This window comes from Podarcis muralis, chromosome 7, assembly GCF_964188315.1.
Source record: "Podarcis muralis chromosome 7, rPodMur119.hap1.1, whole genome shotgun sequence".
In the NCBI taxonomy this organism is placed as follows: Eukaryota; Metazoa; Chordata; class Lepidosauria; order Squamata; family Lacertidae; genus Podarcis; species Podarcis muralis.
Window position 1 is genome coordinate 77139799 of NC_135661.1, and position 56000 is coordinate 77195798.

The 56000-nt window shown below is 44.7% G+C and overlaps 4 protein-coding genes across 5 annotated transcripts; 1 reads left to right on the forward strand and 3 right to left on the reverse strand.

Moving 5' to 3' along the window:
• Positions 1-14076: 14076 nt before the first annotated feature.
• On the forward strand, positions 14077-20746 carry LOC144328582 (phospholipase A2 inhibitor and Ly6/PLAUR domain-containing protein-like). Its single transcript, XM_077932595.1, has 4 exons — positions 14077-14687; positions 17905-18051; positions 18867-19010; positions 20273-20746. The coding sequence occupies exons 1-4, from the start codon at positions 14636-14638 to the stop codon at positions 20482-20484; spliced, it is 555 nt and encodes a 184-aa protein (XP_077788721.1). The 5' UTR covers positions 14077-14635; the 3' UTR covers positions 20485-20746.
• Positions 20747-24734: 3988 nt separating this feature from the next.
• On the reverse strand, positions 24735-32163 carry LOC114603458 (phospholipase A2 inhibitor gamma subunit B-like). 2 transcript variants are annotated; one of them, XM_028742475.2, is made up of 6 exons: positions 31082-32163; positions 29367-29467; positions 28641-28757; positions 28298-28450; positions 26299-26439; positions 24735-25561 (listed from the first exon to the last, which is right to left on the reverse strand). In XM_028742475.2, the coding sequence occupies exons 2-6, from the start codon at positions 29413-29415 to the stop codon at positions 25413-25415; spliced, it is 609 nt and encodes a 202-aa protein (XP_028598308.2). In that variant the 5' UTR covers positions 29416-29467; positions 31082-32163; the 3' UTR covers positions 24735-25412. The 2 variants fall into 2 exon arrangements, with proteins under 2 accessions (XP_028598308.2, XP_077788716.1); XM_077932590.1 differs by lacking the exon at positions 31082-32163 and having other exon boundaries at positions 29367-30377.
• Positions 32164-35578: 3415 nt separating this feature from the next.
• On the reverse strand, positions 35579-44196 carry LOC114602267 (phospholipase A2 inhibitor and Ly6/PLAUR domain-containing protein-like). The gene is made up of 5 exons (XM_077932596.1): positions 43275-44196; positions 42703-42818; positions 39152-39304; positions 37867-38010; positions 35579-36138 (listed from the first exon to the last, which is right to left on the reverse strand). Exons 2-5 carry the CDS (start codon positions 42731-42733, stop codon positions 35921-35923), a joined length of 546 nt encoding a protein of 181 aa, XP_077788722.1. The 5' UTR covers positions 42734-42818; positions 43275-44196; the 3' UTR covers positions 35579-35920.
• A 5981-nt stretch (positions 44197-50177) lies between these two features.
• On the reverse strand, positions 50178-54848 carry LOC114603456 (phospholipase A2 inhibitor gamma subunit B-like). The gene is made up of 4 exons (XM_028742471.2): positions 54501-54848; positions 53043-53159; positions 51310-51459; positions 50178-50323 (listed from the first exon to the last, which is right to left on the reverse strand). The coding sequence occupies exons 1-4, from the start codon at positions 54547-54549 to the stop codon at positions 50178-50180; spliced, it is 462 nt and encodes a 153-aa protein (XP_028598304.2). The 5' UTR covers positions 54550-54848.
• Between the last annotated feature and the right edge of the window lie 1152 nt (positions 54849-56000).

The following is a 56000-nucleotide window of genomic DNA, read 5'->3' on the forward strand; positions in this document are numbered from 1 at the left end:
TGTCTTCAAAGTTCTGTGGGTCAAAGCAGCTCAGACACAGCCACATAATGGCACAGAAGATAAGGGCCAACTTATCTTTTAACACTAAAATAGAAACAGAAAACAGTGTAGCCGGGGGGGGGGGGGAATAGAATTGAGTTGTTGGAACCAAAGGACAGAAATCAATTTTAAAAAATATTGTTATAAAGTGTTTTTTGGTGGTGACAGATCCCCCAAAGTTCTTAAATGTATCAAATGCATGGAGATGTTGAAGCTGGCAAAGTGCTAAAATACAGGTGAGACCAGTTTTCTGGGTCCAGGAAGCCATTTGGCAAAGGGGCCTAGTAACAGACAGAGAGAGAAGTGATCCATATAACTAGGGCTGTGTGCTGGAGAGCAACTGGCTGAGTACATCTGGAAGACAACGGGAAAGTTTCCCATCATCTTATTGATATTAATGGATATGGATCTATTAGTTATTATTGTATTTTAATATTTTGTTGGAAGCTGCCCAGAGTGGCTGGGGAAACCCAGCCAGATGGGTGGGGTATAAATAGATGATGATAGATAGATAGATGATAGATAGATAGATGATAGATAGATAGATAGATAGATAGATAGATAGATGATAGATAGATAGATAGATAGATAGATAGATAGATAGATAGATAGATAGAATTCTGCAGGTGCATTCTCAGAGTTCAATTCAGAAGGCAAATATGTATGGAGGGGTGGAATCTGCACTTCAGCTCTCTTTCCCTGTAATAAATGCAACAAAATCCAATGGGGGGTGGGCACTGCTGGAGATGATCACTGCATGTTGGAAGGTCTGAAGCGGAGAGTCTATTCTGCACAAAGACAATCCCCTTAGTATTTAGAACTTTGCACCACGAGTGTTCCAAATTATGGGGTGTGGAGGCCATGTCTATGGAACACTCCCTTCACTTAAAGGGTAAAGGTAAAGGGACCCCTGACCGTTAGGTCCAGTCGTGACCAACTCTGGGGTTGCGGCACTCATCTTGCTTTATTGGCTGAGGGAGCCGGTGTACAGCTCCCTCATGTGTCATGTGGCCAGCATGACTAAGCCACTTCTGGCAAACCAGAGCAGCGCACAGAAACGCCGTTTACCTTCCTGCCGGAGTGGTACCTACTTGCACTTTGATGTGCTTTCGAACTGCTAGGTTGGCAGGAGCAGGGGCCGAGCAACGGGAGCTCACCCTGTCGCGGGGATTCGAACCGTCGACCTTCTGATTGGCAAGCCCTAGGCTCAGTGGTTTAACCCACAGCGCCACCCAAGTCCCTTTCCCTTCACTTAGAGACCTTCAAACCTGCCCCCCACCTGCTGATAAGGTGGAGATGAGTCAACTGTGATGCAGCAAAGGAGGCAAAGTCAGTCAGTGAGCACCAACCATACCTTTTTTTCTCACAGATGAGAAGCAAAAGCCTGAACAGGGCTTCGGTATACAGTAGGGACACTGGAATTTGATTGCCTTTTTGTTAATTCACTGTTTCATTTGTCCTACGGCTTCATGGTGGATGTCAGCTGCCCTGGTGATCTCACTCAAGGAGGAAGAGTATATTTACCATTTATTAAATGTAGTTATCACTTTAAAAAAAAAGTATTAGAGTGACTTCAAAGATTTAAAATGCAAAATTTTCGTGAGATCTTCTTTCTTCTTCGGCAATCACTCATTGCCAAGTAAGATTGTCTTCTATGAATATGGTCTTAACGGTGTGTCCGTAAGTGGCCATGGAGGCCAAATCTGGATCCACACGTCCTTCCACGTAAGGTCAGCTGGCACGGGAAACATGCATAATACTAACAGTGTTCAATGATAATATAGGAAGAACAACATCTAGATCTGGATTTGTATCCAGATCTAGACAGACAGACAGACAGACAGACAGACACATATAAAACCTTCGCATGCTACAAAAAGATGAAAACCAAAATCACATTAGAATCACATCATGTATCTCATCAGTGACTGTGCTGGACGCAAGCAGACTGCTCCTCTGTCAAGCTGTACAATGTTGGAGGAATATGACTCCAGCCCGCTCTTCTGCCATTGGGCCAAGAAAAGAGGGGGGCAGGGAGGATGCAAACCCTGTATGTCTTCTCCTATTATCTCGTCTTCTGTGTTGGAGCACAATTGAAAGTGCTTGCGGTGCTTACCTTTAAAACCCTAGACAACTAGAGGCCTGGGTACAGTTCAACCTGCCCAGGAACTGTGGTTCCTGATGGAAAGAGGGGAATTTGTAGAAAGTGGAGTTTGGGATATAGGTTTGGGGGAGATAGGTATTGAGACCTGTGCTTTTTAACTTGTTCATAAACAACATGGAGTTAAGAGTGAGCAGTCAGGTGGCCAAGATTGCGAAGTGCTCCGAAAGGACTTATCCAAACAGGATAAAATGGCAAAAGATTACTGCATTGCAGGGGTAGGACTAGATGACCCTCGCAGTCCCTTCCAACTCTACAATTCTATGATTTTTTAATGGCAAATGAAATTCAGCGTAAACAAATGTAATGTGATGAACGATGGGGCAAAATATCTTAATTTCACAAATACATTTAAGGGGTCTGAAATGCCTTCATTCAAATTTCAGATACAGTGGTACCTCAGGTTACAGATGCTTCAGGTTACAGACGCTTCAGGTTACAGACTCCGCTAACCCAAAAATAGTACCTCGGTTTAAGAACTTTGCTTCAGGATGAGAACAGAAATCATGCAGTGGCAGTGCAGCAGCAGTGGGAGGCCCCATTAGCTAAAGTGGTACCTCAGGTTAAGAACGGACCTCCGGAAGAATTAAGTTCTTAACCTGAGGTATCACTGTACTGTATGCAGTTATGGTTGTCTCACCTAAAGAGAGAGAGGATATTGTAGACTTGGAAAAGATTCGGAAAATGGCAATCAAACTGGACAAGGGGACAAGGGGATAGACTGAGGAGGTGGGAATGCTGTAGTACTTAGTTAAGACTTAGTTTAGATATAATGTGAGTAAGAGGCCACATGATAGAAGTTTGTAGAACTATGCATGGCATGAAGAAATCAGATAGAGAAATGTTTCTCTCCCTCTCTCGTAACTCTACAATTCATGGTCATCCAATGGCAACGAATGTTGGAAGATTCAGGACAGAGAAAATAAAGTACGTCTTCAAGCATCACATTAAGCCGTGGAACTTCTTGCCACAGTGATAGCCACCAACCTAGATGGCCTTAAAAGAGGATTAGACAAATTCAATGCAATAAAGGAATCTTTGTCCATTTTCTGCTGTGTGAAGTTCTTTATTAGGCATAAAGGTCAAATGTATAAAGGCATTTTTAATGAATGCACATCCTGAATCTATGCAGAAGGTACAGCTCCTCTCAATAATGGAAGACATCAGGTCTCTACATATAGTAGGCACATAAATGGGTTCACATGTGCACCTTGTAAAAATAGCCATCTATTTGAGTGGGCTGTCAGGTGGGCCCACCCACGAAGCAAGATGAGGTAACCGCCTTGCGCAGCAGCAGCCCACAGCCGCCATCACCCATGGAGAAGTGGCACTGGCAGCAGTACCAGTTTCTGGAGAGATCTTGCAGGACGTCACCCACTGAGATTTTGGTGAGATCCCATGAGCTCTCTCTGGAAGCCGGTGCTGCTGGCAGTGGTTCACAAGTGCTGCCATGGAACACAGGGAAGGGACACCTCAGTGGGAGAGTGGGGCAGCAGCAGGGAAGGGTGGTACATTTCCGTTTCACCTCAAGTGGCAAAACAGGACACACCATTCCTGGCTAGAGGACAGCCCTCTTTTTGCAGAAGTCCTCTGTTTCATTGGCTATACAGGAAGAAGTCGTTGTTCCACAAACTTTTGCTGTTGGCCCTCAGAAGGTCAACATGAGGTAATGCATCCCTCAGGCTGAAAAGGTTTCCCGCTCCTCGGCCAACCGACCTTCACTACAGAACTTCATGATTTCTTTTAAAAAGATGATTTCTAATTCAGTAGAATTTCTTTCTAATTCAGTAGAACAACTAGGAACACAAATCCCTCTGGAAAATGACAAATTGAAAGTAAAGAAGGACATTAAAAGGAAGGTCTTCCTCGGGACTGAGTCACAGGAAGGTCTTCATCACCAGAAGATCTTCACCAGCAGAAGCCATGACAGGGGAACTCATAATGATGGAGGTGCCTTATCTGCTGGTTCACATTTACCAACTACAGATCCAAAAATGTTGGCTGGGCCGAAATTTTTTTCTAAAGTAGCACAATAAGACTTGGTAGTACAACCTCTTATGATGAAATCAGACCATCCTGGAGCTGAAAAGCAAAGATGGGAGATCAGGAATCCACTCTTCCCAGTAATCACCACCCCAAATAAGTTTATTTGTCTCCCACCATTGCCATGGGTCAAGGTGACTAGTAAAATAAAGAAAAAGCAAAGCAAAAAAGAACAAAAGGACAACACACCTTGTGAAATTATTATTATTATTGATTAGATTTTCCCCAACACTGGCAAAAAAAAAGACCTCCTCTGAGAAGGACTAGCTTTGGATATAACCCATTGATGGGGATGTTGCTGCAATGACCCCAATGTTGGCATTTATGTAGGTTGGCCATGTAGGAATGTCCTCTATTAGAAGGGCTATCAGAAGCAGCCCACTTTTTAAGGTGTCCTCTTTGAAGGCCTGTCAAGTCTACAATGTTCCTGATATGACATTTGTCCATTATTATCCCCATCTGTGGAGATGATGATGATGATGAGACATTTTAGTTGCTTGCACCTGCAGCTCCTCAAGCTACTTACAAGATGTTCTAAAGCTTGAAAAACTGTTATGTTGTACCATAAAATGGAAAACAGCACCCATAAGAGCATCAAACATTTTGCAACATACTAGGAATAAAACTACATCAGCTCAGTCCATCAAAAGTTTGGGGAAATGTAAGTTTTTACCTGGCACCGAAAAGGTGCCAACAAAGGGACAGGGTAGACCTTGCGACAGAGAGCATTTCTCAGCCAGAAAAGGCTCCTTTCCCCTATTGCCACCTCCAAGCTTCTCTCAGAGGTGTGACCTGGAGAAGGGCCTCAGAAGATCCGAGCTTTCAGCTAAGTTCCTGTCAGGAGAGGTGCTCAAGAAGTCATTGGGGTCCTAATTGTAATGGTGACACCCTGGTATCGGGTCCGTGAGCCACCATTTTCATTTCCCACAATGTTGAAGCTGGCAATGACTGCAGGTAAAATCAATTATCATGCCAGGAGAAAGAACCACAAAATCAGTGGTAGGAGAGAAATTCATTTGGTCTACTTTTCATAATAGAGCCACCCAAACTGCTGCACCCAGACTTAGATTTCAGTTAGAATGCATCTCCCAGACGGATTGGGCCCTTCTCTGGATTTTGTAAGGTGATTTAAATGTGAAGAAAGCATGCACAAAATGTGCTTCTTATGGGTAAATTCATTGAAAAGCATGCATTGTTTCCAAGTGAATTCTAATCAGAGTACACTTTGGCCATACCCATTAATTTCAATTAGTCCATGCTATTCTCAGGGCCGGCCCACACATGGGGCAAGGTGAGGCGACCACCTCAGGTGGGCAAGAATTCACAGGGGCATCAGATCCCCATGCAGATCATTATTGCCCACTTATTCCTGATGTAGATCATCACTCGCATCTTATTCCTTGGTGGGGAGGCAAATGCCATTCTGCGGTTCGTCTCAGGTGCCAAAATGTCTTGGGCCAGCCCTGGCTACAATTAACATCGGCTACAACTCTGCACACAAAAGGTGCACATTTCATGTAAAAAGTGAACCTGAAATGGATTTAAAATGCAGACAACTGGACAGAGCAGGATGGAACAGATCCCTCTGACTTAAAATGGGACAGAATTGGCTGCTAGACCAATTACTTTTCAAAATCAGAAGAGCATATCAAATCAGAATTACCACTTTTGAGGATTCCATCCAGACAGTAGTCCTCTGCGCCTGTACATTCTGCCAGCTCTGAAGAGCAGGGGCCCATTAGAGACAAGCAGGCTGGGCATTTTTTCCCATTGGCCGTGTTGTTTATTGGGGGCACTGAAAAAAGCAAAGACACAGTATAAGAAAAGGGGAAGAGCTGTACTCGTACGCACACTGTGGCACAACCTGGCCCCTGGGGCGCAGAGCAGGAAAAGAGGATGAGAGCAAAACTATACCTACCTTGAGGAGCAACAGATGCACAGTCAACCCCCTCACAGCAGACAGCCTTTCCTCTGGCAATAAACATCTTGCCCAAATTCAGATAAAATGGTGCGAGTCCACAGGCGTGAGTGGATAGACAGCCTTTTATTATTTCCTGACTTGTTACTTCAGCTGCAGAGAAGGCATAAGGTAAGTACTTAAGCCAGCCTTTCACAACATGGGGTTGGCTGGGCTACCAAATCCCATCAGCCCTAGCAAGCACAGTGAAGGGTAAGAAACATCTGGAAGTTATGATGGGGTGGAAAGTTCACAAGCTATGAAGGACTTGCTCACACATTTATTGACTGCTGCACGAATTATTATAGCTAGGAAGTGGAAGGGGCAAGCAGAAGATAAAACAGAAGAATGTTATAAAGAGGTGTGAGGTATAGCTATTAATGATAAATTAACATGTACCATTGAGGTAAGATGCGGAATATGCAGGAGAAATGATTTTGAGGAGATACGGAAAGGGGTCAAACCATCACAAGAGGTGTTGAAATTTTGGGAGGCTGGATAGTTATAATGGAATGGTCTCAGTGGTGGAGTGCACATTTTTATTTTTATTTATTTATTATCATTACTCTGCCAAAATAATAATAAAAAAACTGTTCCATAAAAGAAGAAGAAGAAGAAGAAGAAGAAGAAGAAGAAGAAGAAGAAGAAGAAGAAGAAGAAGAAGAAGAAGAGGAGGAGGAGGAGGAGGAGTTTGGATTTGATATCCCGCTTTATCACTACCCGAAGGAGTCTCAAAGCGGCTAACATTCTCCTTTCCCTTCCTCCCCCACAACAAACACTCTGTGAGGTGAGTGGGGCTGAGAGACTTCAAAGAAGTGTGACTAGCCCAAGGTCACCCAGCAGCTGCATGTGGAGGAGCGGAGACGCGAACCCGGTTCCCCAGATTACGAGACTATTGCTCTTAACCACTACACCAAACTGGCTCCCCAAACATCTGGAAGGTCACCAATCCCTCATCTCAGAGTTAAGGTACCTCAGGTAGCAAGAGGCTGGGAAATATAGCTTTCTGCTTGAAAACCTAGAGGCAGTGTGCTTCAGATGTTTTAAACCTGGCATGTCTAACAGGTCAATTATGATCTGTGAGTAGATCGCAGTCTCTTGGGAGTTGGACGTGCCTGCTTTAGACTATAATCTCCATCATCACAAGTCAGCGTTGCCAATGGTGGAGGATAATGGGAGTTGTAGTCCATTGCACGTGGAGTCTAAGCAGTCACTACTGCAGGTAAATGGATGTATGGCCTGACTCTCAATAAGGCATCTTGATAGACCTTTTGCAAGAGGCAGAGGTCCTTCTCACTCACCTACTGTAGCTTCCACAAAAGTGACAGAGCAGGTGTCTTCATGAGCACTACAACGCTCCATAGTGCCATTACAGTTGCCATCTAACCCTAGGCAGGTTTCACATTCTAATGAGTCACCTGTGGATGGGAAGACAAAAGATTTCTTTAGAAGGGTCCATGCACAGACATCTCCCTACGTTACCTGTCCACTGGATCCCAGAAAAGTTGGTCAAGTGCAACACCGTTCTATGCCTTCCCCAATGTAATGCAACGTTCAACAAGAATGAAGGAGATACAGTGGTTTCCAATCCCAGTCAACTCTTCCAAAATTTCCAACTTGGATCATCCACCACCCCTAGAAGATTACTACTGCTTACCTGGAGTTAGATAGTACAACTCGTGCAGCACGATGGTGAGAAATATTCACACAGTTGTTCAAGAATAATTTTACATCATTTATCAAATATGTGAGAAAGAGACAATTACTTGCAAAGTGCCGTGAAAACTTCCAAACTACATAAAATAAAGTGAACTTGCAATATCTGATTTCACTAGATTCTTACAAATTCTTGACTCAGTTTTTCATTTTTTCTTGTTTTTAAATAAATTCAAGAAAATTCAAGAAAAAGGTGAGTTCAACGTTGTTCCCGGAGGCTTTAAGGTGCTGATGAATCAGCATATGGAGTTATAAAGAAGACAGGGTGCCGCCCAGAGTGGCTGGGGAAACTCAGCCAGATGGGCGGGGTATAAATAACAAATTATTATTATTATTATTATTATTATTATTATTATTATTATTATTATTATTATTATATCCCCATTTTGCCCTAGCAGTCCATACAGTTGAGAGGATGCTGTTCCGCCCCTGGTGGGGCCAATTTGTTGGGATTGGCGGATAGCACACTCCCTGAGCACAGTTTTCTGAGGTTCTTCGGTAGTCTCGTGCCATTGATACATCTGAATATCGTCGAAGAGGCAATTTCTTGGCTTAAGCATAAGAGACTGAATAGCTTACTCCCAAGCATCCCACTGCAACACACACCAGCCCTAGAAGATTACGACTACTTACCTGGGGTTAAAAGCACAGAGAAGAGAAGAAGTCCCAAGGGAACCGGCATGGCGCTGAGGAAGAAGTGCGCAGTGGGAATGAGCCCAAAAAGTTTCAATTTTTTGTGAAGCAATTATTTTAGCCTGCTGTTTGCAATAAATAAATAAATCAGGAGAGGAAGCATGTATGATTTTTTTTTTAAAAAAAACAACTCTCTCAGTACAATGAGATGTCTGCCACTTCCTGCTGGGGTCTGGGCTCCATCAACACAAATGCCCCTCCCCTCTGAATTCTGTTAGAAATTCACGGGGCGGCACATGGATCTTGTGTGGGGATGAGCCAAACACATATTGCGGGTGTTGGAAAGCTCCCTGCCCATCTCGGGAAAAAGCTTGTTTTATCCCAGACTTATTTATAAGCCAAAACAAGGAGGGAAGGGTTAAAAATCAAGACAGAGAGACTATAGGACTCACCTCCTGTTTATTCAGGGTCCTCCACCCCCATGTAGATCTGTGTTGTGTATGTTCCTTGGGGTGTGCTACTTTCCTAGAACTCCAACCCAACCCATCTCTTTGCTCTGACAATAAAACTACGCTTCTCAGAAACCCATGTGAAGAGGGCCGGATTGTTCAACCACCTTGGCAATTAGAGCTCTGGTGTAGGAATAGGGTTTTCCCAACAACTCTCAGCACACTTAATAAGGAGTCTTTGGGGGACCCAAGACTGCTTAAAGGGGCATCACAGTGCTTTAGATGGATGGTGTGGATGCAACCTGAATGTGCTCAGGTCTGGAGCTCCAAAGTGGATGGCATATGTGACTTACCACAAGGACTGCAAACCGGGCGGTTACGTCTTTTCCTGGTTACCAAATTTCACTTGTGAAGCATTTGCTCAAGCATGGCCAGGCTTAAATAGAAGTCGACGACATTAGCATGACGCAAAAGAAAGATTAGCTTATCATTTATATCAATACCAATTTGATTTCCCCCATTCTCTCACCAACAACATACCACCCAAGTCTGAACAAAGAACAAGTTAGCTATTTCACAATTCTGTCTCCTGACTCTGATTCTGGGTGCGCTAGCAAAGCCTCATTGTGCACAGCGGCTGAAACACTGTAGCAATTCAATGGCACAGAAGATAAGGACCAAACATAAAACAGTTAAATAAATATTTAAATTTTTACTTTGGTTAAAAAAAAAAAAAATCTTGCACATGAAGGAAGACCCGAGTTAGAGAAGGCCTTGGAGCCAATTTTTGCTCTCTCAGCCCTACAGTCACTGGCTCAGATAACACACACCGAAGATATACTACAGCGTTTGGTTGCAGGACCCTGCTTGCTACGCTTTCCTTTCTTATATACTAGCACATCAGCACAGACATACCACACCATTGTTCTGCATAGTAAGGTCACTTGGATTTGCCATCAAAATCCATGTCCTCCCGCTCTGTAATTGAATGAATAAAGGGACACGGGTGGCGCTGTGGTCTAAACCACTGAGCCTCTTGGGCTTGCTGATCAGAAGGTCAGCAGTTCAAATCCCCACAGCGGGGTGAGCTCCTGTTTCTCTGTCCCAGCTCCTGCCAACCTAGCAGTTTGAAAGCAAGGCAAGCAGTTTGAAAGCATGCAGTGGGAAAGTATACTGTGTTTCTGTGCGCTCTGGTTTTCATCACGGTGTCCCATTGGGCCAGAAGCAGTTTAGTCATGCTGGTCACATGATCCGGAAAGCTGTCTGTGGGCAAAACCTTGGTTTGAAAGTGAGATGAGCGCCGCAACCCTATAGTCTCTTTTGAGTGGACTTAACTGTCCAGGGGTCCTTTACCTTTTTTACCCAGTGCTTTTTTTTCTAAAAAAATTATTGAGGGGTACTCTCATTTTGACTCAAGAAAACCACCATTTTATAGTTCAAATTGGGGGAAATAAATACAGCAAATGGACAAAAGTACAAAGATTCACAAAATGTTTAGGGGTATGCGCACCCCTGCATGCCCCCAGAAAAAGCACTGTTTTTACCTAATTGAATAATCCCACAAACATCTAAATTCTCATTTTCTTCTGTAACTTTGTTCAAGGCACATTCTTCAGAGAGTGATTACTATTTTCTTCGCCATTACACACACACACACACACACACACACACACACACACACACACAAAGTCACCAGCAAAGAGAAAGAATTCAAGATGGTATATAAAGATGTTTTTGGTGTCTGCTTCTGCAAGAGAAGATCTCATTTACTACCTACGTTTACTATAGTGGAACGCAATAGGTTGCATCTAACATTAGACCTATTCAAACTAAACCCACTGAAATTAATGGTACTCTGAGTAGAGCGTGGTGGACTGTAACCGAAAATGTTGGAATCTCTTATTATTCTGTAGGTGCCTGTTCAGAATCTAAGTCAGAAGGCAAATATATGCAAAAGAGGGGAATTCCTACTATAATAATCTTTCCTTCCCTGTCAACAACCAAACAAAAGCTAATAAAAAAAATGGAGACATTCACTGGACTTTGGAACGTCTGAAGGGCAGATCCTGTTCTCCACAAGGACATTGCTGATATCATTTAGAACTTTGCACGGTGAGGGTTCCAAATCATGTGTGGTGGGGCCTATGTCTATAGAACACACCTTCTGCTTAGAGACCTTCACCCCGGTGCTGATAAGGTGGAGTTGAGCCAATTATGATGCAGCAAAGGAGGCACAGCCAGTGAGCACCAATCGCACTTCCTGCCTCACAGAGGAGAGGCGAATGCCTGAACACCTGTGATGCTGCTGCAGTTGCATAGCTTTATTGTGCATTACCTAATTTGTTTGTACTATTAATTCCTGATAGGTGTCAGCGGCCCCGATAACCTCACTCAAGGAGGAAGGGTGCATTCATCATGGGTTTATGTAGTCAGCACTTTTTTTACAAGAGTCTCAGAATAATATGATTCAGCATAGTCCAAGCAATGATCAGATAGTTTTTAATAGGCATTTAATAAGTTCCATAATGAATGAATAATGCGTCAGGGCTGCATGATGGACACACTGGCAGAAGCACTAGGGTGGCACTGCAGGTGTTTCTGCACAGCCCCGATCTCAACATCACCCAACCTGGCCACAGCCCCATCTAGGTGAACCCACTGGCAGAGGAATGGGGGCGGGGCAGGTGGAGTGCACTGCCTCCGGCACCATTGGGAATGGGGGTACCATTGCAGCCACCCACCCGGACACACGCTGCACAACCCCCACCGCGCTGGGCGCCATGCTTCCGGATTCATGCCATGCCCCTGCGGGTGACATGCCACACCCCTGGAACCACACCCCTGCATGTGGCATGGCACGCCCCCGGGACACATGCCACACCCCCGCAGGCAACGTGCCACTTGCCCGGGACACGTGTCATGCCCCCGCCTACTCTCCACCCCCAGTGCTGGAGCATGCAGCTTCGCCACTGGGTAAACCTGAGAGGGTATCAAGGCAGCTCTGTCCCATCACAACAGCCACTACTTCTCTGCTATACCCCCACCCCATGACTAGCTCTGTAATTTCGGCTGTCAGGAGGAGGGCAACAGCAGTAGGAACAACAGCAAGCAGGAGAAGTCACTCTAAGAAAGGGGGTCTACTGCAGGCATCATGCCCAAGGCCCCAAAACCAAAGCCAGCTTGCACCTAATGCATCTCCAAACACCCAGCCGACTGGCTCACCAGAGAGAGGGCATCACAATAGAGGGCATCACATCAGAATAGGAGTTCATGCTCATCAGCTTTTTTCAACAGAAGCTTAGGAGTGCTTAGGAGTGACAGCCACTACTGGCATGCAGATGCTAAAGCACACCTGCTGAGGACTTCTGCTGCCTCTGGCCCCATGTGCTATTTGGCCAAGCTCAGCCCACTCAGCTGCCACCACTTTTCAGGGCTATGTGTGCCTGCTTATCTCGCTTGAGATTTGTAGAGGGGCTCGTCCTTCCGTTGGCTTCCTTAGTGCTCACCTGAATGACACTCACATACATAGTCCTTCCCATGCCCAGCAATGGAGAAAGGATGAGCTAAATATCCGGGCACTTTGGACATGGTAAAAATAAACCTTCTTTATTCATTTATACCCCACTTTTTCCCCTAACGGGACTCAAGGCTGAACACAGCACCAGGACTGGATTTAGGTTTGATAAGGCCCTAAGCTACTGAAGGTAATGGGGCCCTTTATATGTCCAGCTGTCCTTTGTCAACAACAAATTGTCGCTGGTTTTTTTGTGTTGAATATATGCTATATGGTAATTTATGGACCTAACAGGTATCTAAAGCCATTTGCACATAACAAAATATGTATTTTATCAAAGTAATTGTTGAACTGAAATACAATTAAGAAGAAGTATATTAATAGTGAAATACAATAGTGAATAATACATCTAGGTTTTTTCCTCTTTAATTTTTTTGGGGGCCCCCACTCTCTTGCGGCCCTAAGCTATAGCTTGTTTAGCTTATACGTACGTAAATCTGGCACTGCACAGCACACTTCTTGAAGGAAAAGATGGGGAGGCAAAGAGGTTGGAGGGGATGAAACGAGGGGGCAATGCCAGTAAATGTGTATTGTGTGTGTTATTTGCATCAAAAACAACAAAGGAATGTAGTGGACACTTGCTCAGTTCCATGTTAATTGCTTTCAGAAAAAAATATCCATTTGCAATCCTATGGGGTAACTGGGCCCCTGAAGGATCAGGTGCGCAACCTGGGAGTCATTCTGGACTCGCAGCTGTCCATGGAGGCACAGGTCAATTCTGTGTCCAGGGCAGCTGTTTATCAGCTCCATCTGGTATGCAGGCTGAGACCCTACCTGCCCGTGGACTGTCTCGCCAGAGTGGTGCATGCTCTGGTTATCTCTCGCTTGGACTACTGCAATGCGCTCTATGTGGGGCTACCTTTGAAGGTGACCCAGAAACTACAACTAATCCAAAATGCGGCAGCTAGACTGGTGACTGGGAGCGGCAGCTGAGACCATATAACACCGGTCTTGAAAAACCTACACTGGCTCCCAGTACGTTTCCTAGCACAATTAAAAGTGTTGGTGCTGACCTTTAAAGCCCTAAACAGCCTCGGTCCAGTATACCTAAAGGAGCGTCTCCACCTCCATTGTTCTGCCCGGACACTGAGGCCGAGGGTCTTCTGGCAGTTCCCTCGCTCGCTGCGAGAAGCCAAGTTACAGGGAACCAGGCAGAGGGCCTTCTCAGTAGTGGCACCCGCCCTGTGGAACGCCCTCCCACCAGATGTCAAAAAGAAAAATAACTACCAAACTTTTAGAAGACATCTAAACGCAGCCCTGTTTAGGGAAGCTTTTAATGTTTAATAGGTTATTGTATTTTAGTGTTTTGTTGGAAGCCGCCCAGAGTGGCTGGGGAAACCCAGCCAGATGGGTGGGGTATAAATAAATTATTATTATTATTATTATTATTATTATTATTATTATTATTATTATCAACCCAGAAATGGTGGGAGTAAATTTACAAAATTTGAGGCGGTATACTGCTATATGATTCTTCCCAACTGCTTTAATGGGTAAACAGAAGCAAGCATGTGTGGGAAAAGCGGAGGGGAGAGGTAGGGCTGTTCTTCAATGAGGGTTATCATTGTGTCAAACGACAACGACTGGCATGAATGGAATTTAGCATGACATGGCTGTTCATTGGTTAAAAAGGCTAGCCAATTCATTATGGTATAACTTAAAGCGCCAGTGGAAGGGTGGTCCACTGTGGTGGGCTGTAGTCATCAGGTGCTGGTAATTTCAAGCATGTGTGCCTCCTTTAATCATTGGGAGAAATGTAATATTTGTTGAGAGGGTGGCAACAACCACACAATCTGAGAACCTGGCTGCAAAGCTGACATTTCAATATCAGCCCAGCTCTAGGTCAAAGTAAATCAGACTGAATTTTGAGTCCATGGCTTCCGTTTCTCCATATCTACTCCCTCCCCACTAAATCGCAGAGGGAGCCAATGCGATTTATCGCTGGCATGCATCTCTGTGTACCTTGCCTTTACTCCTTGAAAGGTGAGCCATGCCTGACCTCTCTTGCAGCGCTGTGATCCCACAAGCTCCCAGAGACTCACCTAGGGAACTGGGCTTCTCTGATGCATGTTTTTGCCCTCTGCTGGTTTCATGCAGCAATGCTGACAAGGAAAGGTAAGCGCAGGTGGAAGCTGGTGTTATTAGAATCATAGAATTGTAGCATTGGAAGGGACCACGGGGATCATCTAGTCTAGCTCTCTGAAATGCAGGGATCTTTTGCCCAAGGTGGGGCTCAAAACCACGACCCTGAGATTATGAGTCTCATGCTGTAACAACAGATCTATCTCTAAATCATGGATCATCCAGGGATTCAAATTAAATGCATATTAACATTCTGAAAGCTTCCTTGTGCTAAACAAAATGTGTTCCAAATCTTAGGGCAAGGCTACTGGCGGCTACTTAGCCATGATGGCTGTATTTGACTTTTTCTTTGATTTTTTTTTAAAAGCAATTTTCTGCTTCAAATGAGAATATCCTAAAACCTCAAGAACAAGGTCCTTCCTCATTTTTATAAATAATAATAATAATAATAATAATAATAATAATAATAATAATAAAATGATCCTACCCCCCCACTCAACATCAATAATTATTGTTACTTATCGCAGGAATTGTGAACGAAATTACCTCAACTGGCCTTTTTTAAATTATCTGTGTGTCTGATTTTCATTCATTTGCATTAGCTGCATCGTTTTCTTTTTTATTTCTTTAGATTACTATGTAATTGAATTAGATGTTCTTGATTAAATAAGTCAAAATAAATATATACAACTCCTAAACCAATGGTGGGTAACCAGAAGCACATGGACTTTCTACTTAGGTTTAGCAGGACTCTCCGTTGGCCTATGAGGTCATCTTCACCTGCCCCATATAGCTCATCAGCTGTAGGGTAGGTAAAGATGCAGCAAAGAGGGCTGCCGAAGAGCAATTTCCTTTGACGGTGTTGCCCGACAACATAATGATGGCAGATGACTGACAGGTAGGCAGCCTCACCGCCTGTCAAAATTGTTTCATGGGCAGTGGGGAAGGTAAGGATCTGGCCCACTGGCAAGATCCAGTTCTCCATCCCTGTCCAACATGACACAAAAGGTGCTGGCTAGGGCTGATGGGAATTGTAGCCTAAAACTACAATTGGTAGGTTGGTGACTTGTGCTTGTATCAGGTAGACAATTGTGAGAATGGAGTGCCTTTCTTCCAGCTCTTACTTGGGTTTTCACTTACAGCAGCCTTTCTCAAACTTGGTTCCCCAGATCTTGTTGGATTACAACTCCCATCATTCCTAACCACTGGTCCTGGGAGCTAGGGATGATGGGAGTTGTTGTCCAACAACATATGGGGACCCAAGTTTGAGAAAGGCTTACTTACAGCAAGGATGGGGAGCCCAGGACTCTCCTGGGGTTTTTTAGACTTCAACTCCCATCAGTCTCAGTAAGCACAAGGAATAGCCAGGAATGTTGGGAGTTGGAGTCCTCTACCACCCACCCATCCAATGAGTATTGTGTTGGCTCTTAGGGTTAAAAGATGCCCTCCAGGGGTCTTGGCCACAGTGAATATGCCGTTTGTCTGCTTTTACTTGCTCCTGCTTTAGGGAGCTATCTGGCATGTGAGTCATGTTCAGCTGCTGGGGACAGTTGTAGTGGCAGTAAGATCATTTGCCCTGGTGGGCTCATCAAATGTGGCACAGCACGAACCATGAACACAACAGGTGAGTTTCACAAGATGCCACACACCCACAGGTTCCAGCAAATAGGGTGGATGGCAGGAATGAGGCAAGGCTATAGTTTTCTTTTCCATGGACTGGGTGGTCTTACTGACCAGGCCCAAGCAGATTTACTCAGAAGTCAACCATATTGAGTTTACCGAGGCCACATGAACACCATACATGCTATGAGAACCACTTTAAACTGTCAGTTTCCTCCAAGAATTCTGGGAGCTTTGAGTTTGTCAAAGGGGCTGAGAGTGTTGTTAGGAGTCTCCTATTCCCTTCACAAGGGACGCGGGTGGCGCTGTGGGTAAAACCTCAGCGCCTAGGACTTGCCGATCGCATGGTCGGCAGTTCGAATCCCCGTGGTGGGGTGCGCTCCCGTCGTTCGGTCCCAGCGCCTGCCAACCTAGCAGTTCGAAAGCACCTCCGTGTGCAAGTAGATAAATAGGGACCGCTTACCAGCGGGAAGTTAAACGGCGTTCCGTGTGCTGCGCTGGCTCGCCAGATGCAGCTTGTCACGCTGGCCACGTGACCCGGAAGTGTCTGCGGACAGCGCTGGCTCCCGGCCTATAGAGTGAGATGAGCGCACAAACCTAGAGTCTGGCAAGACTGGCCCATACGGGCAGGGGTACCTTTACCTTTTATTCCCTTCACAAAGCTACAATTTCCAGAGTCGTTTAACAGTCAAACCTTCTTCATAGGTAACTTTGGGAATTGTAGCTCTGTGAAGGGAAAGGGTGTGTGTGTCTCCCAACAGCTCTCAGCCTTAACATACTACAGCTCTCAGAATTCTTTGACTGTTCAGAGTTTTTCATAGTTCTTTACATGTATGGGGTGAATGGGACTTGAGTCAACATCCACAACATACATTAAAAGCACCATGATGCCACTTTCAATCATCCTGGTTTCTCTCAAAGAATCCTGGGAACTATTGCTGATTGAGGGTGCTGAAGGGGTGCTTATGCTGGAGTTTGGTAAATATATTACAGCAGTATGCAGAAAGAAATAGGCTGGTAAGACTGCTGGTTGAACGGATAAAGAAAACATTACTCGTGGCAACCAAAAACATTGAGTTAAGATTTTACCTGTTGCCAAGATGGAGCCAAGAAGTTAACACCAGCACATGGAAACTCGCAATGAATGAACTTGGAGAAGGGTAGGAAGGAAGTAAAGACTGGAAGGAAGGGATCTCTTTTACCAGAAAGCAGTTACTAAAAGAGAATGAATCAGGGAGGAGGAAGACCAGACTGCCTTTCTGTCTGCCACCCCCAACTGGATCAAGTTACTTGTTGCAGCCATTGTTGCCTTACTCTCAACAGTTTGTGGACTTACATTCCTCTCACAGAGCTGCAATTCTCAGAGTGGTTTAACAACCAATCTCTCTTCCCAGGACGCTCTGGGACATGTAGTTCTGTAGTGGGGATAGGGGTCTCTTAACAATTCCCAGCACCCTTAAACAAACTACAGTTCCCAGGATTCTGTGGTGGAAGCCACGGCTTTGAAGGTATATTCCAAAATGTAGCATACATCTTCTCTCCAGGTCAGTATAATTTGGATTACAGGGCTAATCATTTACGCCAGGGACCTCTCTTCTGATTAAAACTTTCTCTTCCTTGATCCCAACAGGACCAAGGACTATTCACAAGTTTTGCTTCTTCCCCAGCGACTGCATCTACAAAGGCCCTTCCACATTTAACGTGGGCAAGTCAGGAATTGTATCAAGCAGGCTTTTCTGCTGCAACGAGGATGAGTGCAGTAATTACTTTCCTGATGGTAAGTCACTGACGTATCCCTTTGTCTTTGCCCATTCTCTCATTCCACATTCTATGGTGTCATTTTTTTTAAAAAAACCACCAGCTTTCTACTTGGGCTGGGGAAGAGTGATTTGCAAAATGGATGTCGGTTCTATCACCAAGCCACTTCCTTACTTGTGTGTGTTTGTTTTAACAAGGCCCAGAGAGAACTGTTGAAGAGCTGGTCACTGAATCATAGGACCATAGGAAGGTGTCTTCTACTGAGTCTGACCATACTCAACTGTCTAAAATATTGTCCACCCAACTCAATATTGTCTAAAATGACTGGCATTGCAGGGGGTTGGACTAGATGATCCTCGGGGTACCTTCCAGCTCTATAGTTCTATGATTCTATGAATCAGGTGTCTGGATAGACTTTCCAAATGCAGGAAAGTTCTGAGCAGGCATCAAGAGCAAAATATCGAGGGCCTCTGCCTGAATGGCCAAAGGCAGGGATTTCCAAAGTGCAGGTGTTGCCGCACGGAAGGTACCATTCTTCCCAAATGCAAATAGATATTACATGGCAATTGTAAAAGTGCAAGTTTTGCATATCAAAGTGCTCCGATAGGTACATCAGCATTTCCCCCACTGAATTCTCCAGTACTACGAGGATATCAAGGCAAAGCAACCAAAGGCTGTTGTATTGTAACAACTTAGTGGACTTAGAGAAAACCTGGCTTGCACTTACTAGCCACTCAGCTCTATGGGAGAAGGTGGATTTGTGATTTCCACCCTTGTGTTTAGAGCTCTCTTCTTCCTTCCTCCCAAATCTGAACTGTCTCTTCTTTCTCCCAGTCCCACCCATAAGCACTACATTCAATGGAATAAAGTGCCCAGCCTGCTTTGGTCTGGAGAACTATGCATGCAAGGAAGAAGTGATTGCCAATTGTACTGGAGACCAGGACTATTGCCTTGACATGTCTGGGACTGCAAGGACAGGTAAGTAACCACATAAATGGCTCTGCTGGATTGGACCGGAGGCCCAGCCATTCCAGAATTCACAGAGGTGAACCAGATGCCTACAGGAAGCCTACAAGGGGTGCATGAGTACAATAGCTCTGCCCCACTTGTGATCCGCAGTAGCTGATACTCAGTTACAGAAGTTTATAGAGCTATCATGACTAGCAGCCATTGACAGCCACATCCTCCTGTCCAAAACCCTTTTAACACTCTCCAAGTTAGCAACCATCAGCACATCTTGTTCAGCTTCATAGTTCAATTTAGGGACTGTATGACGAAGTACTCCCTTATGCTGCCCTGAACTTCTCATCATCCAACTTCATTGGAACACATACACAAACATGCATACTGGTTTTCAGTGGATTTACTCTGAGTATGACTTACTCTAATCTGACTATGTAAAGTACACAATCACACACACACACGCGCGCGCGCGCACACACACACACTTTCTCGAATATATATATTTGTATAAGACTGTTGTCAAGGTGTAATTCACATGGCTGCAGACAGATGGCACTAACCCTGTGAATGACACCATGACGACAGTTAGGAGGAGGCAATGGCAAGGATTGGAGGAGGAAAGGAGGCTAAAGGCTGAGGCAGAGGAGGAAGGATGGATAGCAAGATGACGAGGAGGATGAGGAGGGGAGACAACAACAAAAGGATTTTTTTTTTCATTCTGGGAAAACCTGACTTACTATGACAGCATGGGAAAAATCTGTTAATATATGTCTCCCACTGGGATTCATTTTTCTAGGATATGAATTAGGGTAGACTTACTTTATAGAATTTTGCTTTTCATGAGATAATTGACCCAAGAGAATCTTGTTCCATTTTCCCCAGTCTTTTTAATTTTTAAAAAAGTCTAATTTGCAAAATGGTGCGATGATGAAATACAGTCATTGCACCATGTCATCCTTTTATGCGTGCACTATGATTTCATAACTTCCAAAGAATGAAGGAGGAATGAAGGAATTAGAATCTTCATTATAAAATTTAGCAGTTAAGTTTCCCTCTCAGAAAAATTCTGAAACTCCAGAATCCAACCTGATTCCTCCCATTTTCTCAAAGTTGCCTTGGAAACAACAACAACTATTTATACCGTGCCCATCTGGCTGGGTTTCCCTAGCCACCATTTCAGAAATATGGAACTTCAAAATCTGGAGCAGAAACCAGTTAAGATGGATTCAATTTCTAGCCTAAATGCTGACTGTCCTTTCCTTCTATTCCCTCCGCAGGACCACCAGTGGCTATCAAGGGCTGTGTAAACAAGGTTGTCTGTGACAATTTTAAAAAAGGGATGGTATTTTTTGCTGGGATTCATGTACATGGGAAAGGCACTTGCCTTCCCATGAAGACCATCTCTGGAAAGGTTGGCTACACTCCAGAGTTGTTTGCACTTTCTCTCCCAGTTCTTGCCTGCCTTCTTCATGTGAAGATCCTTCCTTGATTTTCTTCTGGCACGAAGACCAAGAGATCCTGCCTGAGCCCTTCCTCCTTCCTTACTTGCTTTGTGGCCTTTAGTTATTTATAGGCCTTGGGCTTTACAGTGAATGAAGAGATCAAATTGCCCAAGATACACTAGTGTCTATTTTTTTATGTTCCGCCATGACCTCCAGCAGTAGCAGAGCATGGTGGCACTCAAGTGATGTCATCAAGCAGCGACCAGCTGATAATACTGGTAGGTGACAAATAAAATGTCAGTGTTTGTAAAAAGCAAAAAGGTTCTGACCTCCCTTTGTTGCCTCAGCCTGGTCCTCGGACCCTTGTCGGCATAAAAGAGTCCACGAGAAAAATATCCTTGCAGAGTACTTTCTGATTTTATTATTAAAAGTCTTTCTACAAAAGCAACTGACCAACTGTACACACCTCAACACTACTAGCTTTCACTAACCAACCAACCAACCCAAACTAACATTTCTCACTCTATATATACAACCCGGTGCAGGCCGCTGACTCATGCTGACCCAGCTTTTTTAAGCATTAAAGAAACAGTGGCCATTTTAGCCGTGACATAAAATACATCAGCTGTAGCTGAATCATAGAATCATAGAATCATAGAGTTGGAAGAGACCACAAGGGCCACCGAGTCCAACCCCCTGCCAAGCAGGAAACACCATCAGAGCACTCCTGACATATGGTTGTCAAGCCTCTGCTTAAAGACCTCCAAAGACGGAGACTCCACCACACTCCTTGGCAGCAAATTCCACTGTCGAACAGCTCTTACTGTCAGGAAGTTCTTCCTAATGTTTAGGTGGAATCTTCTTTCTTGTAGTTTGGATCCATTGCTCCGTGTCCGCTTCTCTGGAGCAGCAGAAAACAACCTTTCTCCCTCCTCTATGTGGCATCCTTTTATATATTTGAACATGGCTATCATATCACCCCTTAACCTCCTCTTCTCCAGGCTAAACATGCCCAGCTCCCTTAGCCGTTCCTCATAAGGCCTCGTTTCCAGGCCTTTGACCATTTTGGTTGCCCTCCTCTGGACACGTTCCAGTTTGTCAGTGTCCTTCTTGAACTGTGGTGCCCAGAACTGGACACAGTACTCCAGGTGAGGTCTGACCAGAGCAGAATACAGTGGCACTATTACTTCCCTTGATCTAGATGCTATACTCCTATTGATGCAGCCCAGAATTGCATTGGCTTTTTTAGCTGCCGTGTCACACTGTTGGCTCATGTCAAGTTTGTGATCAACCAAGACTCCTAGATCCTTTTCACATGTACTGCTCTCAAGCCAGGTGAAGAGTATTGGCACTGAAATCCTGCTTCTGGATGGTGGTGAGTGCTGTCTATTATGGGCTAACAGACTGGGATGGGTTCGTTGGGTGCAGCCGGCATTGCTTATCCTGTTTTAGATCAGGTTTTAGGCCAAGCACTGCTTCACGCAGCAGATCGTTAAGCTATGGAACTCACTTCCACAGGGAAAAAACAATGACTTTAAAAGAGGATTAAACAAATTAATGGAGGAGAGGGCTATTGATGGCTACTAGCCATGATGGCTTTGCTCTTCCTTCATGGTAAGAGGCAGCAATGCTTCTGAATACCAGTTGCTGGAAAAACCACAGGAGGGGAGAGTTGTCTTGTGTTCGAATCCTGCTTGTGGGTTTCACACAGGCATCTGGTTGGCTACTATGAGAACAGGATGCTGGATTAGGTGAGGCATTGGCATGATCCAGCAGGCTCTTTTTATGTACTTATGTTCCAGAGGAAAGCTCTGACAAATGGTGTGTAGGAGCTAAGACAAAAATGCAGGACCACAGACAGCTCCAAGTGGAGCTAAGGAAATTACAAGCTGGATTCCATAGCCGTGCATTGGCTCTGTGTTAAATATGACACACAAGTGAATTGTGGTGTGTGTGTGTGTGTGTGTGTGTGTGTGCTTTACTTGATCAAATAAGATCACAATGTCAGCAAAGTCCTTTGAGTTGCAGTGATTAACTACCCCCCGCAAAGCTTCATGCCACACTATTCACAGAAGTCACAGAATTTTTTGTTGTGGTGCCTATTAAAAGCGAAAGCAAGCTGACTATAAGAGAAATGCCCCGATGCAAGTTGAGTGAAGAAAGAGCGAGGAGGAGATAAATCATTTTGATAGACAGGTCTAGCTTTCAATTAGAAAGAATTATTTTATCAAGGTTCTCCAATCACTGTGCTTTGGGGGGAATAGCGCAGTCGGTAGATTCCGAGACTCTTAATCTCAGTGTCATAGGTTAGTGCCCCACATAGGGCAAAAGATTCCTGCATTGCAGGGGGTTGGACTAGATGACCCACATGGTCCCTTCCAGCTCTTCAATTCTATGATTCTGTGTTCGTGGAAATAGTTGGCTTGGTGGGTTCATTCATTGCTCTTTTTCAAAATCTGTCTCTTGGGAGCAGGATATTAAAAAGAATGCTGGACTAGTTTGAAACCTCCCACCCCACCTTTTCCAATCCATTTCTGATGATCAAAAACCAATACAGTGGTACCTCAGGTTACGAACTTAATTCATTCTGGAGGTCCATTCTTAACCTGAAACTGTTCTTAACCTGAGGTACCACTTTAGCTAATGGGGCCTCCCACTGCTGCCGCACGATTTCTGTTCCCACCCTGAAGCAAAGTTCTTAACCCGAGGTACTATTTCTGGGTTAGCAGAGTCTGTAACCTGAAGCATCTGTAACCTGAAGCATCTGTAACCTGAGGTACCACTGTAGCCTGCATTCATTATTGTATTTTCATCATGCCACCCACATCTTTCTTGTTTCCCCCCCAGTTAGCATTTGTTTGTGCCAGGTTTTAGAGTTAGCGTGTTAAGTAGATTGTTATAACAATGTAAGATGAGCCCGCTTGGATCAGGCAAAAGGCTCATTTTGTCTAGAATCCTGCTCTCACAGTGGCCAACCAGATTCCTGTGGAAAGCTTGCAAGGACAGCCTGAGTGCAACAGCACTCTTTGCTCCTGCAGTTTTCAGCAACTGGTATTCAGAGGCATACCGTTCTGGCAGTGTGCGCAGCCATTGTGACTTGAAGCCACTGAGAGCCTTATTGCCCATTAATTCATCTGATCCTTCCAAAGTCCTCTAAGTTGGTGCTACATCTTGTGGGAGCAAATTCCATAGTGTAAATAAGTGCCATGGGAAGAAGGACTTTATTTTGTCTGCCTTGCATCTGCCGACATTCAGCTTTATTTGATGGCCTATTCTGAGTAAATGGGGTCTACTCTGAGTAAAGCATGGTTTAAAGCCATCTGCTCTAACCACATTCTCCACATCCCTGAATAATTGTACACACCTCTGTTGCTCTAAGTAATCCCCACAGGGGTGTAGGGCTGGTGGTGTAAATTCCTTTGGTCTCCACTTTTTTTATTTACCTTTTGCTTCCTCTTCATAATCAGTTTTGAAGAGTCCCAGCACAAAAGGCTTCCAATGCCTATCTGTCTGCAGTTTGGCGGTTTTCTTTCATGTCAGCAATGTTCACCTGCCGGGAACTTTGTTCTCCAGCAGAGCAGAGCAAACTTCTTCAAAATATCTTCCTGCCATTAGCACCAGGCAGTTGGTTCTGGGAGCTGCCATTTAAATTTCCCATAATGCCTCTGTGGTGTCATATCTTAGCCCAGGGACTTGTGGGAAATTCAAACGGCCTCCCTGAGCCTTTTGACACTGATTGGAGTGCTGCTGTTGTCACACATGCCCACCACTGCCAGTTAGCCCACCTTGGAGACCCTTTGATATACGATGGAAGCCTCTATCTCAAAGGTGGTTAACCACCAGCTCTCCGGATGTTGCTTATCATTGGCCGGATCATACCTGATCAAAGACACTCTGCACATGGTTAAGGACACTTGGCACACACATACATTTTGTTACTCTTGAGAAAGTACATCTTGTGTATGTTCAGATGCACATTTTATAATCAAAAGTGGCCCTCCCCAATCCACCAGTATTTTGTTGCAGAGAATTTGCACTGAAAATATTTCCCTCTTAAGTTGGGACATTTCCTTCCATAAATGATTATTAAGTCTCATGGCTACCTTTGATTTGTTGGATCAATCCATCAACCTCTGATGGATGATTTAGAAGGATTGGGTCCAGCATCACTTTCGCTGTGTGTGTGTGTGTGTCAGTATCCATACCCAGCAGGGTTACATCTCAACACAGCTCCTTCCTTGAAAGCATCTTCGGGGTTGAAGGTGCACAAAGTAGGCAATAAACACTCATGGACGCCTTAAAGATTCAGTCAAGTGTAGAGGTTTAATTGACAGGCATAAAAGCATATTGGTAGCAAAGATATACAGACATTCACCACTGTCAAGGCAGGTTTAGAATCCAACAAGAGTCCAAGACACTCACTCTGCTTCTCTCATCACAAGGCATAAGCAAAAGACTCACAACAAGTTACACAAAACTGTTGTTATCAGTGCTTCCGGTCACTCTGCACACGTCCAAAGAAAAAGCTCCCACAGAAAATGTCCTGGCATAGACAAAACAATCTCAGCATTCTGCTGCTTCTTGAAACTTCTGAATTCTCTGTTTCTGGAACAAATGAATCTCGCACACACAGAGAGAATATCCAATGTGATTCCCTGTTGATCTGGTCATTTACCCACTTGATTTTTAAACTCAAGGAAGAGTTTAAACTGCCATACACAAAATATCTCCCTCTCTATTATATTGGTGGGTTCATTCTAAAGGAGCATATGCTGCCTCAAGTGGTGGACACAGGTATTGCACTGCAAGGATTTATTTATAATCAAGTTCTTCAGTTATTTATTTTTTTGATTTGATATGATTTTGGGAGAAGCTAATCAACTAATCAATAAGAAAGCATGCGAAGAAGGGCAAGCCATTTAGACAAGAAAGATGTGGTGCGGCAATGACATTCTGTGATGTAAGAGTCAGCTGGTTACCGAGCTTTGGTGGAAACAGCTGCACTGCACTCAGCCGTAGCCAGATCCATACTGATTCCTGCAAACGTTCTTGGCCCCAATTTGAGCATGGTACAGGAAGCCTCATTAGCGCATCCCTTGAAGGAAACATCTATGGTCTGAACCGCTGCAAGAAATGGCCAACATGTTGGTCAGTATCAAGCCTGCAATGAACAGCGCTCTCTGCCCACTATAGTTGCCACCACCCCTTTAAAATGAAATTTTGGAGAAAATGTGGATTAGCAAAGGATGGGTCACAGTCAATTTCTGGTTCATGTTATCATCTCATGTATTCATAAGCTTTTTTCCTGTTTCTGTGTCATTCTGCAGATCTTTTTCAATGCATTAAAATTAAAAAAAATCTGTATGAATTTTACAGATACTTTACAGGTACTTTTTTTTTTTAAAAAAGCTGAGGATTCTATGCAAAATTTGGAGAAGCATGAAAACTGGAGAATAGCTGCTTTAACCCACATGTTAGTCTAAAAAAGGTAAAGGTAAAGGACCCTTGACAGTTAAGTCTAGTCTCAAACGACTCTGGGGTTGCGGCGCTCATCTCGCTTTGCTGGCCGAGGGAGCCGACGTTTGTCCACAGACAGTTTTTCTGGGTCATGTGGCCAGCATGACTAAACCACTTCTGGTGAAACCAGAGCTGTGCATGGAAATGCTGTTTACCTTCCTGCCGGAGCGGTACCTATTTATCTACTTGCACTTTGACGTGCTTTCGAACTGCTGGGTTAGCAGCCTACCTAAACCAGGTGGTTATGGAGTTGCCATGGGGATCACTCAGGTTACCCCACTCTTCAGCACATTTGAAGATCAGGATGATGGAAAGACAATTTTGAAAACACTGAATCTCTCTACCTGTGACGTTCCCAGCAATGTTGATGCACTTGGTCTCTTCTCCATTGCAGGCAACAGGCTTTGCATTGCACTTGGTGGAAAACATCCCAACACAGCCAGGACACTGGAGACCATTGGGTTTGGTGTCTGGTGGTGGCAGCACTATGGAGAGAAATGGAAGGTCAGCCATCAGGTGTCTTTTACCGATGCCTGGCCTCAACTCTGAAACAATAGGGGGCTGAGGAAGAAGCAAGTTTTTTCACTATCCTCAGCTCTTTTGATGAAAAATAAAGTCGGAAGGAATTAAATACTAAATATTAATGTTCTGAATTTGTATGCTGAAAGATTCAGGACACACAAAATGAAGCATTAAAAAGGTAAAAGAGGTAAAGCACCCCTGGATGGTTAAGTCCAGTCAAAGGTGACTATGGGGTTGCAGCGCTCATCTCGCTTTCAGGCCTAGGGGAGCTGGTGTTTGTCCACAGATAGCTTTCTGGGTCATGTGGCCAGCATGACTAAACTGCTTGTGGCACAACGGAACACTATGATGGAAACCAAAGTGCATGGAAACACTGTTTACCTTCCCACCACAGTGATACCTATTTATCTACTTGCACTGGCGTGTTCTCGAACTGCTAGGTTGGCAGAAGCTGGGACAGAGCAACGGGAGCTCACCCTGTTGCGGGGAATCAAACCACTGACCTTCTGAGCGGCAAGCCCAAGAGGCTCAGTGGTTTAGACCACAGTGCCACCCGCTGCCACAGGAGACAGTCATGGCCATCAACCTGGATGGTTTTAAAAGAGGATTGGATAAATTCATAGACAACAAGGCTTTTGTGGCCAGTAGCTATGATGACTATGTTCTATCTCCATCCTCAGAGCTTCTGAATACCATTTGCTGGAAACCACAGGAGGGGATAGTGCTCTCGTGTTCAGGTCCTTGGGGGTTCTCACAAGCACTTAGCTGGTGATTGTAAGTATGCTGGACTAGATGGGCCATTGTCATGATCCAGCGGACTCTTTTTATGTTCTTAAGATTGTATGGACTAAAGCTCCCTCCCCACTGAGAAGTGACAACAAACAAGCACAGAGTTACAGCCAGGGTGGAGAACCTGGGGTCTTCCGGTGTTGCTGGACTACAACTCCTAACATCTCTGACCATTGACCATGCCCACTGAGGCTGATGAGAGTTGAAGTCCAACTTCAACTGCAGAGGCACAGTTTCTCCATCCCTGGGGTTAGGGGGCAGAGCATTCAGATCGGAGGGTATTGGCAAATTAGAAATCTGTCTCAGTGTGGTGCCCCAGTCTATTAAATTTAACTCCACTGGGCAATTTTATTTTAATTCCACTAGGAAGTTGAGTTCCTGTTTTGCCAGTCAGTTCTCAGTTCAGTGAAAGGAGGCTTACCGTGGCTGCTGAGTTCTTAAAGATGGCTCCAAGGCTGTAAGGCAGAAGTGGCTGCAGTGGGAGGGTGTTGATGTGGAGCCATCATCCCCATACTGTTGTTGCTGATGCTTACTAGTACTGTGCAGAGCTGGTGGGTCAGGGCTGTGGTGAGGTGGGTCTGTGCAGGTATACCAGGAGAACAAGCCCATGCTCCCCCATCAGGGCACCTGCACCATCCCAACCTTGTTGCCACCATCTTGGTAAGTGGCAGCAATGTTGGTGTCAGTAGGGTTCTACATTGGCTGCTCCTACATAATAGGCTGAGCCCATTATTTTTCCTGGGAATCTAGGGACCTATCTGCACTATACATTTAAAGCTGTATCATAACACTTGAAACAGTTGTGGCTTCCCCCAAAGAGTCCTGGGAACTGTAGTTTCTAAGTGTGCTGAGAGTTGCCAGGCAACTTCTGTACTCCCCTCACAGAGCTACAGTTCTCAGATTTCCCTAAGAAGAGGAACAGACTGTTAAACCACTCTGGGAATTGTAGCTATGTTGGAGAACTAGGGGTCACAATTAGAGGGCAGCCATGCAAGTTTCTAGATCTTATCTTATAGACAAGACAGTACATACCAGGAAGTGAGACTGTTCCACTTTGATTCTCCTTGTAGCAGACGATATTTGATCTCACTTGCATTCCACTCCCAAGATTTATCTCTTCAGCACCAATTTTGCAGAAGCTGGATGAGCCACAGTCCTTAGCGACAGATGTGATTGTCACGGGAGCTGCACAGGTGATTGAGAAGGGAAAGGTTGAGTCAAGAATAGGGCAGCCCCCTCCTGATAATGTTGAAGAAATTTCTACACAGACATAGTTTTTGCTTCATCCGCATCCACCCAATGAATATTCAGCATATGAAATTTTCAGCACAGCACCTATGTGATATCTCAGCCCAAGACTCTACCCAATACCTACGTTGTGAATACTCCATCAGACTGATAATGCAGGTATCTTGACCAGCACCACAGGTCTTCATTTCACCAGTGCAGTTGCTGCCTCCACCATAGCACACCTCACACTGAAGACAAGTACCTGGAGAAACAAACACTTAGCTGTTTTTACCATTCATAGAATTGTGCCCACAATTTAGATGATTATTTTTGCCATTGTTATGCAATCCACACTTTACAGAGTGTCACAGATAAATGACAAAGGAGGAAGAATCTGGCAAAAGCAAGGGGTATAAGAGAGGAACACAAGCAAAGGCATGTGTTTTGGCTTTGTCTTAGCCAAATATTTCATGACATAGGTGGATCTGGAATAGGGCACCTCCAGATGATTTGGACTACAACTCCATTCTTGATCAATTACTAAACTGACTAGGGTTGATGAAAGCTGGGGGTCCAGGAATATCTGGAGAGCACTTCATTGCTGCTGTTGGTTGAGAACTTGTAGGTTTGCTATCCATCTCTCTGGTCCCATTCCATGCTCCATCCCACCTGGGAATAACATTCAAACTATTCAGAATGGTGGCTAGTTTTTTGCACAAATTTCTCAGAATGGGTTGAGATGTTAGTTTTATGCCATCAGCAAATCTATTGACTCCGGAAAAAGAAGCATTGGCTTTTGTTGTTATCTCAGGAGCTACCAACTCTTACAGAACCCAGAACAGTCCCATAAACTGGTAAGACATCTCCTCACCTGTAGCTAGGAAAGCACCCAGGAGGAAGCAGCCAAGGAGAGACCACATGGTGATTTTTCTGTTACAAAGAGGCGCAAAACACTCAGTTCACCAGAGTTGTCTAGAAGGGAGATCAGAAATAAACAGACCATGCAACCAATTATTTATATATAAACTCTATGTACCATCTTCTTTTTTTTAAAAAAAAAAAGTTTAGTTGAATTGAGTTGATTATAATGAATTGAAGCTAAAAAGTACAGCAGGGGAGCATTACATTGTGCCAGAGAAGGAGAAGTGGTAGCATACCATTATAAATCAAGACACTCACATTTCCTGAACTGGCATGGATGGTGAACGCTGTCCAAAGCTTAAGAAATAAAACCCCACCAGGTTTTTTGTGTGATCTTTTCATCCTGTGAAAAGTGCTGCACAGCAGTAACACCTCAGTAGTGACACCCAGGTTCATTACTTTTTTTAAAAAAAAAAACCCCAACTTATTAAATCCATGGGAGCATGGGGCAATGGTGGCCCCCTCCTGGTGGTTGGAACTGCATTTGCTGTGATGTGGCAGAGCAGCCACAATTCAGGAGAAGCTCCAAATTTGCAGCCCATGGAGCTGCTGCCCAGAGATCCCCCTGCACTCTCAGCACTGCCTTGCCTCCTCCCCATGAATTTCTTTCTTTCTTTAACTGTTTATAGACTGGACTTTCATAGAGCAAGGCGGTATGCAGCCTAAAAACGTAATGCTGCAATGAAAAAAAGAAAGAAAGAACACCAAACACATCTGTAAAAGGTGCTTGCAAAGAATCTCACGTTCAGAAGGAGTGTCTAAACAGTATGGTTTTCAGCAGACATTTGAAAGTAGACAGAGATGCTGGCAGGGAACTCTACAGTGAAGGGACTTTACACACACAGAGCCTAGGACTTGTCAATCAGAAGGTTGGTGGTTCGAATCCCTGCGACGGGGTGAGCTCCCGTTGCTCAGTCCCTGCTCCTGCCAACCCAGCAGTTCGAAAGCATGTCAAAGTGCAAGTAGATCAATAGGTACCGCTCTGGCGGGAAGGTAAACGGCGTTTCCGTGCGCTGCTCTAGTTCACCAGAAGCGGCTTAGTCATGCTGGCCACATGACCTGGAAGCTATATGCCAGCTCCCTCAGCCAATAAAGCAAGATGAGCGCCGCAACCCCAGAGTCGGCCACGACTGGACCTAATGGTCAGGGGTCCCTTTACCTTTACCTTAAAGGCAAGCTGGCATGTGGGACCACCCAAAGTGGGCCAACAGTAGACCTTAAAGATCAAGGTTCGAACTTAAGGAATCACATAGTCCTTAAGGTACTTTGGGACCAAATTGAGCCAAAGTTTTCTAGGGCTTTGTGATTTAACACAATAACCTTGAACCTGGTCTGGTAGCAAACTGGTAACCCATGCAACCTAACCTACCTCCAAAGGGTTGTTGTGAGGATAAAATGTGGGGGGTGGGGGTGAACCAAGAGTTCCTTGGAGAAAAGGAAGGATATAAAAGAAAGGGAGAGACAAAGCTCAGTGGTAGACCACATGAAAAACACAAAGAAGGCCTCAAGATCAGTCCTCAACATTTCCAGGGAGGTCTGGGAAGACCTCTGCTTGAAAGCCTGGAGAGCTGAAACCAGCCAGTGTAGACAACACGGAGAGAGATGGGCCAATGGTCTGGCTCAGTATAAGGCAGGTCCTGTTGTTCTTTGGAAGGATGAGCTTACCTGGGGCTCCAAGCAGCTGCAGCAGAGGCGATCGTTGCCAAAGGTCAACTGCGCAGGCTGAGTGAATGTGCACCATTCCTCTGGCTATTTATAGTAGAGATGCAATGTCATTTTCCCCTCCTCAGTTTCTCCTCCCAGCTATCCATCACCCAGCTGGGACACTCTCTTCCATCTCAACGAAGAAGGAAATAAGAAATAAATTTCTGGGTGGGAACCCTGTTTTTTTCAGGGAGAGCATGAGGTGATGCGTCAGGAGATAGAAAAACTCCTTGGTGTGCTCTCATTTTGCTTCACCTGGACAGCTGTGACTTGACTGCAAGGCTTACCTTTGTGCAAAACCCACCTGCAAAAATTGTCTGTATGGTTTGGGCTGCCCTGAAATACCACCAGCGAAGCAGCATCCCAACTCATCTTCCATTCTAGGCCAATTCTGGGTGACACATATGGACTTTGTGGGGGTCTTTAGAGCAGCTGTCACCAGCCTGCTGGCCTCCAGATGTTTTGGACTACAACCCCCATCACCTCCTTGCTAGCATGACTTTTTCTGTCACAGCACTGAGGCTGTAGAATGCCTTAATGACATCAGAAGGGCCTTGACGGATCAGACCAATGGCCCATGCAGTCCAACATTCTGTATCCCACAGTGGCCAATCAGATGCTTGGGGGACACGCACAAGCAAAGCATGAGCACAGTAGCCCTCTCCTGCTGTTGTTCCCCAACAAAGGGCATTCAGAGAGGCACACTCTCACTGATTCTGAAAGCATATAGCCAGGACTAGCCGCCACTCAATGCCTTGTCCTCCATATTTTTGTATAAAGGTAAAGGTAAAGGTACCCCTGCCCGTACGGGCCAGTCTTGACAGACTCTAGGGTTGTGCGCCCATCTCACTCAAGAGGCCGGGGGCCAGCGCTGTCCGGAGACACTTCCGGGTCACGTGGCCAGCGTGACAAGCTGCATCTGGCGAGCCAGAGCCGCACACGGAAATGCCGTTTACCTTCCCGCTAGTAAGCGGTCCCTATTTATCTACTTGCACCCGGGGGTGCTTTCAAACTGCTAGGTTGGCAGGCGCTGGGACTGAGCAGCGGGAGCGCACCCCGCCACGGGGATTCGAACCACCGACCTTTCGATCGGCAAGCCCTAGGCGCTGAGGCTTTTACCCACAGCACCACCCGCGTCCCATGTTTTTGTATAATCGCGTTCTAAATCCATCCAACTTGGCAGGCACCTTATTTTGTGGAACCCCATAGTTTTAATGCTGCATTGTGAGAAAAAAACTACATCTTTTTCTCTGTTTTGAATATTGCAGCATTCAGCTTCACTGGACTATCCCCTGTCCTAGTACTATGAGAGATTAAGCGATAGATATAGATATAGATAGATAGATGATAGATAGATAGATAGATAGATAGATAGATAGATAGATAGATATAGATAGAGAGAACCTCTTATCCATACCCTCCAACATTACTCTGATGAAAATCAAGACACACTGCACCAAAATATGTGGGTCTTTTGGCTTGCGTGAGTGCACCACACCAAAATGCATGCGTCTTTTGGTGCAGTGCTCAGCCCACTGGAGCCAGCTGATTCATGGCACCAAAATATGCGCTCGTCCTCCTCCCCGAGCTTAGTGGTTGTGCTGGAGGGGGGAAATGGGACATCAAATCAGGATCAAATTTTGGGAAGTCCCAGGAAAATTTAGACACTTGAGAGGTATGCTATCACACACCCATCTTATCTACCTTTTTTCACCTCTCTCACTCAATGACAGTCATCAAATGTCCATCCTAGGGGAGTTGCTCCAGCCTTTGAATAATTTTGCATGACCTTTTCTGCATTTTTCCAGCTCTAGTATATTCTGAGATGTGGCCACAATATTCCAAGTGTGGCAATGGCATAGATTTGAATGAAAGCATTGCACAGTTGGCAGTTTTGGTCCTTTTCCTGACAATCCATAGGGTGGCATTCTTCCTTTTCACATCTGTCAATTGCTGGATCAAAGTCTTCATTAACCTGTCCACCATGACCCAAAAGATCTCTTTCCTGGTCAGTTGCCACCAGCTCACACCTGCTCACCATACATTTAAAGCACATCCAATAAACATTTAAAGCACATGACTTCCCCCAAGGAATCCTGGGAACTGTAGTTCCCCCTTACAGAGCTACAGCTCCCAGTATCCCTCTCAAACTACAGTTCCCAGGATTCCTTGGGAAGTTGTGCTTTAAATGTGCAGTGGATGCACAAAAGCAGGGGCTCCAAAGCGAATGAAATATTGGGGGGCAAGTAAGCCCCATTGCCATTCAAATGGTGGCTTATGCACACCATTTGAATGGCAATGCCGATCAACTTTGCCCCCCCCATCCCCTCAAATATTTTATGGTGGGTGAAGGGGCCTTGGCCCCTAGGAGTTGGCTCATATGCACATAGGGATGTGCCCATAGTCTGCAAAAATAGGATCACCCTGAGAAGGGCCCATGACAATGGCTTTAATCATCCTTTCTGCCCTTCAGTCACATTGTGCCATTAATCTCCCTAAAATGGCTAAAAATATTTACATTGGTATCATAGACCCATAATTAAATTGTACAGCAACAGAGCACTGCAAAATCAAATACTGAGTTGTGCAACCCGAAACTTGCATAATGCATATTTGCATATGACAAAATAATCAACCAGGGGAATTTACCAGCAATGAATCATTAAGCAGACGTTTACCTATTTATTTGTTGTTAAGGCTCTGTTCTTTAATTTATGGTTGGCATCCATTGCAGTGCCGTGCAATGCAGTGACCCCCAGCTGTATACAGTATCCCAAGTATGATTTATATAAAGGCATTACGGAATTGGCAGTTCATATTGACAATATTCACATCTGAAGTTTTTTTTAAAAAAAACTCTCAAGTGGATACTGTTATAAGAATTTTAAGGTCTCAAGTGTAGAATAAATATTCATAAATGCACACATCTAAATATATGAACCATGTGTCTGAAATAGTATGGGAGAGCTATCCTGAAGCCATTTTGACTCTCCCAGTGACCGCAAATATTCCTCTACAGTAAGGGAGGCAAATGGCGAAAGCCTTCCCAATGTCTTTTTGCTTGCAAATCCTGTCTTAAGGGCATGTTTGTGCAGGAATAGAGTGAGCCTGTGACCTGGATTCAGGAGCTAAAGTATTAAGCATCACAAAAGAATGGCCAGGCTGCCCTGGTAATGCAGTGAGTGACCATTATCAGGTATCCTGGCAAACAGGGTTTCTGCTGTAGACCGCCTCCTTCTGTGATGTATGTGTGATGTTTTAGGGGGTGGTCTTGGGCTACAGCGTGGGCAATTTCAAAAGTCTAGATAAGGGTTTGCAGACCATTGTTCAGGGTTCTCTCCCCCTCCTGCATGTGGTGACCCTGCTGCAACAGTTCCATGAACAAAGGTTTACTAGCCGCTTTGCTTTTCAATATACTCTGGTGGGCCTCTGCTATTTTCTCCTACCTATAGAGAACCCACTTAAGGACTCTGCATGGGCTCTGGAATACCCCATAAGGGAAAGGGAGCAGTTTTTCTTATAACAATACCATTCAGGCCCAGCAATGTGTTGGTATGCCCAGTAGCTTCATCTCCTAACATGGTTATTTCCTGAGAAAGTTATCTGCAAATTGCAGGCACAGCAATTGCCCTGCAATTCCCAGAGTTCCTTGGGAGGTGGGATTGACGGACAAAGCCCTCTGAAAACTGTAGCTCCGCACTACCCCCAGCACTCTTAACAAAGCAAAATTCCCAGGATTCTTTGGAGGCAGCCAAGGCTGTTTAAAGTGATATCTGAATCAGGCAAGGGAAGGCATGTGTTGTACCAAAGCTGAACTGCTCTGGAAGCTGTGCTTAAGCCCTCTTGGCAAACTTCAATTAATTGGAAGTTGCTATAGCTATGATCTCATAGATGCTCCTATATGCCTGCTTTGATACACTAATGGGCTTAGTTTTGATGGTACCCTTGTCTGTGGGATCCGGGATGTTGGGCTCAGAGCCCAGAAGAGGAACTTAGTAATGTTTTGGGTATCTTGGTGTGCACTTTGGGCTGGGTGTGGACTGAAACAGACACAGGGACAAATAAGAAAAGGATACCTTCACACCGGTGAGGCTCCTCTTTGCTACACACAGCCCAACGAGACGACAACATAAACCCACCGACAGCATGCAAACTGATATGGCTAACTTGACCCAACAATCCCACCCTCTCACAAACAAAACCCACTGCAATCAACTGAAGGGCACCCAGCCAGGCCCTGCCCACCCCCAACCTCTCTCACTGCTGATGAAAATTATTAAATGGATAGAAAAAGAACCTACCCAACATGACACGGACACAAAAACATCGCACTTACATTATGTAAAAGAATAAAATGACTACCACCCCCTTCTCTCTCTCCCCCCTTCTCTCTCCCCACCTATCTTGTCTCCCAACCTTATACCACAAACAAAATCAAAGTCTCACATCAAATATAAATGAGCTGTAAAAAAGACTTTATGATCTGAAACTAGAGATGATGTATGTACTTCTGTAACCCAAGAACATCTTTAATAAAAAGAGAAGAGAAGAGAAGAGAAGAGAAGAGAAGAGAAGAGAAGAGAAGAGAAGGTTGCAAAGCACAGTTGGTGAGGGATGTGACCTGGGGGGCGTCCCAAGGCCGAAATAGAGAGAGGAGACATTTGGTCCTCGCAAGTGTGCCCCCCCATCCCTAGTGTAGGCTGAAGGTTCTGTCTTCTCTGAAAAGCCTACAGTCCTCATAGGTTCCAAGAGCCCCAAGCGAGGGTCACGACAGCCCAGCCTCTGTCCCAGGGGGCAAAATCATGGAAGCTGCATCACAGACCAGAGCCCAGCAAGGATTGCAAAAAATAGTCCAAATGATCCTGGAACGATCCCGTGGCCTCCAGAGCTGTTAGCTGGCTTGCAATTGCTTAAGGCGACAACACTGATCCCAGAAAAAGAGCTGGAATGCTCGTTCAGTTCCTGACAGGTTGCGGAGTTCGTACAGCCCTTCATGATGGTCGTAACAACTAAGGCTCCTAAAGAGAGGATTGCAGAAGATCACCAGTCAACAATCAATACCAGGGAAATATAAGATGAACTGTGATAAGCACCTACCAGTCTTCTACTGTATCGACTGAGGTAGGAGGTAGGGATCTAGGAGATCCATCTTTTCCTGATATTGTGTGTGGCAGAGAGGGATGAGGCTATCACACTCTCTTTCCACAGTGCTTTATTGTGGGCTGTGCACTGATCATGCATGCAAATTTGTTGCCCAGTCTGCATGATGTCATCAAAGTGCCATCCAAAATCCCCCCCCCTCCACATTTATTCAAGGATTAGATTAATGGACCCTTCTGGCACTTGTTGTGGCCTTGTAAAACAAGCGTATGAATTTGGAGAAGAGGTGAGGCAGGAAATTTCTGAAATAATAGGTGTACTGGTAATTTTAGCTTTAGACGTCAAATTGTGTTGTTTATCAATTTTTGATGGGTCAAACAGAGACTGAATATGTAAACCACTTATATTTTTTTCTATTAGTAGCTGCTCGTTTGGCCATATCACAGGCTGGAAGGAGCCCTTCAGTTTTTGTTTTAATGATTTTTAAAAGTAATGTTTATCATTCTTTCTGAAAAAATTACTCATAAATGAAGAGTATCTTTGGGTGCAGCTAAATCTATTGATTTTGCAGCCATTTCATGGCCATTGGTTACGTATATGACAGGATGGCAAGTCCTGATGAAATATGGGTTTGTTTGGTGTTCATAACAAAACAAAATTGTTTTACATTTTTTGGTAACAGGTTTTTGTTGTTGTTACATCTTATGGTGTAGTCTCTTGAGAATGTACTTTATGTGGTAACAGCTCTGAAACCAGCTTTCTTGTATTTATTTATTTTTAAAAAAGAAGTAGCTAGCCCTCATAGAAAGAAAGTTATGGAGCAAAAGTGCAGGTGCTCCTCTAAATAATTTCTGTGAAATTAGAATGGTGTGCCTATCTTGTATATACTCAGGTTCTGCTATCCCCTCACACTATGTGAAAATTCACTTATTGGAATGTAAATAATTATGACTAACCCTTGCTATACACTCTGCAGATTCAGATATCCAAACATCAAGAGTTTGCCCACTTCTTTACATCCTTGCTTGTTTGTGCTTTGTTGGTCAGAAGCAGCCATTTTGGGCAGCAAATATGCAGGGAGGGAGGAAGATTGAACCAGTAAGAGAGCAGGAGAGATCGGACAAATCAGTTTTTCCTTTGTCTCTCTCTTGCTGGTTGGCTGCAGCCATTTCAGGAAAAAACCATGGAGAGAGGGGCATGGGGAGATATTGGACAAATCCCCAATTAGAAATGTTCCTATGGCAAGGCCTGCATGTAGTCCCTGGTACTGAGGTATGCTTGCTGTTTTTATGAGACAGCAACAACGTGTGTGTGTGTGTGTGTGTGTGTGTGTGTGTGTGTGATCACCATAACAAAGACCAGCAGGACGTAGCTGACTTCCCATGGTAAATATAAGGTCGTTGGGGATGGTTGTCTCTCTAATTTTGTCTTATGCCATGCCTACTCCATGGCAGCCATTTTGTGACTGGCACTCCAGCACTCTCTCAAAATGTATGCACTGGTCCAAAAGGGCTGGTGATCTCTGAGGTATGGGGTACCTTTCAGAATGTAGCGGTACTGACTGAAGTAGTGAAATAATAAAGACCAGTCTGAGTTGTTGTGTGGAGTGTAGATTTGCTTCTGCATATGCTTCTGCATTCAGCTACCTGCAGTTGTAGTCCCAGACAAGGCAAGGCAATAGTTCTCATCCCCAGAACATTTGACCTCTTCCTCCTCCTCACACTCAAGACTGTGCAGAGCATAGCAGGCTGGGCAAACTTTGCCATTCGGCTTTGGCTTTGCGGGCGTCACTGCATACATTTGGGATGAAAGAAAAACACAGTTTGAGCCCCTGTTTGAGCAGCCAGTTTCTAAGTCCCTCATGTGGGGTGGAGGCGTTCACCAATTATGAGTTCAATTCAGAATATTTAAGGGGGAAAGAGGCCATCTCCAAGACTTTCTTCAAGTATTAAATTAATGGGGCCTACTGGCACATGTTGCGGTCTTGTAAAACAAGCGTACAGATTTTGGAAAGAGGTGAGGACTTTAATAAAAGGTGTACCAGTTGTTTTTGCTTTAGACCTCAAATTGTGTCATTTATCAATTCAAATACAGCAGGGGTAGTCAGCCTGGTACTCACAAGGGCTAAAGTGTTTGCCAGCATCTCCTATGGTGCCCCAAAAGGACTCTGTAAATATCTCCTCAGAAACCCACAGGCAGGAGAGACGGTTTGGATTTTCTGCTTGGTTCCTGCTTGCACTGGCTCAGCCTTCCCTACATTGAACATGCTTCCTTAAACATCTCCACATGTCATTGGATCCAAGGATCAGATAGCCTCCCTCCCTTCCATCCTTTTCCCTGTCAATGGAGCGGTGGGGGCATGTCTGTCCCATTTTGTGGTATGCTCCCTTTGTGGCTGCCATTTTGTGTCATACCATGCCTCTTCCAAGGAGGCCATTTTGTGCCAGTCCACATCCCTATGGCAGCCATTTTGTGCCAGTCCACATCCCTATGGCAGCCATTTTGTGCCAGTCCACATCCCTATGGCAGCCATTTATGGTTGTCACCCATGTCCCTTTCCCCAAGTCCTGAGTATGCTCACTGCCCCCCAAAAAGATTGACAATTCTTACAATAGATATAGAGGGAGCTCGTTCTTCTCTAATAAAAAATACAATTCCCAGGGGGCAAAGAAGAAAGATTTTTTAAAACTAATTGTATGGAATTGGGAGGGCTCCTTGTGCGTTAGGGATTCCCCTGCTGTTTTTGAATGGACTGCAAATAAATAAATGAAGCACACCAATGTGAGCTCATTAAACTGGAGTGTGGTGTGAGTCAAGGAGCAGAGGAATAGGACAGATTTAGGGTTCGGTTGTTTGCTGTTTTTAAAGAAAACTAATTAAAGGTAGTAAGATAAAGAGAGGAAAGGAAAGAGGAGAACAGCAGCAACATACAGGTGGGGGTCATCGTCCTGCACTCGTCCCCCACACAGCAGAAAACTACTGTTTTCGCTACTCTTCCTGTCTGGCCCATATTAAGGACGGTGACGCCATTGTTGCAGGCACTGGATGGCACACAACTCTTCACAATGGCCTTCAACTTTGTTCCTGTAAGCATCAAAAGGGAAACAAGATGTCTGAAAAAGGACCACGATGGTATTGACCCTATTTCTCAGCATCCTTGGTAAGTGTCATGTCACTTCATGTGAATTGGATCATTGGTCCATAGAGCCCAGTTCTCGCTATTGTGGCCTTCTGCAACCTGGGGTTTCTGAACTGCAGCTACCATCCTCCCTGGTCATTGGCCATGCTGCCTGGGACTGATGGAGGTTGGTCCAGGAAATCTGAAGGGCACCAGGTTGGGAAAGGCTCTCTGCCCCAGCTGATGGAAGACGATATCAAGGATCTCAGAATGAAGTCATTCCCCTATGTCCCATGTGATATCATGGAGCATTCCTTATAAGGCACTGTGGTGGCCCACCAGGTCATTAGGAGGAAAGCAATTACTTTAAAAAAATATATTTGGTTTTCAAATTAAAGTTTTTCAATCACAAATCCAACATACAACAAAAAAACCAAGATTCCAAAGAATCTCCTGGACTTCCCTCCTTCCCTTTGTGGGTCCTATTGTTAATCATTTCCTCCTGCATCTCTTATAATAATCCAAATCTTTTGCATCTCCATTATGTCCAACATTCACCATTAAACTACAAGTGTTATTCCAATCCTACTAATGGTTTTAACTGTTTACAATGGTTTTTAAGATAAATTATAAATTTCCCCCATTCCTTATTAAAATTTAGTCTTCCTGATTCTTCCGGACATTTTTGCCATTTCGGCATAATCCATCCTCTTAGATTAAGAGGAATGCCATTATTGTTCCTTGCAGGGAAGGTCAAATTACATTTGTAATAAGGTGGGAGGGAGACAATGCAATAATTCCACTTGGGATGGCAGATGTTAGTGGCATGGAACTGAGGCTCCAGATAATTTAAATCTATCCCTTCTATTATTTTCATCCATCCTCTTCAGCTACAGCTGAGAAGTACTATGGAGAAGTACTGTGGAGTACTGCTGCCCACTAACTTCAGTGGATTTTAATCCAGTGTTACTCCTACTGAGAGTAGACTTATTGAAATGAATGGACATGACTAATTTAGGTCCATTAATTTTAGCAAGTCACACCATCTAATGGGTCCACTTCAAATGAACATCACTGGATAAAGCCCACTTTACACTTTTGGTGCAACCTTACAATATTGTTTCATAGCTCTGGGAGCGGCTGCCGAGACCATATAACACCGGTCTTGAAAGACCTACACTGGCTCCCAGTACGTTTCCGAGCACAATTCAAGGTGTTGGTGCTGACCTTTAAAGCCCTAAACGGCCTCAGTCCAGTATATCTGAAGGAGCCTCTCCACCTCCATCGTTCTGCCCAGACACTGAGGTCCAGCGCTGAGGGCGTTCTGGCGGTTCCCTCACTGTGAGAAGCCAAGTTACAGGGAACCAGGCAGAGGGCCTTCTCGGTAGTGGCGCCCTCCCTGTGGAATGCCCTCCCACCAGATGTCAAAGAGAACAACAATTACCAGACTTTTAGAAGACATCTGAAGGCAGCCCTGCTTAGGGAAGCTTTTAATGTTTGATGTATTACAGTATTTTAATATTTTTTTGGAAGCCACCCAGAGTGGCTGGGGAAGCCCAGCCAGATGGGCGGGGTATAAATAATAAATTATTATTATTATTGTTGTTGTTGTTGTTGTTGTTGTTGTTGTTGTTGTTGTTGTTGTTGTTGTTGTTGTCAGAAACCAAAACTAACTAGATTTGTCCCTCTACTTATACCACGGTGAATGTCTCGGTCTCCATGCTGTCTAGGCTACAATTACTGCTAATGTCTCTCAAGTTGGGGAAACGGCTTTTCTTTCCATGTTTCATGCTTAGCAGAAGCCTTTGTATTCTGAAATGCAGGGAGCTATAAGGAAATCCTGTGCTAACAGGGGCATCAAGGACACATAACCCCACTCATAATTAAACCAAAGCAATTGCCCCAATTGGCTTAGACTCCTACTCTGTGGAGTTAGTGTGAAGAATGAAGCCAGTCCAGTCTATGCAAGAGGAAACTGGGAAAAGATTCTGGACTCATTCCACTTTGGGGGGCAGTTAATGCCATAGAATCATATTACTGTAGAGTTGGAAGGGACTTCCAAGGGCCATCTATTCCAACCCCTTGCATTGCAAGAATCTCAGCTAAAGAGTCCCTGACAGATGACCATCCAACCTCTGTTTAAAAACTTCCAGTGGATGAGAGACCAGCACCTTCTGGGGTAGCCCATTCCACTGTCAAACAGCTGTTACCATAAGAAGGTTGTTCCTAATGTTTAGTCAGTCTCCTTTCTAGCCATTATTATTATTATTATTATTATTATTATTATTATTATTATTATTATTATACTGCCCTATACCCGGAGGTCTCAGGGTGGATCACAGAACAGATTAAAAAAAACACAACCCACAATGTAGTGGTACCTTGGTTCTCGAACATAATCTGTTCCAGAAGTCCATTCGACTTCTGAAACGTTCGAACACCAAGGCTTCCAGTTGGCTGCAGAAGGTTCCTACACTCAAGTAGAAGCTGCGTTGGACATTTGGCTTCCGAAAAACATTCGAAAAGAGGAACATTTATTTCCGGGTTTTTGGTGTTTGGGAGCCGATTTGCTCACCAACTAAGCCATTCGAGAACCAAGGTTCCACTGTATATATAATCAAAATAAAAACAACAACCCAATAACACCCCCCCCCCAAAAAAGAGCCACATTTTAAAAGGGCATAGGATCAACCAAAGGCCTGCTTAAAAAGGAACGCTTTTGCCTGGAGCCTAAAGGTGTGTAATGAAGGCACCAGGCGAACTTCCCTGGGGAGAGCATTCCACAGATGGGGAGCCACTGCAGAAAAGGCCCATTCTCGTGTTGACACCTGTGATGGTTTGTGTATGCTCTTCGCAATAAGCACCCTCTGCTCACTCACAGAGATATTTATAGTTCTTTCTTTTACATATGTACTAGCAGCATCCGAATCGTCCGCTTCAGATTCGGGGAGTGGTCTTCTCCTGCTTTTCCTCCAACAGAAGAGGCAGGGGAGCTTCATGGGATGTCTCTGATCCCTGTGCTTTAACCCTCTCCTTTAGTGTGCCAAAGGCACAGGCATAGGCTCTCCGTCTGTTCCTGAACTCCCTGTGCGGTGCTGGGGCTCTGCTTCAGCATCGGAGAGCCTTCCCACCTCCTGGCTCTCTCCTTCTTCCCCTTCCGTCACTTCCTCTCTGTTTCCTTCTGACTGTTCCCGCTCTGACTCTTCTCCCCCCAACTCAAAGGCATTCCTTGGCAGTCCCATGACAACATCCTCCAGACCTCTCAAGGAGGAGGCACACGAAGGAGGACCTCAGAAGATGATATCAGGGACTGGGTAGGTTTGTATGGAAAGAGGCGGTCCTTGAGCTTTTGCCATGGACTTACCCACTGTAGTCTCTGACAGATAACGGCACATCTGTCAAAACCAGGGGGGCATCTGTTCGTAGGCCCACTGCAAGAGTGCCCAAGGCCCTCACAAATCTCACACTCCAGAGAGGCCCCTAAAAACAGGGTAAAGAAAAAGTATCACCTGGATGTGTTAGACATGGCATGTGGATTGCTATACAGTGTACAGCTCAACTATTTGTGTGTGCAGAGGGAGATTGTGCACTAGATGAATATAATGTACGAGCAACTCTTCATGGGACACAGTGCCAATACTATCCCTATGGCTATACACTGGCACAGATACTAATCATTCAGATCTCAAATATCTTAGATTGCAAAAAACGGCAGGCATGTAAGCACATTTCAAGTGTGCACTTCCCCCAAATAATTCTCAGAACTGTAGTTTCCCCATCACAGAACTACATTTCCCAGCACCCTCTAAATATATGACGTGTGCACAGCCTCTTTCTATTTCTATGGACCTTTCTTAAGAGATGTAGCAATTAATTTATTCTTGGAAGGCTTGTAAACCCATTAGCCTCAATGGTTTCTTAGCATTATCTACTCACCTGTAGTGATGAAAACTGAAAGGAGGAAGATAGGCAGTGGGGTCTCCATGATTCTAGAGGTCTCCTGGCCTGGGACTGGCAATTTCTAGAGGAGTAGCCACGGGGGTCTCCTATAACAAAAATGAGGCTTATGACACCTAAAAAAAAAGTTTATTAGGGCAGAAGCTTTTGTGGGCTTCAAACCATGTCTTTATAAGCACAAAGTGCTCTTCTGAATCTAGCGAAGCCACTGGCTCTGTGTGACTCAGCTGAGGGTGTTCTACAAAGTTGAGCAAACAGTTCTCAGAAAGGGCAAGGGCACTTTAAAAAAATAATAATCCTATTCTCTGTCCTGCTGCCAAAGTTGAAAGTCAACTGAGAAATCTATACCAATGTTTCTCTATTTTCGTGCAATGCAATCCACATTTTGAGCATTGCCAGACACCCAAGGGTCACTTCCAAGTGAATGTGAGAAATATGCAACAACAATTGGGGTGCCAATTTGAATAAAATTTGGGGGGCAGGTAAGCCCCACCCCACATAATTGATCACATAACACACACACACACACACACACACACACACACACACACACACACACACCATTTCAATGGCAATATCCATTAACTTGGGGCGTGTGGGCCTCTCAAGTATTTTATTGGGAGGCGAAGACCCCCCAGCCCCTAGGAGTTGGCTCCTATGACTACTACCACTGCAGCCAGCTTTTGGACAAGCCCAGTTTTATGAATTTTTGCTATACAGTGGTACCCTGCAAGACGAACGCCTCGGAAGACGAAAAACTCGCTAGACGAAGGAGTTTTTCATTTTCTTAGCCGCTTTGCAAGACACATTTCCCTATGGGCTTGCTTCGCAAAATGAAGCTTGCCCCGCAAGCTCCGGGGATAGCAGGGAAGCGCAGCGCGTCTTCCCCGCTGTCCCCGGACCTCTTTTGAAGCAAGGGGCGGCGGGGAGAAGATCGCTTCTCCCTGTTGCCAGCCCCGCAATCTCCGGGGACAGAGGGGAAGGCGCACGGCGCTTCCCCTCTGTCCCCGGACGGTCTCCATAGGAACGCATTGATTGATTTTCAATGCATTCCTATGGGAAACCGTGCTTCGCAAGACGAAAAACTCGCAAGAAGAAAAAACTTGCGGAACGAATTAATTTTGTCTTGCGAGGCACCACTGTACTTCAGTCCAGACTTTTTAAGAGCCATTCCCTGCCCTCCCTGCTCTTCGTGAGAACATCTGAGACTCAATACCTTGCTGCTGGATGTGAATAGTTCCCACGAGCTCCCAGAAGTCCTTGTTTTTCAACCATGTCACAGTGATGCTGGGCCACATCACACCAGCCAACGGTGATTAAAATTATTATTATTAAAGAGAGAGAGAGAAGTGATCAACAATACACTTTTAACTACAGTTTGTCACTCTGTTCCGCAACTGTTTATTTCTACATTACATTTGAGCTTTCATGGGCCACAAAAGCCCAGAAAACTAGTGAAATGTAGTTTGCTAGGTTGATTCCAGAAAAAAATGAATTCGTTTAATTCAGAAAATTGTGGGAGTATTTTTTTTTTTAATGAAGGCGCCGTATCAGCATAGCATTCCTTTCTGATATTTTCATGGGGGGACAGAAACATGCATGTGTGGAAAGAGTGAAAGAAGCAATGTCGTCCAATGATGTTCGTTGTTGCACCATAGGATGCCCATTGGTGGGAATGAAATTCAGGACGAAATGTCACAGTTCCATAATGCAACAAGTTTTCCAGTGCTGAGAAGAGCATTATTGAATGAGACAGGAACACTAGCACTATAATCAGGAAACATAATGCAATATTCATCACATGTGAATGCACTGAATGCTATCTTGCAGAAAAACGGGTGGGGGGGTGGGGGGCAGGGCGGGGGGGGGGGGGAGGGGATGGCCAAGTTATCCAAAAACCAGAAATGCAGTTCCTGGTCCTCATAGAATAGATTCTTCCATGTCCTTTGCACTTTGCCCAGGTTTGTATACAGGGGAAAGAAATATTAACTGATGAGCAGGAGTGTAGGCCAAATATGCAGGGCTAGGGAAACATTTCCACATTTAAACTGCACTGCTTAAATTGCACAATTATCATAGAATCATGGAGTTCTAAATCACAGTCGGAAGGGACCCAGGAATCATCTAGTCCAAACCCCTGCAATGCAGGAATCTCACAAAGAATCCTAGGAACTTTAATTTGTTTAAGGGTGCTAGGGGTTGTAGCTCTGGGATGGCTAAGCTATAGTTCCCAGGATTGTGTGTGTGTGTGTTTGTGTGTGTGCCCTTTAACTATATGGTGTGTACTTAACCACTGGTTAAAAAAAAAAAGGTCAAAGACCCCTGGATGTTTAAGTCCAGTCAAAGATGACTATGGGGTTGTGAGCTCATCTCACTTTCAGACCAAGGGAGCCAGTGTTTGTCCGCAGACAGCTTTCTGGGTCATGTGGCCAGCATGACTAAACTGCTTCTGGTGCAATGGAACACCGTGATGATAACCAATTCTTTTTTTCCATTTTTTCCTTCTCAATATTGCTGCGCAAAGACTCCAAGCTCCAAAGTTCTAAATCATGAGGGAAGTTTCCACAAAAGCAGGTGGCAGACCAATCTGTTTCTCATTTTCCCAATCTTTAATTCTGTTCTCCACATTGCCATAGCAGTTTGCATTTACAGCAGCAACAACAACAAAAAACATGCAAATTTATTTGCCTGATTATGAAAGCTTTTCCTAATATAGCCATTTTTGTATGCAGTTTTGACCAATATACACATTTTTGTATGTAGTTTCCCCTAGTATACACCTTTTTTACAAGCAATTTTCCCTAATACAAGGCATTCCCCCCCCATGAATATATGTAATATATGTACACACCCACCTAATGTATGCATATGCACATAAATTTGGGCGAAAAACTGCATTGCAAAATTCAGGGTAGTACAAATTTCAAAAAGATTTGTTTTGGTTAACATACTGGCTCATGAATTGAAAATTGTGTGGTTCCTCATTAAAATGCAAAAGAAAGCAAAAATAATAACAATCCACATTCACACTCAGGAAAAACAGCCTGAAGGGGGAAAGCGATGGGCAGTATTTAGTAATATCTGTCTGGTAGCCAAGAGCTATTGCGATAGAGGATGGTGGAGCTTAAAGGATGTGTTACGAGGGAATCCAATGCAGCAAGGTTGCTAGTGGAAGCTTCTGGCAGAACAATCTTTCCCTTTGCACAAAAGCATCCCACTAGCCCAAGAAACGCACCACAGAGTTAAATTTAGCACTACATTGGGTACAACATGATGAGCACAGGGCTGAGATGAATTTGCCCCTAGCTTCCCAATGGACACAGATATCAAATGCCAACTGTGTGCTTTAGGCACTGGAATCTCTGACAGGTTAACAGCTGAGCTGCTGGTTTGGGATTTGTGTGTTTAGTTTGTGCAGTTAGCAGCAGGTAGAGAAGAACTGGGAGGGGGGAGTTGCAGCTCTATGATGGAGCACATGCACTGTTTGCAGAAAGTTCCAGGTTCAGTATGGGGGGGGCAGGGGAGCAGCTGCCCCCCCAGTCAAGTAAAATAATAGAAATACTGAACGAACTGACCAATCATGTTGGCTCTACCCCCCTAACAAAAGTCATGCCCCCCCCAACAAAAATACTGGGTATGTGCATGGTTCAGTACAGTCGTACCTTGGACCTCAAATGCCTTGGCTCCCGAACAAACCGGCTCCTGAACGCGTGAAACCTGGAAGTGAGTGTTTCGGTTTCCAAACGATTTTCAGAAGCCGAACATCCAGCGCGGCTTCCGATATTTAGGAACCGCTGGTAGATAACTGCTCAGTTATAGCCTGAAAACAAGAACCACCCTTTTCATTACCTGTGATCTCTGGAGGCCAGAAGTGGTCAGCCAAAGAATTGGTGGGGAAGCTTTCTCAGCCCAAGAGTCATATTCCATTCTGGGTAGCCTTCTGAGGGCCACATATCGGCAGCGGCAAGAATGGGCAGTGCAGTGGGTGTGAACTTCACCATAGTACATTCAGTTAATTTCTCTGCACATACTTATTCACCCTTCCCTATCCTCCATCTGGCCCTAAGTTCATTCCATTTCATTTAAAGTGTGTGATATATGGTTTTAGTTTGCATTGTGATGCCAAATTTGATACACTGTACCTTTAAATCTCCTTTAACTGCGTGTTATCTGATACACCTGTGAACAGCCTTAAAAGTTCAATATATCTTTATTACCAGCATCAGTTGGCTACACCGGTTAATGAGCACTGGTCTATAAGTATCACATTTACCTGAATGGATAACTTATTAGAAATTACCGTATTTTTTGCTCTATAAGACGCACCAGACAACAAGACGTACCTAGTTTTTGGAGGAGGAAAACAAGGAAAAAAATATTCTGAATCTCAGAAGCCAGAACAGCAGGAGGGATCACTGCGCAGTGAAAGCAGAAATCCCTCTTGCTGTTCTGGCTTCTGGGATAGCGGCGCAGCCTGCATTAGCTCCATAAGACGCACACACATTTCCCCTTACTTTTTAGGAGGGAAAAAGTGAGTCTTATAGAGCAAAAAATACAGTATTTGGTATGTATTCCACATTTGTTCATTTTTTATTTATTATCTAATATTCAGGTTGGTCACTGTTATTTTTGTTTTCATACATTGTATGAAATGTATTTAATTTTATTAGTAGCTGACGAAGATTAATCTTCGAAACAGTTCATTTGATCCGGAAACACTGTTCTGCTTGTTCGCTGTTCATTATTGAATTCTACACGCAGGGGCACCCACCAGTACAATACTGTTGGACATTATCTATTGAAAGGCATTCTGCCTGCCTCGTGGTGTTGCCTGACAGCAATTCATTACGCTGATTATTTCTTGTTTATGGACTTATACATACATTATATAATGATGTTTATGAATTGTAAATTTTGGATTATATTCTAACTACAACTAATAATACATTTACCATACTTATTAGCCGCGTGTTGCGGCTGTATCTGAGCTAAGTTCATTCCAGACAGACAAAAACACTCAAAGTTAGGGAGCAAAGTTGGTGAGGGCCACGTAAAGAGGTCTAGAAGGCCCATATTTGGTGCCCTATCCCTGGTGTTTGCTGAGGTCAGTGAGAGCTCTGGAAAGCCTATAGTCTGCATATGCAAGCAAGCAAGCAAGCAAGCGGCAGCAAGGAATTCCTCAAGCCAGACACCTTAGGTGGCGAAATCATGGGAGGTGCATCACAAACTGGAGGCCAGCAAGGGCTGCAAGGAAGAGTCCAAATGATCCTGGAACGATCCTGTGGCCTCCAGAGGTGGTGCCAGCTGGCCTGCAACTGCTAGAGGAAGTAACAGTGATCCCAGATATAGAGCCGGAATGTTCTTTCAGTTCCTCACAGGTTGGAGAGTTGGTACAGCCCTTCATGGTGGTCTTAACAGCTAATGTACCTAAAGAGAGGGGTGCAGAAGATTGCCAGTCAACAATATGTGATGCACTGTGATAGCCATCTACCGTTCTCCTATGGTGATGGGATACAAATTGAACTGAGAGAAGTCCAATCTCTCCTGATTTTGTGCATGGCAGAGAGGACCAAAGCTATCACACCCGACTTCCACGTGACATTTTCATGTGGACTCAGTGCAGTTCATGCTTGCAAAGCTTGTTGCCACGTCTGCCTGATGCCAACCTCGTCAAAATGCCACCTGGCATCTCCCCATACCAAAATCCAGTTCATAACAGTTAAGAAATGGCTGGCTTATCTTAAAAGGAGGACTGTTGACATTTTTTAAAAAGGCTTCTGAATATTAGAATGCCTGCTGATTCTGTACTGGACTAGGAAATACCAGGGGAGGAGGAAGGGGGGTGGGGGCAAGCTGACCCAGGTGTCACCACTGGGGGGGGGGGTGACAAAATGCCAGGCAGCACTCACTGCGGGACCTGCAGCATGCCCGAGCCATGTGTCTCTCCTGGGACTGATGTGGTGGCTTGGGCGCCCGCAGACTCTATGCTACCCCAAACAGTCCACCAGCCACCTCCCCCTAAGCTGTAGGGTGGCTAAGTGGGAGGAGGCAGGCAGACTCATCAGAGGCCCCGCAGGTAGCTGGCCCCACCCCAGTTGGCTTGCTCCACCTCTGGGCAATACTAAATGCCCAACTTTTAGTTGAAGCCAGGGCAGATCTACACTTATAACGTAAAAAAAATGCATCATTAAAATGTGACACCAGAGGGCGCTGTAGAGCTGCAAGCCACTGCCAATGGAAAACTGCCATTAAGCATTATAGAATGTTTTATTTAATGACATTTAGAAGACCAACGTAGATCCAGCCTCAGTCAGGTTTCTGAATCATGGGGCACAACTAGCAACTCTCCTCCACAGGATCTCAGTGGTGAGCTGGGATAGAAGAGGCTTTTGAGGTGTCCTAGACCAAATATGAGATCCTTCGACCTGTAGCATATGGGCAGGCAGTGGAAATGTTTCATCAGAGGTATCACTTGCTGCCAGCCGTCTGCCCCCATCAGCAGCCTAGCTGCTGCATTCTGCTCCCTCTGGAGCTTCTAAATCACACCCCAGGGCAGCCCAACACAGAGTGCATTGCAGCACTCTAGTTTTGAAGCCACCAGTGCATGGACTGCCATCCCAGTCCAAGTACATCAGGGCTTGCCAGCCCCGTGAAGGTCCAAGTACATCAGGGCTTGCCAGACCCGTGAAGGTCTCCAGTAGTGTCCCTGGATAGGTTTCCCAGACTCTGAGTTTTCATTCTCCCCCCCCCCTTTTTTTTAAAGCAAGTCCAAAAATGTTGGAGATGCCTGAGATACTGGGTGCTATACTGTTTGGGATGGGAAAACAAAAATGGTCAGTATGAGTTTCTGTGATAGATTTGCTTCTGTATATACATATGGGTTTAGGTACCTAGGTCTGTAGTTCCAGAAACATCAAGGCAGTAGTTCTCCTCTCCATTACATTGAACCAATTCCTCCTCACATTCACTGTTCATAGCATAGCAGGCTGGGCAAAAGTTCCCATTTGGTTTGCTTCTTGTGGGTGTCACTGCATACATTTGGGATGACAGAAAAACAGCACCAAGATAATCAGGAAGACAATGTCACACACTTGTTTGACCAGACATTTTATAATTCTGTTTCAGTGGGTCAGAACGTTTGAGGGGGGAACAGGGTTGTTTCCAAACCATTCCTCACTTTGCTCATGACCGGCAAGCTAAATTTAAATGCAGCAGGGGCTGTCAACCTGAGGCTCACACATTCCAATGTGCCTGCCAGTATCTCATTTGGGGCCCATAAAAAATCTTTTTAAATGTCTTCTCCAGAACCTGAAGAAGATGGTTTGCGATTTTTGCATGGTTCCTGTTTGTACTGGCTCAGCCTCTCCTACATTAAACATGCCTCCTTAAACATGGCGACATGTCATAGGATCCGAGGATCAGGCAATCACCTTGCCTTCACTTCTTTGTGATGAGTTTCTCTCTATGAATATACCTAATGATAGCTGCTATGGGTGGTGTTGTTTTCCCCCCATGGATGGTGGGTGGTACACATCTGCACTATCCTGTGGTCTGTCACTTTATCTGCTCTTTGCGATGTAGCTGCCATTTTGTGCAATGGCAGCCATTTTGTGACATCCCACTCCCCAGGGCAGCCATTTATGGCTGTCATCCATGGCACTTCCTAAAATTTCCAGATATGCCCACTGGCCCCCAAAGGTTGACAACCCTTAAAATTGGACTTGAGGGGGCTCTTGCTTCTTGAATAAGGGATACAATTCTCAAGGAGCAGAAGAATGATCCCAAAACTCACCCTACGGAATTGGGAGGGCTCCTTGTACATGGGGGTTCTTCTGCCATTATTAAACTGAACAGAAATAAATAAATGAAATGCACCAATATTGAGTTCATTGGATTAAACAGGAGCATTGTGAGAGTGAAGGAATAGAGGAATTAGGTTTTGATTGTTGTTTCTGTTTAAGAAAAGAAAAGTAGTAAGATAAGAGTGAGCAAGAGTAGCATGGCAGCAACGTACAGGTAGGGGTCATTGTCTTGCACTCGGCTCCAACGCAGCAAAACACTTGGCTCAGTAGTCCTCCTGTCTTGCCCAAATTGATGATGGAGGTGCCATCATTGCAAGATTTGGATTGCACGCAGTGTTTCACAACGGAGTTCATCTTCATTCCTGAAAGCATTAAAAGAAGAACAGGATGTGTGAAAAAGAATCACAGTGGTGTTGACCCTACTTCTCAGTATCTTGAGCAATAGTCATTTCACTTTCCTTGGTTGATCAAACCTATTGCAGTCTTCCACCACTTGGTGTCCTCCAGATATTTCTGAACTTCAACTATCATCAACCCTGATGACTGGAGCTGATGGAAGCTGGAATCCAAAACCAGATGAGGCCACCGGGTTAGGAAAGTCCAGCTGGTGGCAGAAGATACTGAGGGTCCAGGAAGGAGCTCCTTCCCAAATGACCAGTGTGCTATCCTTTTAGCTGGAGCTTTTTTATGAGGCATTAGGGTGGTGCAATCGGTTATTAAGAAGAGAGTCATCCTGGCTCCTTGAAGGGATGATCAAACTACATTCTAATCAGGCAAAGGATGGAGGGAGGCATAAGGATAACTACAGATGGGATGCTAGAAACTGGTGGCATGGAACTGGGGCTCCAGAAAATTGACATTTATAGCCTCTATTATTCTCATCCAGGCTCTTCTAAGTGAGTGGGGAGGTTGGATATCACTACCATAGGGCCATGAATTTTAGTTGGATGCAACCTGGTGGTTTTGTTTTGAACGACTACCATTGGATCCAGCCTACTGTATGTCTTCAGAGCACTCTTACTTGATATAATATGATATTACTTGATTCTACTACTGTTTCATGGGTGTTTCATGGGTGAGATCAGCACTAAGGTCAGGGCATACATCTGAAGCTCTATGATACCCTTGTACTTTGTTCAGGGTGCTGAGAGTTGTTATGAGACCCTATTACCCTCACAGAGCTACAATTGCCAGAGTGATTTAACAACCGATCCCTCTGCACAGGCAACTCTGGGAATTGTAGCCCAGAGGAAGGAGAATAGGGAGGGTGTCTCCTAACAACTCTCCATAACCTTAGCAAAGAATTCTTTGGTGGGGGGAGCCGTAATTGTTTAAAGTGTTATCAGAGTGTTTAAAATATATGCTGCGAATGTGGCCTAATTACAAAAGCAACTACAAACTAGATTTGTTTCTCTACTTATACCTGTGGCTCCCCGTTTGTGGACTGCTGTCCCCAGGGCGGCTCACCTGGTAACGAAGCAACCAGGTGAAAACATTCCTCTTTAACCAGGACTTTGGTTGTTAATCAATCTAAGGCCTTTTGATGTGTGGAAGGTATTGACCTTTTATTATGTGTCCAACTGCCCTGTGGTCTCCTGGTGAAGAGTGTTAGATAAATTTAATAAATAATAATAAATACCAGTGTGAAAGTCCTAGTCCTCATATTGTCTAGGCTACCAATGCTGTTAACTTCTCTCAAATTGAAGGAGCAGCTTTTAGTTCCCTGTTTTAGGATTGGGGAAGGTAACCCTGTGCTAAAAGAGCAGGATGGGCACACAAACTCCTGATAATCAAGCCAAAGCTATTGCCCCAGTTGCGTTGGTCTACTACTCTGCAGAGCTGCTACTGTGAATGATGAAACCGGTCCTGGCCATGGAAGAGGAAGCTGCGAGAGTATTTGGAACCATTCTCTGTCCACAGGACTCTGGTGGTGCCATTCACTTACCCAGTCTGGCCTCCGACAGAGTAACAGCACACATGTCAAAACCAGGAGAGCATGTTTCCATAGGTCCATTGCAGGTATTCCCAACGCCTGCACAAGTCTCGCATTCCAGAGAAGCCCCTAAAACCAGGGAAAATAAGAAAGTTCAATCTGACTGTGTTTACTTTGTTGTGTATGTGTGTTTATCACTGTTAAATGTTTGCATACCACCCTTCATCAAGTCTGTTTCAGGGGAATTTAGAAAGTTTGACATTTCAAAATGCACCAGAAGAAAACCCATCAGAGGCAGTCCAGAAGGATGCTAGGGCTGATAGTATCAAGAGGACTATTGCTCTGGTCCAGCAGCAGGCACTTCTAATGTTCTAAACCAGTTACCGTCTGCTATATGAAATTAGTCCTGATGGTCTACAACTGAGCAAACATACCAATCAGAAGAACCATCCTGAGAACCTCATTCACATGCAAACCAGAATCGTTCAAGGGGGTCACCTAAAGTCTATTGTTGTTTTCAGCATCAGTTTATCAGCCACCTCCTACACAATCATTTGAAGGCAATGTATCAAAAATATCCCCAGTCCCCCCTCGGCAGTGGCGGTGGCAGTGGCCATCAGCAGCGCAGAGCCTTCCTGGTATGCAGTTGGCTCTGGCTGGCTTCAGGAGCTGCTCACTGCCGTGGCGCCTGCCATTTTGCCTCACCGGAAGTCCCCATATGATGTGTCTTGTGCCGTTGAACCAATCATGCAACATTCATTCCCTACTAATAAATCTACACCACTTAAAATAGAAATCTGGGGACATTAAATGAAATCCGGGGACATTCCAGGGACGGATTTTGTCCGGGGACAGATTTGTAAAACTGGAAACTGTCCCTGGGAAACTGGGATGTCTGGTAACCATAAGATACATGCCATCTCTATGTACCATACAAGTGGTTGTGTGGTTCTTCTATATTTGTACCGCTCAACCATTGTGTACACAGGCAGACCAAGTCCACACTTGTTCAACATGACATATGAATACAAGTATACAGCTCAACTATTCATGGAGAGAAAGAGAGATTGTACACTCAGTGTAGGCAAACCTGAAGTCACCCCTTCATGTGACATAGTGCCAATACCTATCCCCATTGCAGTATACTGGCACAGATACTAATCAGCTAACTCATTCAGAACTAAATTATCTCCAGCTGCGTACCCACCAGATATTTAAAGAACACTTTGTGTACTGAATCCCCAATGCCAAATCCTCAGAACTGTAGTTTACTCCTCATGGAGTTACAGTTCCCAGTTCTGGGGATGCTCTCAGTGAAGTTTTGTGTTTTCAATGTGTGCCGTATATGAAGCCTTGTTTAATTCTGAGCTTGCTCTGTTGAGGAAACATCTGTGTCTTAGTTTGTTTATTTATTCTTAGAAGACTTGAAAACCCATTAGCCTCAAAAGTTTCTCAGCATAGCCTACTCACCTGTAACAATGAAGACTGAAAGGAAGCAGATAGGCAGCGGGGTCTCCATGGTTCTGGAAGTCTCCTAGGCCTGTGATCAGCAATTTGGAGAGGAGTAGCTGCGTGGGTCTCCTGTAACAAAAACGAGGCAGCTTGTGGCAACTGGAAAGTATATTAGTGCACAAGCTTTATCTCCGGAAATGCACTGTGCTGTTCTGAAGCTAGAAAAAGATTTGCCCGTCTTCACACTTTTTAACCCCTGGCTCCAAGAAGGGTGAGTGCTTCTGCTTTCTGTTCTCCGCCCTGCCTCTAAATTCTCTGAATTGAAACCTTCTCTGAAAATGTTTCTCTGTTTTACTACAATGCAATCCCTGTTTTGAGCATTGCCAGAAACCCGAGGGTCACATCCAAGTCAGTCTGAGAAGTATGCAACAACTACTACTGCAGCCAACTTTTGGACAAACCCAGTTCTTTGTGAGTTTTTGCTATACTTCACTCCAGATTTTTAAACATCTGCCCTCTGACCCCTCTGTTTTTTATGAGAACTTCTGGGAGCCAACATCTTACTGCTGAATATGGATAGCTCACAAGAGCTACAAGAATTCCTTGCTTTTAAATCAGGTTGCAGCGACGGTGGGCCATGTCACGCCAGCCAACATTTCTTTGGCTAGAATAATTTCTTTGGCTTTTTGAGGAGGTACATGCCAGCACAGCGTACCTCTCTCTTTTTTTGCCCGGGGCTTCCCTGCTTTGCTTGCCCCCCTTCCTTCCCAGTCCCTTCCTCTCACGCTGCATCCAGAGAAATTGTGGGAGTAATGTGACAAAATTTGAGGCAGTGTATTTGCACAAAGTTCCTCCTGGGTGCATGGACATGTGGAAAGAGTGATGGAATAGTGATGTTGTCCAGTGACACTGCCCACTGGTGTGAATGAAATTCAGGACAACATGCTACAGTTCTATAATGCAACAGGTACTGCAGGGTAAGAAGGACATTAGAAAATTGAGGAACACCAGGAAAACTAATAATAATAATAATAATAATAATAATAATAATAATTTATTTATACCCAGCCCATCTGGCTGGGTCTCCCTAGCTACTCTGGGTGGCTCCCAACAGAATATTAAAAACACAATTCAGCATTAAACATTAAAAACTTCCATAAACAGGGCTGCCTTCAGATGCCTTCTAAAAGTAAGATAGTTGCTTATTGCCTTGACATCTGACGAGAAGGCGTTCCACAGGGCAGGCGCCACTACCAAGAAGCCCGCTGCCTGGTTTCCTGTAACTTTGCTTCTCACAGTGAGGGAACTGCCAGAAGGCCCTTGGCACTAGACCTCAGTGTCCAGGTTGAACAGTGGGGGTGGAGACGCTCCTTCAGGTATACAGGGCCAAGGCTGTTTATGACTTTAAAGGTCAGCACCAACACTTTGAATTGTGCTCAGAAACATACTGGGAGCCAATGTAGGTCTTTCAGGACCAGTGTTATATGGTCTCGGTGGCCACTCCCAGTCACCAGTCTA

Excerpts from the sequence above, each read along its gene's own strand:
- LOC144328582 (XM_077932595.1), top strand. The coding sequence starts at position 14,636 with ATGCATGTTTTTGCCCTCTGCTGGTTTCATGCAGCAATGCTGACAAGG. Across the intron at positions 18,052-18,866 it reads CAGTAATTACTTTCCTGATG|TCCCACCCATAAGCACTACA; the intron begins GTAAGTCACTGA and ends TCTTTCTCCCAG. Across the intron at positions 19,011-20,272 it reads GTCTGGGACTGCAAGGACAG|GACCACCAGTGGCTATCAAG; the intron begins GTAAGTAACCAC and ends TTCCCTCCGCAG.
- LOC114603458 (XM_028742475.2), bottom strand. The coding sequence starts at position 29,415 with ATGTGGTCTCTCCTTGGCTGCTTCCTCCTGGGTGCTTTCCTAGCTACA. Across the intron at positions 28,451-28,640 it reads TCTGATGGAGTATTCACAAC|CTCCCGTGACAATCACATCT; the intron begins GTAGGTATTGGG and ends TCACCTGTGCAG. Across the intron at positions 26,440-28,297 it reads TGGAACAGTCTCACTTCCTG|TGCTGCCACCACCAGACACC; the intron begins GTATGTACTGTC and ends TTCTCTCCATAG.
- LOC114602267 (XM_077932596.1), bottom strand. The coding sequence starts at position 42,733 with ATGTGCCGTTATCTGTCAGAGACTACAGTGG. Across the intron at positions 39,305-42,702 it reads TCTGTCAGAGACTACAGTGG|GAACAAAGTTGAAGGCCATT; the intron begins GTAAGTCCATGG and ends TGATGCTTACAG. Across the intron at positions 36,139-37,866 it reads GTCTGGGACTACAACTGCAG|GAGCCTTAGTTGTTACGACC; the intron begins GTAGCTGAATGC and ends TCCTCTCTTTAG.
- LOC114603456 (XM_028742471.2), bottom strand. The coding sequence starts at position 54,549 with ATGGAGACCCCGCTGCCTATCTGCTTCCTTTCAGTCTTCATTGTTACA. Across the intron at positions 53,160-54,500 it reads TTCAGTCTTCATTGTTACAG|GGGCTTCTCTGGAATGCGAG; the intron begins GTGAGTAGGCTA and ends CCCTGGTTTTAG. Across the intron at positions 50,324-51,309 it reads CAAGACAATGACCCCTACCT|TGACACCCACAAGAAGCAAA; the intron begins GTACGTTGCTGC and ends AAATGTATGCAG.